The sequence below is a fragment of the Macaca nemestrina genome, chromosome 8 (assembly GCF_043159975.1).
Source record: "Macaca nemestrina isolate mMacNem1 chromosome 8, mMacNem.hap1, whole genome shotgun sequence".
Classification (NCBI taxonomy): Eukaryota; Metazoa; Chordata; class Mammalia; order Primates; family Cercopithecidae; genus Macaca; species Macaca nemestrina.
The window spans coordinates 89,209,587-89,281,675 of NC_092132.1; the positions used below are offsets into that span (position 1 = coordinate 89,209,587).

Below are 72,089 nucleotides of genomic sequence, written 5' to 3' on the forward strand. Positions count from 1 at the left end.
ATACATGCACATGTATGTTTATTGTAGCACTATTCACAATACCAAAGACATGGAATCAATCCAAATGCCCATCAATGATAGACTGGATAAAGAAACTGTGATACATATATATACCATGGAATACTATGCAGCAATGAAAAGGAATGAGATCATGTCCTTTGCAGGGGCATGAATGGAGCTGGAAGTCATTATCCTCAGGAAATTAACAAAGGAGCAGAAAACCAAACACTGCATGTTCTCATTTATAAGTGGGAGCTGAACGATGAGAACACATGGACATATGAGGAGGGAAGAGCCCACACTGGGCCCTGTCAGGGGTGCAGGGCAAGGAACAGCATCAGGAAGAATAGTTAATGGATGCTTGGCTTAATACCTAGGTGATGGGTTGATCTGTGCAGCAAATCACCATGGCACGTGTTTACCTATGTAACAAACCTGTACATCCCGCACATGTACCCTGGAACTTAAAATAAACATTGATGTTAAAAAAAAAAAAAAAAAAAAAAAAAGTGCTGGCTCTCCACCTCAGCCCCCAACCAGAGTATTTCTTATTTGATGCTTCACTGTAGCTTGTTTTCTTGAAACACTGTATATGTTTTTAGATAACAATAGTAGGAAAATAAAAATAAACATACTTTTCACTCAATGCTTTATGGGTTCCAAAATAGTAATGGCATAAATATTCTATCTGGTATTGTCAATGAAAATGGGCAGGTGTGTGATATAGTTATGTTGGAATAGTAGACACAGCCCACTGCTAATGATTAAATTGGTTAGAATCATAATCTAGATAGAAGAGATAGATAGATAGAAAATGGATAGATTATAGATAGATAGATAATTAATAGATAATAGATCTGGTCTGCCCAGAATGTATAATTGAAGTCAGAGAGCAACAACTTAGGCAGGTCCACAGACCCAGTAGCAGAATGAACAATATTTGTTATATGTGTAGTTCTTTATGATTTACAAAACTCTCCCAGCCATTATCTTCTTTCAGCCTTATAAAAGAGCATATATTATTATCCTCATTTACCTTCTCTAGTAAGGCTTTTTTTCTTTTTTTCTTACTAGAGATATAAGGCTTAGGAAAAAAGTGAAGCCGGGCGCGGTGGCTCACGCCTGTAATCCCAGCACTTTGGGAGGCCGAGGCGGGCGGATCACAAGGTCAGGAGATCGAGACCACGGTGAAACCCCGTCTCTACTAAAAATACAAAAAAAAAATTAGCCGGGCGCGGTTGTGGGCGCCTGTAGTCCCAGCTACTCGGGAGGCTGAGGCAGGAGAATGGCGTGAACCCGGGAGGCGGAGCTTGCAGTGAGCCGAGATCGCGCCACTGCACTCCAGCCTGGGCGACAGAGCGAGACTCCATCTCAAAAAAAAAAAAAAAAAAAAAAGGAAAAAAGTGAATACTACAATAAATGAATACTAGCAAAAAGATATCACAATCACAAATTATTAATATCTGAAAACATAGATTTAAGATTAAATATCCAAAAAGAAACACATAGATACAAATAACATTAAATGAACAATGTTTAAAGAAAATATAATAAATTTGGCAAGGTGCCATGGCTCATGCCTATAATCCTAGCACTTTGGGAGGCTGAGGCAGGTGAATCACTGTGCTTAGGAGTTGGAGACCAACCTGAGCAACATGGTAAAACCCTGTCTCTACAAAAAACACAAAAATCAGCTGGGCATGTGCCTATAGTCCCAGCTACTTGGGGAGCTGAGGCAGGAGGATCCCTTGAATACAGGAGGTCAAGGTTAAAATGAGCTGAGATTGTGCCACTGTCCAGCCTGGGGGATGAGGTGAGGCCCTGTCTCAATAAATAAATAAATAAATAAATAAATAAATAAATAGGAAAATACAGTAAACTTAAATTTTAAAACATGACAGGTAAATATATAAATGGAAATTATTAGAAATGCAAAAAATTCTAAAAATTATATTAGAATGAGGGAATTTAATAAATCTTTCAGAATTAGATATAAAAGACAAAAAGAAGAAAGGACATAATGTAATCAAACGTGTGTAGTTATTAGATAAATCTTTGTCATTTGAAAAAGGAATATATACACACACATATGTGTGTCCAGGTATTACAGAATTCCTTATTCATTTGGTCATAAACACATTTGTCTAAGTATACATTTTAGGGACACATTCTCTTAACAAATAAAAATAAATAATCAAAATGTGACTTTAAAAAGTACGTAAGTATTTGAAAACTAAGAAACATCCTCCAAAATATTCCTTCAAGAAGAATTCCAAACTGAAACTACAAACTACCTAAAAGAAATACACAATGAAGGCCGGGCGCGGTGGCTCAAGCCTATAATCCCAGCACTTTGGGAGGCCGAGATGGGCGGATCATGAGGTCAGGAGATCGAGACCATCCTGGCTAACACGATGAAACCCTGTCTCTACTAAAAGATACAAAAAATTAGCCGGGCGAGGTGGCGGGCGCCTGTAGTCCCAGCTACTCCGGAGGCTGAGGCAGGAGAATGGCGTGAACCCGGGAGGCGGAGCTTGCAGTGAGCCGAGATCCGGCCACTGCACTCCAGCCTGGGCGACAGAGCGAGACTCCATCTCAAAATAAAAAAAAAAAAAAACACAATGAAAAGGAGGCTGTGTCATACCAGAACCTCTGAGTCAAAGAAGTTGTTCTGGAAAAAAAATCATTGTTTGACATTTCTTCATTATTAAAGAAGAAAGACAGAAAATATAGGCACTTCGTGTTTATCTAAGGAGGAAATGGTAGCAATCCTCCAAACTCCATTCTCTCCTTTTACCACAGTGAAAGATTAGTAGGTGGGCCGTGGTGTGTGTAGCTGATGCCAACTAAACTGCAGTCCCCAGACTCCCTTGCAGCTAGATGTGGCCATGTGACAGTTTCACCAGAAAATGTGAGTGGAAGACTGTGTACCACTTCTTGGTACAGTGGACATGACTTCTCCACATTTCCTTTTCTCTCCCCACAAGCTGAAAACAGCCAGGACGTGTTGGTGACCCAGTTTTGATTATGCAGACTGGACACTGCCTTAGAGCAGCATCAGCAAGCTCTTCTGAAAAAGGCCAGAGGGAAAATAATTTCATTTTTGTGAGCCATAACTACTTAACTCTCCCATAACTCTCTGCCATAACTACTCAGCTCTGCCATTATAGATCAGAAGCAGCCACAGGCAACATGTAAACAAATTAGCATGGTTGCATTGCAATAAAACTTTATTTGTAAAATAAACCACAGGTAGAATTTGTCTGTATGCTGTAGCATGCTAATCCCTACCTTAGAGAGTGGCAGCATCATCCTGTTTGCCTGTGTTCCTGAAATAAATTTGTAGAATAGATCACCTACCCCTCCTGGACAGTTTCATGAAAGAGAAATAAAGAGGTTTTGGGATCCTTTTGCTACAGCAATTTAGTCTTCATCATAACTAATACATACCCTTAAGAAATTAGGGAAAAAAGACAATAAAATGAATCTGAATAAGTGAATAAAAATAAGGTGAATTGGCCGGGCGCGGTGGCTCACGCCTGTAATCCCAGCTCTCAGGGAGGCAGAGGCGGGAGGATAGCTTGAGCCCAGGAGTTCGAGACCTGCCTGGGTAATATAGCGAGACCCCGTTCTCCACAAAAAGGAAAAAAAAAAAAAAAGACAAAAATAAGGTGAATTCAATGAGGTAGAAATACAACAAAAATAAATGCAAAATTAATTCATTAAACAAAAAAAGGATAAAGTAGAAAACTCATGTTGATCCTTATAAAAAAGAGATTTTAAAAGATAGAGTAAAAGAATTATAAGAGACTACTAAATCTATGGAAATTATTTTCGAAATGTAGAGGAAACTGATAGTTTTTGAGTGAAGTATTAATTACCCAAGGAGTAGAAAATTGAACTAAATTACTATAGACAAAAAAGGAAAAGTGATTTAAAAATCTATTATTTTAAAATACCAGGACCCCATGGATAAAACTCACAGCTGAGTTCATCTAAACATGCAAGGGCATGTATTCATTCATTCCACAAATATGTACTGAGTGGTTACCACCAGCCAGGCACAATTCTGATCCTGGTGAAAAAGCAGTGAACAGAACCCAGGGTTTCCACCCACATAGAGATGACATTTTACTGGAGCGGGACAGACAATAAAGAAACAAATGAATACATGATATATATACTGTGATGATAAATGCTGTAGACAAAGACAAAGCAAGGTGTGAGAGAAAATAAATATTCCTAATGCGAGTGAGTTTCTCTTATAACACATCTTTGCATGTGATTGTCATCTGTACATCCTCATCCATGAAATGTCTCTTTTTGTCTTTTGCCTATTTAGATTGAGTTTTTTTTTAACTGCTAAGCTTTGAGAGTTCTTAATATATTCCATAGACTAGTTCTTTGTTGGATATGTGGTTTGAAAATATGTGGTTTGTGGATATGTATTCTCTCCCAGTCTGTAGCTTATATTTTCATCCTCTTAACAAGGTCTTTTCTAGAGCAAAGGTTTTAAGTTTTTACGAAGTCTAATTTATTAACTTTTTCTTTTGTGGATCATGTTTTTGGTGTCCAGTCTAAGAACTTTTGGCATAACATTAGTTCTTGCAGATTTCTCTTATGATTTTTTCCCTAAAAGTTTTATAGTTTTACATTTTATATTAAGCCCTTGATCCATTTTAAGTTAATTTTTGTATAAACTGTGAAACTTAGGGAAACATTTATTTTTTTGCCTGTAGATGTCCAACTGCTCTAGAAATCATTCATTGAAAAGGTAGTCTTTCCTGGTGGTGGTGGTTGTTGTTGTTGTTGTTGTTTTTGAGTTGGAGTTTTGCTCTTGTTTCCCCAGTTGGAGTGCAGTGGCGCGACCTCGGCTCATTGCAACCTCTGTCTCCCGGGTTCAAGTTATTCTCCTGCCTCAGCCTCCTGAGGAGCTGGAATTACAGGCATGTGCCACCACACCCAGCTAGTTTTGTGTTTTTAGTAGAGACAGGGTTTCGCCATGTTGGTCAGGCTGGTCTAGAATTCCTGACCTCAGGGGATCAGCCCACCTCGGCCTCCCAAAGTGCTGGGATTACAGGCGTGAGCCACCACACTCGGCCATCTTTCCTGTTTTTAATTACTTGTGAATCTTTGTCAAAAATCATTTGGGCACATTTGTGTGGATATCTTTCTGGGTTCCCTATTCTGCTTTATTCATCTATGTGTTTATCCCTCTGCCAATACTACACAATCTTAATTGGTAAAGCTATAAAATCAGTCTTGAAATGAAGTAGACAAATTCCTCTCATTCTTATTCTTGCCTTTCAGAATTGTCTTAGCTCTTCTGATTTCTTTGCAGTTCCATCTAAATTTATAATATTCTTGTCTATATCTGCAAAAAAGTCTTGCTGGAATTATGTTACACCTGAATATCCATTTGGGAATTGAAATATTTACTATACTAAGTCTTCCAATCCATAAACTATGGTATGTCTCACCATTTACTTAGGTCTTCCTTGATTTCTTTCACCAGTGATTTCAATTTTGTAGTATACAGTATACAAGTTCTGTACTTCTTTTTAGATTTACACTTTAGTATTTTTTTAATGATTGTAAGTGGGACCATATTTTTAATTTTGGTGTGCACATGCTCATTGGTAATTACCAATGAACAATTGAAGTGCAATCAATTATTTTATATTTATCTTGTATTATGTGACCTTGCTGAACTCACTTATTAGTTCTAGGGTTTATTTTTATTTTTTGTAAGTTTTGAGGGGATTTCTACATATCTAAGTATGTCATTAGCAAATAGGAACAATTTTGTTTCTTCCTGTATGATCTTTTTGACTTCTTTTCTTGCTTTACTGTGCTGGCTACAACTTCTCATGCCATGTTGAATAAGAGTGGTAAGAGCAAACATCCTTGTATTGTTCCTGATCACAAGGGGAACATATTCAGCCTTTACCATTAAGTATGCTATTCAGTGTAGGTTTTTATAAACACCCTGTATCAATTTGAGAATATTCCCCCTCTATTGCTAGTTTAAAGAGTTTATCATGAATGGGTGTTGGATTTTTCAGATAGTTCTTCTATATCAATTGCTATGCTGATTATGCACTTGTACCACCTAAATCTATTTTTTAAAGCGGTCTGTTAATGATATGACATGTAAAATTGAGAGACCTTATCCATTCCCCTCACCCTGCACTGGAGTGATCAGGAATAAATCAGGAAATCATTGTGGATAGAGCCTTGCACTCAGAACAGGGGCCTAAAATAGATGAGTGCATTGTTCCTAAGTGCACAATGCATTGGCCAGCTTGCAGGTTCTCATACTGGACTTGATGAGTAACACAATCACATACATGGGGCTGAGGAGGGCAGAGCTAGAGCTGCCTTCATGTTTCCAGAGCTGCCTAAAAGTGTCCCCTTCATTTAAATTTCAAATGAATGTCCCAAGGTATTTCTGGGGCACCTGTCAAATTCCAGCAGTTAATGGAAAAGTGATTGGGGCTATTAGCTATCTAGAAGTATTGGTTTGTTTAGATGAAAACCAATTTTGGCACAATAAGTCCAAACACTAAGAAGCTCAATCCCTGCGGGTGGGAGAAGAGAGAGTTCAGTTGTCTCTAGAAAACAGCAGTTCTAATGTCTATGAAACACATGGGTGTTAGTGCTGCTCCATTGACTGAGAGCTGACCCTGAAAACATGCCGTGGTTACCACTTGTTCCTGAGTTCTATTAATTACAGGAAATTTATGATTTAATAGCAATTATAAGAGATTCAAAAGGATTATTTCCCAATTCTTAAACCTCTCAGCAACTTCACTTAAATCATCACATGAAGGCTGTGAAGACTATAAACACAGCAGTGCACACTCCTGGGGGCCACCTCTGCTCCCCACTGTGGCCTCTTGGACCCTCTGGAGTAAGATGGGAAAGGGACTCTGCAGACACTCAGGGCACTGTCTGTTGAGTGCAAGTCCCAAATTTAGCCTCCCTTACTCTATAAGTACTTATTCTCCATATGGACATCAGCTTTAAGGGGTTCTATAGGAGCTCTTCTGAACTGAGATGAGGAAGGAGAATGAAGAGAAACTGCATTCACTCAATTAGAATTGCGAGATTCCCAAATGAGACTTTATGTCCTTTTGTTGTTGTTGTTAAATTCAGGGTCTCACTCTGTCATCTAGGCTGCAGTGCAGTGGTGTGATCATAGCTCACTGCAACCTCAAACTCCTGGGCTCAAGCAATCCACATGCCCGAGCCTAGGACTACAGTTGCGTGCCACCATGCCTGGCTAAATTTTTTTACTTTATTTATTTATTTTGAGACGGGATCTCACTGTGTCACGCAGGCTGGAGGGCAGTGGCACAATCTCGGCCCACTGCAACCTCTGCATTCCCAGCTCAAGCGATCCTCCCACCTCAGCCTCTTGAGTAGCTGGGACCACAGGCACATGCCACCACACTCGGCTCATTTTTGTACTTTTTTCTGTGGAGACAGGGTTTCACTATGTTGGCCAGACTGGTCTTGAACTCTTGACCTCAAGTGATCTGCCTTTCTTGGCCTATTTTATTTTATTTTATTTTATTTTATTTTATTTTATTTTATTTTATTTTATTTTATTTTTTGTAGAACCAGGGTCTCACTACACTGCTTAGGCTGGTCTGAAACTCCTGGGTTCAAGCGATCCTCCCACCTCGGCCTTCCAAGTGTTGGGATTGTAGGTGTGAGCCACCATGCCCAGCAGAATTCCTAATCTTTTGGGTGCCATTATCTATCTATTTATTCCCAGTTGTGTGAGGTCATGTATCAGCATGGAATGTAAGTAACAGGATAGCTAACTAACTTTGACTTAAGCCATAACAGCAATCAATTATTTAATATTACAGGAAATATGGAAGTAGGCAGTCAGAGCTGTCAGAATACTTGTCACTTTAGTGTGCGACTTCCTGGTTGGAAGGTTTTCGCAGCTTCAGACAGCACATCTACATCCAGGGCAGGAAGCTAGAGGGTGCAGCTGTCCCAGAAGTGGCCTGGAAGATTATCCTACATCTCTCTCATTTGCCACAAATGGGTCCTTTGACTACCATTAGCTGCAAGGGTAGCTGCAAAATAAATAAGTAAATAAATAAAAATGGGTACATAGCCTTTTTCAGCTCCTAGACAGAGGCAGGCAAGAAGGTTGGAAATGAGTGTGTGGTTGTGCAGCTCACAGTGCCTGCCTTTGTGTACATTTTCAAGTGTGAACCTACAATTTTGTAGTTTTTAGTGTGCAGATCTTACGCACATTTTGTTAAATTAATCTTTATGTTCATGCTTTCTGATGCTACTGTAAATTAATTGCTAGTACACTGCCCTTGTGTCCTGCTACCCTGCTAAACTCATTTATTATTTCTAGTAGATGTTTTGTAGATTTCGTGAGATTGTTTACATACATGATTATTTTTTCCTAGAATAAAGTTTTACTTCTTTCTTTCCAATCTCTATGACTCTTTTTTTTTCTTTGCCTTATTTTGCGCTGCATAGGTGCTCCAGTATTATGTTGATTTAAAGACTGAAAGCAGATATGTTTGCCTTGTTCTCAATCTTTGGGTAAAATAATAATAGTCTTTTACTATTAAGCATGATGTTAGCTCCAGGTGTTTTGCAGATGCCCTTTATCGGGTTGAGGGAGTTCCCTTTTATTACTAGTTTGCTTAGACATCTTAAATGGATTTAAATGTTATATGCTTTTTTTCATCTATTAAAATGACAATACAGTTTGTCCCCTTTATTCATTAACTTAGTGATTTAATTAGTTGACTTTTAATTCAACCTTGGATTTCTGGAATAAACCCTATTTGATTATAATGTAGTCTCTTTTTAAATTTAATTTGTTAATACTTTTTTTTTTTTTTTTTTTTGAGATGGAGTCTCGCTCTGTTGCTCAGGCCGGAGTGCAGTGGCGCGATCTCGGCTCACTGCAACCTCCGCCTCCCAGGTTCAAGTGATTCTCCTGCCTCAGCCTCCTGAGTAGCTGGGATTACAGGCATGTGCCACCATCCTCCGCTATAGAGACAGGGTTTCACCATGTTGGTCATGCTGGTCTCGAACCCCTGACCTTGTGATCCACCCGCCTCGGCCTTCCAAAGTGCTGGGATTATGGGTGTGAGCCACCAGGCCCGGCCTGTTAATACTTTTTTTAAAAATTGTGTTTATGTTCATGAGAAATATTGCTCTGTAATTGCCTTCCTTCTTCTCCATCTCCCACTTCCCTTTCTCTTCCTCTTCCTTCTTCCCCTTCTTCTTTGCAATGTCCTTGTTTGCTTTTGATATTAGAATGATGCTATTTCTTAAAATGAGTTAGAAAAATGGATATGCCTCTATTTTCTGAAAGACTATGAAGAAGGTTGGTATTATTTTTTCCTTAAATATTTAATACAATTAAGCTGTGAAGCCTTATGGTCCCAGAGTACTCTTTATAAAAATATCTTTAATTATAAATAAAAATTATTTAACAAATGTAAGGCTATTCAATTTTTTATTTCTTCTTTAGTCAGTTTTGGTAATTTTTTTTTTTTTTTTTTTTTTTTTTTTTTTTTGAGACACTCCGCTCTGTCACCCAGGCTGGAGTGCAGTGGTGCATTCTCAGATCACTGCACGCTCCACCTCCCGAGTTCAAGCGATTCTTCTGGCTCAGCCTCCCGAGTAGCTGGGATTACAGGCATGTGCCACCACACCTGGTTAATTGTTTTGGAATTTTTACTAGAGACGGTGTTTCACCATGTTGACCAGGCTCATCTCAAACTCCTGACTTCAGGTGATCCTCCCGCCTCAGCCTCCCAAAGTGCTGGGATTACAGGAGTGAGCCATGGCACCTGGCCCAGTTTGGGTAATTTTTTTCTAAAGGAATGTGTCCATTTTACTTAAGTTGTCAAATATATTAGCATAAAGTTGTTAATACTATTTCTTTAATATCCTTTTAAGATCTTTAGGCTCGCAGCCATAAAAAAGGATGAGTTTGTGTCCTTTGTAGGGACATGGATGCAGCTGGGAACCATCATTCTCAGCAAACTATCGCAAGAACAGAAAACCAAACACCGCATGTTCTCACTCATAGGTGGGAATTGAACAATGAGATCACTTGGACTCGGAAAGGGGAACATCACACACTGGGGCCTATTATGGGGAGGGGGGAGTGGGGAGGGATGGCATTGGGAGTTATACCTGATGTAAATGACGAGTTGATGGGTGCTGACGAGTTCATAGGTGCAGCACACCAACATGGCACAGGTATACATATGTAACAAACCTGCACGTTGTGCACATGTACCCTAGAACTTAAAAGTATAATAATAAAAAATAAATAAATAAATAAATAAATAAATAAATAAATAAATAAAGTTCATCTACAAGAATCCAACAGCTAACATTACACTTAATAATAAAAGACCAGGCCGGGCGCGGTGGCTCACGCCTGTAATCCCAGCACTTTGGGAGGCCGAGGCGGGCGGATCACAAGGTCAGGAGATCGAGACCACAGTGAAACCCCGTCTCTACTAAAAATACAAAAAATTAGCCGGGCGCGGTGGCGGGCGCCTGCAGTCCCAGCTGCTCAGGAGGCTGAGGCAGGAGAATGGCGTGAACCCGGGAGGCGGAGCTTGCAGTGAGCCGAGATCGCGCCACTGCACTCCAGCCTAGGCGACAGAGCGAGACTCCATCTCAAAAATAAAATAAAATAAAATAAAAATAATAATAATAAAAGACCAGATGCTTTTGAGGGTGATGAAAATAACTTAAATCTTGATTGTGGTGGCAGTTATATGACTATAGATTACAAAAATTCATACTGTACAATTCAAATTAGTGGATTTTATTGTATGTAAATTTTATCAATAAAGCTGATTTTTTTAAACTGTCAAAAAAAAAGATCTTTAGGCTCTGTAGTGATATGCTCTTATTCATTCCAAATATTCATAATTTGTGTCTACTTTCAATTTTTCTTGAGCAGTCAAGCTAGAAGTTTATCAGTTTTTAAAAATAAAGCAACTTGTTTCATTTACCTTTTCTATTGGTTACCTTCCATTATTTACTCTATTTCTAGTTTAAGATGAAAGCTTACATGAATTACTTTAGACTTTTTTCTAATATAAACACTTAAAGCTATAAGCTTTTCTCCAAGCACTGCTTTAGCTGTATACCAAAAATGTTGATATATAGAGTTTTCATTTTTATTCGGAGTCTCGCTCTGTCGCCCAGGCTGGAGTGCAGTGGCCGGATCTCAGCTCACTGCAAGCTCCACCTCCCGGGTTTACGCCATTCTCCTGCCTCAGCCTCCCGAGTAGCTGGGACTACAGATGCCCGCCACCTCGCCTGGCTAGTTTTTTGTATTTTTTAGTAGAGACGGGGTTTCACCGTGTTAGCCAGGATGGTCTCGATCTCCCGACCTCGTGATCCGCCCGTCTCGGCCTCCCAAAGTGCTGGGATTACAGGCTTGAGCCACCACGCCCGGCCATCAGTTAAAAATATTTTATAACATTCTTTGTGATTTCTTAAATTCATGAATTCTTTGGAAGTATATGATCTAATTTCCACATATTTTCGGAGCTTCCAGGTATCTTCCTCTTAATGAATTTAACTTCATTGTGATGTGGGGATGCACTTTGATACTAATCCTTTTAAATCTAGTGACACTGGTTTTATGGCTGGTCTTGGCAAATGTTCCATGCAAACTTGAAAATAACATGTAGTTTGTCAGTTTTTGGGTCAAGTCTGATCAGAGTTATGATGATTAACTTTATGTATAATAGCCTGGGTGGGTCACAGTGCCCAGATATTTGGTCAAATGTTAGTCTGGATGCTTCTGTGGGAAACATCACTTTTGTTTTCTATGAAATTAACATTTGAATCAGTGGACTTTGAATTAAGCAGATCACCCTTCGTAACGTGAGTAGGCTGATGTATCCAGTTAGCTGAAGGCCTTAATAGAACAAAGACTAGCCTCTTCCAAGCAAGTAAGAGTTTTGCCAGGAGACTGCCTGTGGACCTGAAAGACAACTCTTCCCTGAGTCTCCAGCCTGCCAGCCTACCCTACAGCTTTTGGATTTGCCAAGCCCCTACAGTCACGAGTCAATTCCTTAAATGTTGATAGATAGATAGATAGGTAGATAGATAGATAGATAGATAGATAGATAGATAGATAGATAGATAGATGATAGATCGATCTGTTGGTTCTGTTTCTCTGGAGAACTCTAACATAAGCATTGTTCCCTTTTTCTGTATAATTGACATTTTTTGTCTGCTTGTTTTACCAGTCACTAAAGGAAGAGTGTTTATCTTCAACTATAATTGTAGATAGCCTCTTTCCGTTTCAACTTTTTTGCTTTATTAATTTTAAAACTCTATCATACCCATTTAGGATTGCTACGTTCCTTGATTCCTTTACCATTCTGAAATATCCTTCTTAATTCCTAGTAAAAGTTCTATTTCAAATTATGTTTTTTCTTGCTGTTAATATAGCCATTCCAACTTTCTTTTCACTAGTGTTTTATCATTTTCTATCCTTTTACTTTTGCTTTATAGGAATATTTATGTTTAACCTAGTTTTCTTATAAACAAAATAGCTTTAGTTATTTTTATCCAGTCCAACAGTCTCTGCCTTTTAATTGGACTGTTTAGACCACTTACGTTTAATTTGATTATTGACAGGTTTTGGTTTAAATATATCATCTAACTATTACCTTTCTATATATTATATAGATATTTTGTTCCTTTTTTTCCCACCCTCTTTTAGGTTTATTAAGTTTTGGGATTTTTTTTAACCTCCACTCTTGGATTATTAGCTATACCTCCTAGTTTTACTGTTTTAATGGTTCTTCTAAGGTTTCAATATATATCCTTAACTACCCTAGTCTACCTTCATAAAATATTACGTTACTTCAGTTATAATGTGAACCTTAGAACAACAGCCTTCCATTTTCCCTTCCTTTCGTTTGTGCCATTGTCATCATGATTTCTATATATGCTTCAAATCCAACAATGCATTATTATTATTACTACTATTACTACTATTTTAAATATTCAATTGTCTTCTCGAGACAATTGAAAAATAAGAAAAATCTTTTGCTTTAGCCCATATTTACCATTTCCAATATTCTTTATTGTTCTGTATATGTCCAGGTTTCTATCTGGTATCATTTCTCTTTTTGTATTTTTGAAAGTGCAGGTCTATAGGCAACAAATTCTCTCAGTTTCCATTTGCCTGAAAAGGTGTATTTCATCTTCATTTCTAAACAATATTTTTGCTAGATAAAGAATGGTAGATTGATGCTTTTTTTCTCTCTCTCAGCAGTTTAAATATTATTTCATTATCTCCAGCTTGATGAGAAGTCTGTGAAAGCAGAAGAAAATTATATTCATTATAACAAACCTTACTGCAGCCCCAGCTGAAACCCTCATTGCAGTGTTTTGAGAGTCCCTGAGCCAGAGGGCCTAGCTAAACTGCACCTAGTTCCTGACCAAATGGAAACAATGAGATAATAAATGTTAAATCAAACCCACTAAGTTTAGGGATAATTTGTTTTGCCACAATAGATATCTAATTCAGAGAATATCCTAAAAACTTCCACAAAAACAAAAATTAGTTACATGCAGAGTGCCAGGAGGAAAGCATTAGACTTCTCTATAGATGTTCTTAAAATTGTGAAAGAAAATTAATTTCAATATACAATTTGGACCAAATTATTGATCAAATGTCAGAGTAAAACACATTATCAGGCATGTAGGGACTGGAACAAATGATCTCCCATGTATTATTTTTCAGGAAGCTACTGAAGGATGTATTTCACTAAAATAAGAACATAGGCCGGACATGCTGGCTCACACCTGTAATCCCAATACTTCAGGAGGCCGAGGTGGGCAGATGGCCTGAGCTCAGGAGTTTGAGATCAGCCTGAGCAACATAGTGAGACCCCATATCTACAAAAAATGCAAAAATTAGCTAGGTGTGATGGCACGAGCATGTAGTCCCAGTTACTCGGGAGGCTGAGGTAGGAGAATCACTTGAGCCGGGAGATTGAGGCTGCAGTGAGTTCACGCCACTACACTCCAGCCTGAGTAACAGAGTGAGATCTTGTCTCAAATAAATAAATAAATAGAAAGAAAACAAATCAGATGAGGGGAAGGCCTGGGATTCAGGAAAAAGTGAATCCAAACCAAGAGAATTCTAGTAATAAAAGTAAAGGGAGGCCAGGCATGGTGGCTCACGTCTGTAACACCAGCACTTTGGGAGGCTCAGGTGGGCGGGTTACTTGAGGTCAAAAGTTCGAGGCCAGCCTGGCCAACATGGTGAAACCCTTTCTCTACTAAAAACATAAAAATTAGCCAGGCGTGGTGGCATGTACCTATAATCTCAGCTACTTGGGAGGCTGAGGTGGGAGAATTGCTTGAACCCGGGAGTCGGAGGTTGCAATGAGCTGAGATCGTGCCACTGCACTCTAGCCTGGGCAACAGAGTGGGAGTCTGTCTCAAAACAATAAATAAATAAAACAAAATTTTTAAAACGTAAAGGGAAATGCAAAATGGTAACTAAGCAGTAGGCACAACAGCCATCAACTTTGGAATAGGAGAGCTATAAAAGTATATGCCAAAACAGAAGTTAATACCCAAACATCCATCTCAAAAGTTTGAAAATAGTTGCCTCTGGGTGACAAGAGCTAGGTAAGGAAGGGAGATGGTGGTGAGCAGGGGCTTCCTATCTCACCTACCTATAGGGAAAGTTTGGGGTTTTTTTTATTTTTTGAGACGGAGTCTCACTCTGTAGCCCAGACTAGGGTACAGTGGTGCGATCTTGGCTCACTGCAACCTCTGTCTCCCGGGTCAGGCAATTCTCCTGCCTCAGCCTCCTGAGTAACTGGGATTACAGGATTGCGCCACCATGCCTGGCTAATTTTTGTATTTTTAGTAGAGATGGGGTTTCACCATGTTGGCCACGCTGGTCTTGAACTCCTGACCTTGTGATCCACCCACCTCGGCCTCCCAAAGTGCTGGGATTACAGGTGTGAGCCATCGCGCTTGGCCCCTATGGGGAAATTCTATCTCAATTCCAACCAGGTCTTCCCTATACTCGCTATTTCTCCAAAAATAATTTATTTCCTGGATCACAGAACTGATGCATCCATGAAGAGCTCTAACTTTATGCAGAATTAGTCCTAAGAATTCAAACATTGTTCTGCCTTATTTTACATTCACTTTATTCTCAGATAAGCATACTCCTAAGGGCACTGTTTCTTCATTGCTGTAGAATATTCCAGCAACTGACACACACTGCACCAATCATGATAACCAAGAGAAATGGAATATGATGATCGGCCAGACCTGGAGACCCTAAGACGTGAAAAGAACCTCCATAGCCACTGGAACTTATGGAGCCATGAGTGTGCAATTTGACGAAATCGTGCTGACACTCCAAGCAAGCCACACAAGCCTGATGCATTACCTGTCATCACGGGTCACTCTCCCCTTCCTGAGAGTGGTGTAAGAACTATTCATTATAGTCCTGAGGGGAAAAAGAAACTGTCCTTAAATGGGTGGAGAGTACATTTTGGGAGGGACTATAACTGGGTTATTCAAAACTAGAGTCTTTGGAATCCTCTATTCTTCTTTTTCTTGAGACAGGGTCTCACTTTGTCACCCAGGCTGGAGTGCAGTGGCAAGATCTCGGCTCACAGCAGCCTTGACCTCCCGGGCTCAAGCAATTCTCCCGCTTCAGTCTCCTTAGTAGCTAGGACTACAGGTGTGTGCCACCACACTAGGCTAGTTTTTTTTTTTTTTAACTTTTAGTAGAGACAGGGTGTTTGTTGCCCAGGCTGGTCTCAAACTCTGGGGCTCAAGTGATCCTACCGCCTCAGCCTCCCAAAGTTTTGGGATTATAGGCATGAGCCCCCATGCCAGGCCAGAATCCTCTATTGTAACCTAAACAATGAGCATGAAATAGCATGAGGGGCTTACAGGACTGAGAGCCATCACAGCTGAATGCAGGAATTAGGTACCCTGGGGTAGCTTAAACCTCCACTCCCCTCTGTTGCGCTGGTCTTTGCCAGAGGTGGGTCCCCTGGTAAATGCAGAGGACATTTGTTGCCTTCGGCTGCACATTTAGAGAAATTACTTCCCTCCAAATGTTCATGGTCTGGTTGAAATAGTATTTTTAGGTGCCTGCCTCCCAAAAAAAGAGGCAAAATGATCATGTCCTATCTATCGGTACACTGGTACAGCCAGGAAGTCAGAAAACGAACACAATTGGCCTGTGGGTTGCTTCCTTTGAAGACTAAAGGAACGGCTGAAGAATCAATCCAATGGTGGTATTCTGGCCCTAGCTTTCTGCTGGGACCACTGCCGTGGCTCCTGCTTCCTGGTTCTCTAGGAAATAACTTCTTGCCTACTTTGGAGCATGGTTCTTAAGGTTCCCATTGGGTCTGTAATCCTCCAGAATCTTTCCAATACATTTCTTTGCTTAAGCTGGGTTCTACTTCTTGGAACCTAAGAACTCTAACTAATACAGTGGTTAACTGTGGACTGTAGTAAATTGAATACGCCTGTTCCTGTTCTGTCAATGCTATGCGTAATTTTGTTTCTATATTGAAAAATTATCATAAGTAATTCTCAGTTGTCATGAGCTCTCTTAGGAATCAGGCTAATACAGTCTTCTGTTTCCCTGTTAACACCACTAACAATAATATGTTGATGTGTCTACTCCAGCTCGATGCCATCAAGTAGTGCAATGGAATTTAAACCGATGGCCTAAACTAGAGCCAAATATTATAATTACCCATTACGTTGGTAATATATTGATTAGGGAGGATAAGAACATGGAAGACATGGTGTGGGTTATTTAATAAAACAAACCAAGGAGTAGTGTAAGTTAAAAGCACAGGAAACAATTAACAAGGGACAATACAACGTAAAACCCAAGTTACTCAAAATGGTGACTAATTTTGAATAATATCCTATATTTCTTCTAGTGTTTCCCTGCCCCTACTTTTTTTCTTTCTTTCTTTTTTTTTTTTTTTTTTTTTTTTTTGAGATGGCGTCTTGCTCTGTCGCCCAGGCTGGAGTGCAGTGGCGCAATCTCAGCTCACTGCAACCTCTGCCTTCTGGGTTCAAGCGATTCTGCCTCAGCCTCCCGAGTAGCTGGAACTACAGGCACACACCACCACACCTGGATAATTTTTGTGTTATTTTTAGTAGGGATGGGGTTTCGCCATGTTAGCCAGGATGGTCTTGATCTCCTGACCTTGTGATCCGCCCACCTTGGGCCCCCAAAGTGCTGGGATTACAGGCATGAGGCAGCAGCCTGGTCCCCTACTTCTTCTGACACTGGCTGCTGTTAAAATCTGGAGTCGCAGTCCTACTTCACCTGGATCGACAAGGTTGCTAAATGCACGAACTCAACACTGATCCTTTTTATGGAAAAATGACACTAGCTACAATATGTCTGCTATCTCCTGTGGGGCCATCTGGGGCAAATTATTGTCCACCCCTTTTCCCACCATGCTTGGGTTGGGCTAAATGTGAGGACCAATATGGACTCAAGTTATTATAACATCTGGTTATACAATAGGACATAGTCAGTGGGCAAGAGCTTCGTCAATATTCAATGGTGGAAGGGACCGAGCCATTCTGTTTTGGTAACTGGCAACTCACTTTTTCTGAAAATAAAGTGTCAGTGATAATTGGGATATATAAATCTCAAGTCAACCTCCCGCTGACTGTTCCATGGATTGTTAAGAATTACACTGTGGTGAGCTAATAAATACTAAAGCCTAAAGCAAATGTTTCTGTGAATAACAGGGAAATATTTAGTAAGTGTCCACTGGTCTCCTGAGTGGAGGAGAAAGGATTTCGCTTGATGATTACCCCACTCCCCACTCCCAGAAGCACTGCAGCCCCACTTGAGGCAGGTGCCCTCCACACACACTTCACTGCTTCCCAGGGATCCCCTGCACAGAGAAAATGGATTCTCAGATATGTTCTGGGTTACTCAGTAAATGGGCTATGAAAGTCATTAAATTAATTTCTCATATTTGTTACATTTACACACAAAAATATCAACAGAGCAAACAAAACTTAAGATTCTAAGAAGGCTGGGGAGTTGAGCCACTAGTGTGTGCGTGCTCTGTTTCCTCTTCCTGTGTACAGATTAGGATGTCACAGAGCCTTCATTTAAAGTTTGAAACTATAATCCTCATTTCCACAAGAATTTGGAGTAGTAAGGAACCTGAGCTCAGCAAAGGAGGTTGCGGACGAGCCTCCAGTCTTTGGTGAGCCTCTTGTCTTCCTGTGGACTTTACCACCTCACCTGCCTTTGCTATCCTGGGTTACCATGTTTAGACTCCACTCTAGCTCAGCACCCTCTGGTCTTGGGTAGGTATCAAAAATTAAATCTTTTTGTCTAGCCTTGGTTTCACACCTCCTTCCTTATATCTTTCCTATAACATCCAATAAGAGGATATCCTGCTTTCCTCCCTAGGCTAGATCGACTTTCCATGGGCACCACCATGTCTAAATGTCAGCAGGGCACTTCCAGCCTTCCTCAGTTTGTAACAGACCATTATAGTGCATGGTCTTTTAAATCTGCAATAGGTACACCAGGGGTGACCCCAAATTTTAATTTCCCCTTTGTGGATCCTGGAACTATGATATCCTGAAACATTTAAAGGAGGATTGTTTCATGTATACATGGAAAGATTAGGTTCTGACACAAGTTGCCAAGAATGTAACCAAAACCTCACTAAAGATGTTGAGAGAACCACTGGGAAGTCCTGTCAATTTCCTGTTCAAGTGTGACCCACTAAGACCATACCCTGTCCCCGTCTCACAACAGCTAAAGACCAAATAATTGACTTCCTCTTCCTCTGCCCCTAGAGTCACCTAAAATCGCCTTGAGTAGAGTTCCAACAAGTGTCCTGGTGTTCCACTTTCAAAGATGCCAACCGGAGATGCCCAGAGCTTTGCTATAAAGTGCCTCTTAATCTCATATAAAACTCAGCCTCACCAAGACTCAAGTCACAGTCCGAGTGTCCTGGTGTGCTAGGGCACTTGCAGAGAATCTGCTGGTCTTGATTCACTGGTGGAGACAATCGGTGCCCAGATTAGAAACATGCCCTACCTGGGGTTTTAGAAAGCGGGCTGGCAGTCATCTTTCCTCACACCTATCAGGCAGATGGTACCTGCCATGGTGTATTGTAAAGTTCTAAAAAATAAAAAAATTAGAACAAAGAAAAATTCAGCCTCAAAGCATTAGCACTGCAATCCTCAAGCCATTAAGAAGGCACGCCCTAGAAATAATTAGAATATTTTTCCGTCTAGAAAAGGCAGAATATGGCCGGGAATTGTGGCTCATACCTGTAATCCCAGTATTTTGGGAGGCCGAGGCAGGTGGATCACTTGAGGTCAGGAGTTCGAGACCAGCCTGATTAACATGGTGAAACCCCATCTCCACTAAAAATACAAAATTCGCTGAGCATGGTGGTGCACACTTGTAATCCCAGCTACTTGGGAGGCTGAGGCAGGAGAATTGCTTGAATCCAGGAGGCGGAGGTTGTAGGGAGCCGAGATCATGCCATTGCACTCCAACCTGGGCAACAAGAGTGAAACTCCGCCTAAAGAAAATAAAAGAAAGAAAAGGCAGAATATTTGAATATTTTAGAACAACTGAAAATAAGTTAAGTCTCTTCTCAGATAACTCTAGACTGCAGAAGGCCAGGTGAGACAGAAATTGTTTGTATTTCAAAAAAAATATCTTAGTCGACTAAGAAGCATTAAGAAGATACATTCTATACACATAAAGAGAAACTAGAGAAAGAGGAAAATTAAAGATTTGGGGACTAGGTTATGATAAAATCAACTTAGAGAATCACTTGGATTTATGTATTGTAAACTTTGGTATAATATAATAATATGTTGGTAGGAAAGTGTTATATATTATAAAAGGAAGCTCAAAGAAGAGAGAGAATAAATTTTAAAGGCTTTAATATCATTACTATTGACTAAACTAAATTGTAATGAAATACATGAAGCTATGTGGGTTCTAATATTCCCAGAAATTGAATAGTAGAAGACAGCATTGGGTGCCATCCAGAACTTGTGCATATGAACCTTCTGCTTGTAATGTTGCACCTGGTCACTACGTAATGATCAGATAGTGGCTAAATGAGATTTTCATACAGAACTGGGGAAATTCGTTTGCTTGATTTTCCCTTCACCCACGTTTCATAAGGTAGACTCAGAACAGTTTTCTACCATACTCAAAGGTTTATTATCACAAAAGAATAAAACCTCTTGGCTGAAAACTGCCACCTTCTAGGAAAACTGCCAGCTAGTTATACTGACAGCCTCCCAGAACTGAAAACAAATTAATCATACATGATTTATATAAAACAAAGTCTCACAGAATGAGCTATGAGGCGTGACTCTACAAGAAAATAATTTGATTACACATCTTAGTGGCATACAGTATAAGGATAAAAATAACTGCAAAGAAATCTTAAATTTTATTTAATAATTTTATCAGATAAATTAGTAATTAAAAGAGTATATGGTTTTCCAATTCTGTCAGTTAAAACGAACTAGTAACAAGGGCTTAAGAGAATGAACCTAATATGTGCACTTAATGCTGAGATTATGGCATCTTTCCAGGATACCCTGGAGAAATGACTGACTCCAGGAGCCATTATGAGCCTGAGGCAACTTGCTGTATGTACCAAGAGGCAAGAAATAATTCAGATCAATGGGACTGTGTCAAAAGAACACAACAGGGCCCCCCACTGGCCAAAGTGTGTCAATTTGAGCAGCAAAAATAATTATTGCAGTTGATTAAATCACATTCAATCTATAAGAGGCCAAGAGTCCCTAATGATACGCACGAGAAAATTTTGCTTAAAATTGAGTAAAGATGGTGAATTGAATAGAGTGTATTACTTTTGGATCCTTTATTCAAACATCCTATTATTTTGACACATTTATCAGTGAAAAATACAGAATTTAGTAAATACTAAATACAAAGTTAGAAAGCATTTTCTGAGGCCGGGCGTGGATCTCATGCCTGTAATCTCAGCACTTTGGGCGGCCAAAGTGGGAGGAAAGCTTGAGCACAGGGAGGTGGAGGCTGTAGTGATCTGAGATCGTGCACTCCACTCCAGCCTGGGAGACAGAGTGTGAGACACTGTCTCAAAAAACAAACAAAACAAAACAAAACAAAACAAAAACAAGCAAGCAAACACAGTCTGGCTTGAGGGAGGATGCCAGTATGTGATCATAAATTGGACAAAATCATTCAAGATAGCCGCATTTCAATCAGATCAAATTTCAAATTTTCAAATATCTATAAGCATTTTATGTTCTTAAAAATATGAGAAAATTGCAAGATATCATTAAATTCAAAGGTTTCCAAAACCAGTTTGAAACATATTTGCATGTCTTAAAACCTTTGGTGAAGTTTAGCTGTATTTAGAGTAGTAAAAATGTATTTACATATCTCGAGTCAAAATACAAAATCCAAGCGATCAGGGCAAAGTGGAAGCAAGCAACCCCAACCTCCCCGCATGGAAACAGAGAGTGTGCGCTGGTCACATCCAGGGACGTGCTCCATGCAATCCACAAATTTAGATCTGCTCCTGACCATATTATATTGACCATATAAAAATTAAAGTAGCTTTATATGTACTTTACTGATATAGAAACAAGTCTATGTTATATTGCTAAGTATAAAATTCAAATTTCAGAATGTCAATAGTATAATCCCACTGAAGTAAAAAAAAAAAAAAAAAAAAGATGTTTTTCAAGTTTGACTCTATAATCTTTGTATGGGAATTTTTAGTAAAGCGTATATATTCATCTACAGCTTAACTTTTTAGTCTTAAAAAAGGCAAAAATGAAATTGCGACCATGAAATGCACGGTTGTAACCAGCAATACCAATCTTGCACGGTTGCAATACTCTTTGCACTCTTTGCACTGTAACCTCTGGAATCCACTGTAACCTCTGTAACCTCTGGAATCCACTGTAACCTCTGTAACCTCTGGAATCCACTGTAACCTCTGTAACCTCTGGAATCCACTGTAACCTCTGTGACCTCTGGAATCCACTGTAACCTCTGGAATCCGCTGTAACCGGAGATCGCTTAACCGGGCAGTCCTCTGCCAGGACTCGGGCGGCAGTCAAGGGTGCGCAGGCGCAAGCGCCGCCACCGTCGGTGGGGTTCTGTGCGCGGTTGAGACTGCTGTTGAGTTTCACCGCCTTTTAAGACTGACTTCCAAAAGACGACGTGATGACTCTAAAGAAAAAGGAAAATTTGTTGCGTACGCAGAAGGACAGGCTGGGCGCACTCTGAGAGTCTTTCGGGGACCGACGGCCTCGCCCACGTGCTTCCGGGCACCAGAGCGCCCAAACCCCGCGCGCTAGGAAACGCACAAACGCCCCAGCGGGCGAGGCCACTGGCAGCCAGGAGGCGGCGAGGGTGGTTTGTCTTCCAGAGACTGGGGAATCAAGAAAGGCAGAGCCACCTCCTCGGCCCCAGCGCAGCAAGTGCAGGAGGCAGGGAGGCCGCAGCGTCCCGCGGTCCCCGGTACCCGTGAAACCCGGTGCGCGCCCAGGGAGCTGGGGCAGCTCAGGCCCAGCGTGCCCAGAAAGCCAACCACGCTGGTCAGGAGGACGCTCTCCCACGATCCGCGATCCTCAGGCTCTGATTAAAGTCCAGTTAAAAAGAGCTATCCGTTCTGGTATCTGTTGTTACTCTTGTGATAAATATGATGTTTGATACGGAAGTATCTTTATAGTCATGCTGCCAATCAAAGAACAAAACACGTAAAGCCTGTGCGCTAAGAACACGAGGAGAGCATTTCGCTCCTCAGGAGGTGCAGTTTCTCTTCCTTTGTTTCATATGTAATTCCAAGGAGAATTCCCTGTTATCAACACATTTTGCTCTTTGCCTTTGTTTAGGGGATGACATAGGCTCATTGCATTTGATCAGATTAGTGTTAACCCCCCCACCCACGTTTCACAGCAGGATTTTATATCTTTAACCTCAAAATTCAAGAGCAGAAAAATACTCACATTTTATGTTAGTTTAACGTGAAAACGAGTTACTTCAGCCCTGACAGGATAGTTTTAAACCAATACTTCCTAACAAATCTGTTTCTTATTCGTATAAGCCCATACACATGGTTTTTAAAATGAGTTTTATAAATAATAATTAGCATTGAGGCACTGATCTAAGTATTTGAAACTCTGTTACTCTTCACAACAATCCTGAGGTGGGCATATTTTCCTCATTTTGCAGATAAGGAAACAAGCACTGGGATGGTAAGAAACCCAGGCCATCTGGCCCCTAAGAGCCTTTTACCACCATGCTTAAAGCTTTACCCACTTTTGAGATCCAAAATATTACGTAGTGCACACATATTTGGTAACCAAATCAGGATTAAACATTAAACTTCAGGGCCGAGCACAGTGCCCTGTAATCCTAGCATTTTGGGAAGCTGAGGCGGGCAGATTACTTGACCTCAGGAGTTCAAGACCAGCCTAGACAGCGTGGTACAACCCTATCTCTATAAAAAAAATACAAAAATTAGTTGGGTGTGGTGGTGTGTGCCTGTGGTCCCAGCTACTCAGGAGGCTGAGGTGGGAGGATCGCTTGAGCCAAGGAGGCAGAGGTTGCAGTGAGCCAAGATCACACCACTGCACTCCAGCCTGGGTGACATAGCGAGATACTGTCTCAAAAAGAAAAAAACAAAAGTAAAGTAAGAACATAATAAGAAATATGTTTGGCACTGTTACAGGGGATAAAAAATAAATAGGGAGATAGATCCTGCTTTCAGGGTAAGTGCAATTTGCTGAGTAAAATAAATATTTTAAGATACCTTAAAAAAGAAAACAAAGGCTGTTGTAAATTGGATATTCAATTATTTGGGGTTTATAAATACACAGAATGCCACATTTTCACCAATACCTTATGTTTTGTGTAAAGATTGAAACCAACTTTGAAAATGAATTGTTTATGCGATTATCTTAAAAATAAAGATTATATAATAAGCCACATTATCTTGCATTATGTGACTTATCTAGGGGGTAAAGTCACTCTCATTCTACTAATTCACAGTACTATTATATAATCATTTCAGAGCCCTGAATTATAATCCCAACTATGTGACAGTTACTGAGTAAATTTTGCAATGTAGATTTATTATAGAATATAAGTGTATTACTTTATTTTTCTCTATTCATTGGCATCCTTTTATATTTAGGGTTTGACACGATTGCACACAACAATCTTTCTACTAAAATATTCCATAGAGTTCGCCAGGGATGGTGGCTCACGCCTTAATCCAAGCACTTTGGGAGGCTGAGGCAGGTGGATCACCTGGGGTCAGGAGTTCGAGACCACCCTGGCCAACATGATGAAACCCTGTCTCTACTAAAAATACAAAAATTAGCTGGGCATGGTGGCACATGCCTGTAATCCCAGCTACTCGGGAGCTGAGGCGGGAGAATCGCTTGAACCCAGGGAGCGGAGGTTGCAGTGAGCCAAGATCATGCCATTGCACTCCAGCCTGGGCAACAGGAGCGAAACTCTGTCTCAAAAAAAAAAACAAAAAGATTGGGGCTCAAGCAGATTAAATATTATACACATACTAGATCACATACAAAGCCACACAGGTAGTACAGAATAGAAATCCTATTCCAGGGCTTCACGGACCTCAAATTGCTTCTGTAAATGGTTCATGTTTATTAATTTACCTTCTCAAAGTCAATATACTTCAAAAACATACAACTGCTATCATTAAAATGTGGTTACACATAACCTAGCACATAGGTGCTTTAGAAGAAGGGAACTTTACCATTTGAATTTTTTTTTTCCTCCACTCTGTCGCCCAGGCTGGAGTGCAGTGGCACGATCTCGGCTCACTGCAAGCTCCACCTCCCGGGTTCAGGTCATTCTCCCGCCTCAGCCTGCCGAGTAGCTGGGACTACAGGTGCCCGCCACCACGCCTGGCTAATTTTTTGTATTTTTAGTAGAGATGGTGTTTCACTGTGTTAGCTAGGATGGTCTCGATCTTCTGACCTCATGATCCACCTGCCTCGGCCTCCCAAAATGCTGGGATTACAGGCGTGAGCCACCGTGCCAGGCTACCATTTGATTTTTTTAAAATATCCTAACGTGTGTGTGTGTGTGTGTGTGTGTGCGCGCGCGTGTTTCTCATGAATATGGTATTATTGGTCCCTTTTCCAAAGATATGGTATGAAAAATAATTTTTTGCTTAGAGTCAGAGTCTTGCTCTATCATCCAGCCGGGTGTGCAGTGGCACGATCATAGCTCACTGCAGCTTCAAACTCCTCAGTTCAAGTCTCCTCCCGCCCCAGCCTCCAAAGTAGCTAGGACTACAGGAGTGCGCCACCACACTCAGCTAACTTTATTATTATTTTTTGTAGAGGCAGGTCTCAAATTCTTGGCCTCAAGTGGTCCTTCCACCTCAGCCTCCTAAAGCACTGGGATTATAGGCATGACTCACTGCACTTGGTAGAAAATTAATTTTCATTATAAAAATCAGAAAGGAAGAACTTGTTGTTTGATGGCCAATACCCTGAATTTCATTCCAACTTCTGGTTTTCTACATTATATGTAGGTACTAGTGATTTTGTGCCATTTTTATTTCTTCAGATTTTTCCTCTTCTACAATTCTCCCATATGTGTTATTATTTGAAGCCCTGATCACAGCTCTGAATCATTCTGTTCTTTTTTCTCCTCCAACTCTGATTCAAAACTTCTGTAACTCGTTCACTGCAAAGTCTAGAATCTCTCTTGCAAGTGAGCTGACCGGGTGGGCCAAATCGCCTTGAAAGGGAAGGATTGTTACAAAGTCAGTATGTTGCTAAGACGTCTTGCTAATTTGCTGTGTAAGTTGCATAGACTGTCAGGGGATTCTCCTTTCCACTGATGAATTTAGGTGTGTGTTATGACCTGTATCAGTGATTCTATTTGGATTGATTAATGTTGCAATTTTTTATCCATATGAATGTTGCACCTAGTTTTTCCCTGTAATTGGTTAAACAAATGTCTGCTGTTTGCATTTCAACTCTCAGCCAATAACTGCTGGAAGTGATTTAATGCAGCTGGAGAATGACACTAACAATCATTATAGCCTGCAAAGTGTGAAACAATTTCATTGTGCTTTGTGGTCTCTTTAGTCTGAGGACTGATAATGTGCAGCGGATGTGACTTGAAAAAAAGTATTTCATTATAGTTAAACAAATAATGTAAAAGAGGGGTGAGTTCTGGGGCAGCTCCATGCTGTTTATCTGGCATGAGCTTGTTTTTATAAGAATTCACTTCAAGTGTGGAAGGGAAATGCTTTCATCTGAAAGGGATTGCTGTGCTTCATTCCGGTTTCTCCCTCCATCTGATAAAAACTCTTGCTGAGTGACAGCACAGATGTAGCTCATTTGAAACAAATGAAGGAAAAGGAGAAAAGGGATAGGGGTGGAGCCAAGGAGTAGTCAGTCATGTTTCCAAAGTCCCGCGGTTTCCCCTGGTCTTTTCATTCACCCCAGCGGCCCTGGTGTCCCCCTGCAAAGTGCGATGCCCTCGCCCCTGGCCCTACGCCCCTACCTCCCCAGCGAGTTTTCCCCGTCGGTGGACGCCCGGCCCTGCAGCAGTCCCTCAGAGCTCCCTGCGAAGCTGCTTCTGGGGGCCACTCCTCCTCGGGCCCCGCGGCTGCCGCGCCGGCTGGCTTGGTGCTCCATTGACTGGGAGCAGGTGTGCTTGCTGCAGAGGCTGGGAGCCGGAGGGTTTGGCTCGGTGTACAAGGCGACTTACCACGGTGTTCCTGTGGCCATAAAGCAAGTGAACAAGTGCACTAAGAACCGACTAGCATCTCGGCGGAGTTTCTGGGCTGAGCTCAACGTAGCAAGGCTGCGCCACGATAACATCGTGCGCGTGGTGGCTGCCAGCACGCGCACGCCCGCGGGGTCCAACAGCCTAGGGACCATCATCATGGAGTTCGGTGGCAACGTCACTTTACACCAAGTCATCTACAGCGCCGCCGGCCACCCTGAGGGGGACGCGGGGGAGCCTCACTGCAGCACTGGAGGACCGTTAACTTTGGGAAAGTGTCTCAAGTACTCCCTAGATGTTGTGAACGGCCTGCTCTTCCTCCACTCGCAAAGCATTGTGCACTTGGACCTGAAGCCCGCGAACATCTTGATCAGTGAGCAGGATGTCTGTAAAATTAGTGATTTCGGTTGCTCTGAGAAGTTGGAAGATCTGCTGTGCTTCCAGACACCCCTTTACCCCCTTGGAGGCACATACACCCACCGCGCCCCGGAACTCCTGAAAGGAGAGGGAGTGACGCCCAAAGCCGACATTTATTCCTTTGCCATCACTCTCTGGCAAATGACTACCAAGCAGGCGCCCTATTCGGGGGAGCGGCAGCACATACTGTACGCAGTGGTGGCCTACGACCTGCGCCCGTCCCTCTCCGCTGCCGTCTTCCAGGACTCGCTCCCCGGGCAGCGCCTTGGGGACGTCATCCGGCGCTGCTGGAGACCCAGCGCGGCTCAGAGGCCGAGCGCGCGGCTGCTTTTGGTGGATCTCACCTCTTTGAAAGCTGAATTCGGCTGACTGAAAACCTGCGTCAAGATAAGCTTGTGTCTGTTTCTGTTTGTTTTTAAAGGAAGTGGAGATGTCGAAGAAAACATATTTGTGGGATGGAGTTTTAGAAAATAAAGTTACTAAAAACTCCTTTAGTCTCCAATGCTTTTTCTACGACACATAGCAAAGCCACAAATCTAGTACCTGTTGTCTCAGTACTGTTAGTAACTAATCTTATTCAGATAAGATTAGTGCTTGTGCTTTGCCCTCCATTGATAGTATTTCATTTATTCAAATTTGTTACTGATAAAACACTTTGTCCAAAACAGAACTCCACTGCAGAAATGTCAAAATTTTCTATAAATCCATATATATCCCATACCTACCACATAAATTCCAACTATTAACAGTGTACTTGCTCCCACACCAAATCAGTAAAAACTTTTTAAAAAATAAGTAATGCTTTCCTACTACTCCCCCCAGTAAAACTTCTTGTTTGTAATGACCTTCACACATAAAAGTCATACACTGAGGTACATTTACAGTCAAAGGAATTATAACTGACTTATTGTAATATTTTTAACTTGTGCAATGCAATGAGTAGAGACATTTTACTAAAACACTTCTAAACTGGGTCATTTTTACCTGGTACTGGGACTCAGAAGTAGAAGATAAAGATTATATGATATGAGGGGAAAATGAAAACCCTGAGGAATCATGAAATTTAACATTTGGATGGAAGAGAACAGACAAATAGAACTAGATTGCCCACTCTAGACATCAAAACAATGGGTGTTGGTACATAGGTTTTAAAGGAGAAGGTGATTGGATTTTGTCATTGGGACAACTTTGACTTTCTTTTAGCAACAGCAGTTTCTGTGCATGGCGGAGGGCAAAGCTGATGCAGTGGCTGGTAGAGGGAATGGCAAAGCCCTGAAGCAGAGGCTGTGCATGCACTGTTAAGGAGGAAGAGGCAGGAACCTTAAAAGGGGGTCAGAGACACAGAAATGTTTTCAGATTTTTTATCTGGTTTCTTTTAGTTTTAGGTTGAAAGAAATAATTTTATTTGTAAAATGAGCCACCAGAGGCAAAGATAATTGATAAAGTTTAGATACTTGTAGAAGGGATGAAGCGTAGTACCTAGGGGAAGAGATTATCATCTTGGAGAGAAAGGACATCTCTTCCCAAGATGGGAGCCAAGGGTGGGGGCACAATGGCATTACAGACACATTTACAATAGGAAAAAGGGGACTGGGGAAGCCCACATCTGTTAGCTTCTATTTTTTTCTGTTAAGAGTGGTTGAGGGTAGGGGGGTCTACAGAGTGACACCATGGTTTGGAAGTATTCTTGAGAAAAGCAAAAGAGAGCTATCTGTGGCCATGTATAACATTGACGGAGTGCTGCTAATTCTGTCCAGGTAGTTGGGGGAACAAACCACCTATATACCGATAAAGAATTCCCTTCTCTGATTATTATTATTTGAGATAGATTCTCATTCCATCACCCAGACTGGAGTGTAGTGGCACAATTTTGGCTCACTGCAACCTCCGCCTCCCCAGTAGCTAGGATTACAGGCACATGCCACCACACCCAACTAATTTTTGTATTTTTAGTAAAGAGGTTTCACCATGTTGGCCAGGTTGGTCTCGAACTCTTGACCTCAAGTGATCCCCCCCATGTCAGTCTCACAAAGTGCTAGGATTACAGGCTTGAGTCACTGTGCCCGGCCCCCTTCTTTGACTATTGTGGCAATAGGAATTCACGTTGGTAAGTTTAAATTACAATAGTGTCTTCCCTTCACCTGGAGACCACATAGAATGACAAGGTGAAGAAGGGGGAATAAACACTGTAGGCTCCATAATCAGTGAAACTGGGAGAGAGAAAACAAACCCTAAAATGTGATAACTAAAGACTGAACGGAGCCTTAAGGAAAGAGAGCAGGAAGGGTAAGGTGTGGCTGGCATCGGGGCAGGGGGTGGGGACCAAGGGACCCAGCAGTGACAGATCCCAAGGAGACCTGCAAAATTAGATTCCTTGGATAACAGGAGCCCACTGGGAAGTGTAAATGTTGGGGAAGAAATCAGAGAACAGGAATGAGATCAAACAGTGCTGAGGTTAGAGGAGTTGGTAGAAAAAGAAAGAAGAGCAGGTGTTACAGAGGATCCAGCCATGCAGAGCTCAGAAATTGGCGGCAAAATTCAGCTGCTGGACAGGAGGGGGTCACCCTGGGGACAGGGCAGGGAATACTGGACAGGCACAGAAGCCTCCTGGGCCCGGTTTGCTTTGGAGAGAAAGAAGGTTGTGGCTGCACGAAGAAACCCACAGAAGTGCCATATTGGAAGGAAACAAGCAGATGAAAGAAGTCTGAGTTGTTGGAAAACCACCCTGCTGAGAGGTAGAACAGGCACATGACTGCTCCCTCTGTAGCGACTAATAGTCAAAAGTATGCTCTTTGACATACACATCAAGTCAGAGGTAAAGGCATACTTAATAGTGCAAAAACAAGTATTAAGAAAGATAATACGGGCAGGTGTGGTGGCTCATGTCTGTAATCCCAGCACCTTGGGAGGCCAAGGTGAGTGGATCACCTGAAGTTGGGAGACCAGCCTGGCCAAAATGATGAAACCCCATCTCTACCAAAAATAGAAAATTAGTCAGGCATGGTAGCACACGCCTGTAATCCCAGCTACTTGGGAGGCTGAGGAAGGAAAATCGCTTTAGCCTGGGATGTGGAGGTTGCGGTGAGCCAAGATGGCGCCATTGCACTCCAGACTAGGCAACAAGAGCGAAACTCCGTTTCAAAAAAAAAGAATAACATTTACATCAAAACCCGATAAAGATTGCTTTTTAAAAAGAAATGACAGGTCAGTCTTGTTTAAAACTATCAGTGTAAAAAACTATCACTGTCCTAAGTAAATATTAGCATACAGAATCTAAAAGTTAATTTTTATAATCATGCACATGTTATTTTTACTCAAGTGAATTTCTTCCAAGATGCAAGAATAGTTTCATATTAGAAAATCTATTGTCTTAATTCATATTAGCAGGTTAAAAGAGTAAGAACATATGCTGAGAATACATTTGACAAAATTAAATGTTTATTCTGGGTTTTTAAAAAGAGACTCAAAAGAAGGAGAAATAGATATTTACCTAACCCACTTAAAAAAATACATAACAAATGTTAATTTCTTATATGACTTATTTTTTATAAATGTATAAATACCATGGTTACATAACATAGGGAAAACTGAATAAAGGATATATTATACAAGAATTCTATGTACTGTCTTTGCAATTCTTCTATGTCTAAAATTATTTCAAAATAAAAACTTAAAAATGTATAGAACACCACACATTTCAGCCCAATAGCTACCATATTAACAGGAAATCAGTCCACTAAAGTCATGAATAATGTAAGAATGCCCACTACTGCTATTATGATTTAATGTTTTATTGGTCAGTGACATTTAAAAAGAAAATTAAACTTGAGGTCTAAAACTGTGAAGAGAGAAGAAAAACAAATTCTGTTTGCAGATTCCATTTTCAGGATATATACTTGGAAAAGAAACACTATCCCGGCCCGCGGGATAGTCAGAGCAGGCCCTGGAGGAGGGGGTGGGAATTTGGGGAACAAGAGACACGAGAAATGGAGACAAGACAGTGCTCTGATCAAGTCTCGTTTAATGGCGGTAATGCACTGCCTTATATACACTTGGAAGGGAAGGGGTTGGGCTAAGGCGGAAATGATCTCATTGCCGAGGGCGTGGCCAGGTTAGTTTCGGTTTTTCCGGTCGGACGTCCTGTTGCGCTTGCACTATTAAGTAACAATTTTCCCGGGCGCGGGAAAAGTGAGTGAAGAAGAAGCAGGAAGAGCGCCATCTTTAATGAGGTATTAGTACAGGGGAAAAAAGGCAAAGATAGGGAGAAGGTGTGGGGTGGAAATGAATATAGCTCAGGCGTTTAATCTTTAATTATTATTCGCTATGGCCGGGGCGTGCAGCTCCAGACAGGTCCCCCTTTTTATATTTTTATAATAAGAAAACCCCTCGGGAACTGCGCCTGTCTTAGGTTGGGTCAACTCACCCCCACCTTCTAGGCCCGTCATGGGATAAGGCAGCAGCAAGGGCGGCCCTCCTGTCTTAGGCTCCGATGGAGATAGTGTCCTCTTACCCGTCATTGACTGTCCAGTTCAGCACACAGGGGAGGTGGTCTTATTAAGGTAAATAAGACTCACCATTTTCAGTCATCTCAAGGCGATGATAATGGACCTGTATAGGTTTGGCCTGGAAGGCCTCAATTTGTTGTCTGACAAATGCCATAAGCTTATTAAGGATTATAGGCCCGAGAGTGAGGAAAAGTAGAAGAGTGAGTAAAGGACCAAGAAATGGCAGGAGATAGGGGAGAAGTCCATCGAGGCCAGTCCATAGTGGATTGGCGGCCAGGCCTTTTCTGCGCTTTTCTAGTTCTTCTTGCAAAGTTTTTATCTTATCTCTGACGATTCCAGATTTGTTGGCGTAAAAACAGCACTTTTCCTGTAAAGCCAAACATATCCCTCCCTGTTCTGCCGTTAACAAATCTAGACCTCTTCTATTTTGGAGAACTACTTCAGCTAACGAGTCTACTTGGTCTTGTAAATCTTGTATAGTACTGGATAAGGTCTGTACATCTGAGATTAATTGATTGGATAATTTAGTATATTGGGTTAGTGAGACTCCTAGGCCTGTGGCTCCTGTAGTAAAAGCAGTGGTGATTCCTAGTCCAGCCAACAAGGGAATAAATTGTATGGCTCGTTTCGGTCTATAAATAAAATGTTCAATAGCGGGGATGGGGATAGGTTCATCTCCAGGGATGATATCAATGTCGGGGAGAAGAGTGGCCAGAACACAAAGCCCTGTCCAATTTGTAGGTAGATACGTATATGCCATGTTGTTTCCACAAACGAAAACCGAGCCATTTATAGCACACAAAGGGTTGGTGGCATTGATTATGGAAGTACAGTTGCCAAACACAACATAGCCTAAATCAATTTCTTTAGTGTTATTATATGATGGTGAAAAGAGGCAAGAGGAATTAGAAAACGTCATCGGTTGAACTAAGGGGGGGGGTAATAGGACAGGAATTATTTACTAAGGATTCATTTGAGTAATTGACATAGGGCAATGAAAGGTTAGGTATGGCTAGAGGAATAGGGAGGCCCATTTTAAGACAAAGCCAATAATCGTGGGCCAGGCTTGTATTGGACATTTGAAGTAAATTGTAAGTAGCATTGAGGATATCAAAGGTTTGGGCATCGAGCCTAAAATTACCTCTAAGCTCAGGCAGGGCTAAAGGGTTATATTGAAGTTCAGGATAAGAAGCTTTATGAATTTCTTCTAATTTTTTCTGGATGGTTTTAATTCTTGCAATGTCTAATGGGCCTCCTCCATCAGAAATGTGAATGGGGGCGGTAGTGCTCCAACAAACAGGCTTTCCTTTTTGGCCGTTACAAGGAGATTGTACAAGTTTATTAGTGGATCCTAATACTTGTATGTCATTGATGCCTCCAGTTTGTGTTTTTAGTAACGTGGCCGTATAATATGTTCTATTGCCTGATTTGCATTGTTGATAGGAGGTATAACAGGAACTATGTACAGAAGATTGGAAAGAGCTACAAGGGCATTCTAGGAGCGGCCCGTTAGGCGAGGTATCTCTTGGGGTAGACTTACATTTCCATAACTGGTTTGGCATTAGGTAAGCTGTCTTGCCCGTGCAGGTCACCTGGGTGATTCTATCTGACGGAGGTTCAGATATTTGTCCCCCTCTGCAGTCACAAGGCTGGCCGTATTGTTTTCGTAATAATTCTCTTGCCTTACGAGGGTCACCAAAACCTGCATAGACTGTCACTATGTTGTATAGAGCGATTATTCTCCAAAGGAATTTCATGTTAGGCTTCATTTTCTGAAAAACAAGAAGGAAAGAACTTCTCAGGGAGATTTATCTTCCCTGGACTGACAATGGTTATGATTTATTTGTCTTACCAATCTTTCAGGCAGCCATCTGGCTGCATCATTTTTTTTGTGAGAAGATGCATACTGAGCCTCTTCCCCAAATTAAAACTGGATCGGGGCCATGCCATGAACTATCAAATGGATCTTTCCATTTTACCATTGCAAACTGTTTTTGAGATTCAGGATGCCAGAAACGGTCGGCAGCCGATTTTCCATGACTGTCCAAATTTTAAAAATTAAGGATAAACAGGGCATGATTGAGTATGTTTCTGGGGGTACCCTTCACGGGGTACCAACTCTCCCCTTTTAATTTTGTGATAATAGTTTTTAATGACAGATGAGCTCTTTCTACTATACCTTGTCCTTGGGGATTATAGGGAATGCCTGTGGTATGTTTAATTTGTAAGGTATTACAAAATTGTAAGAAGGTTTTGGATATATAACCGGGGCCATTATCTGTTTTGATTTGTTTGGGTATTCCTAAAATAGAAAAGCAGTGTAATAAATGAGCTATGACATGTTTGGTGGCCTCTCCTGTTTGGAGAGTTGCACTGATGAATCCACTATAGGTGTCTATGCATACATGGATATATTTTACTTGACCGAATTCTAAGTGGTGAGTAACGTCCATTTGCCAAATTTCGTTGGGGATGAGTCCTCGGGGGTTAACTCCTAGATGGGGAACAGGTAAATATGTTATGCAGTTGTCGCATTGTTTAACTATTTGTCGAGCTTGTTCTCTGGTAAGTTTAAACATAAGTCTTAAGGTTTGGGCATTTAAATGATGTAAGGCATGTGCTTTTTGCGCTTGTTGCAAATTGTCTGTAGTGACTGTGGCTATGGTTTTTGCTGCTGTGTCAGCTGTTGCGTTACCTTGTGTTAGAGGTCCCGGTAATCCTGAATGTGCTCTAATATGCCCAAGAAAAAAGGGAGTAGTCCTTTTTCGGATAAGTTGTTGACATTGTAAAAATAGGTTAGCTGTGTCTGAAATATGTTTAATTTGAGACACGGTCTCTAAGAGGGGTATTGAATGAGCCAGGTAGGTGCTGTCTGTATAAATGTTAAGTGGCTGACAAGGAAAAGCTGATAGTGCTGCAATTATAGCTTGCAATTCGACCAGCTGAGCTGATGTATAAGTGGTCTGGAATTTAACGACTACATTATTGTAAGTGTAAGCGGCAAGTCCTGTGGAAGATCCATCAGTGAAAATTAGTAATGCGTCACTGAGAGGTTCTTTACTGGTAATATGGGGAAATACAAACGCATGAAGTTTACAAAATTGAATAAGTTTGTTAGGTGGGTAATGGTTGTCAATCGCGCCAGTATAAGAAGCGCAAGCAATTGGCCAGGCTTCCGTATTTTGTAACAGCCAATGGATGCGTGATTGAGTGTAGGGCTGTATAATGGTAGAGGGTTCTATTCCAAAGTATTTTCTACTGTTTTCTCTTCCCAAGATAATTAGATCAGCTATGGCATCATAATAAGGCAACAAAACCTTTTTAGGGGAGGAGGGCAGGTGTACCCACATAATGGGATTGTTCTGCCAAAATAGGCCAGTAGGGGTTATTGTTGTGTTAAAAATAAGGAATATTAATGGCTGAGAATAATCAATACCGGTGACAAATTGTGTTGCAATGGCATGTTCTACCTGTTGGAGTGTTATTAATGCTTCTTTAGTAATGGACCTGGGGGATTTTGGATTAGAGTCTCCTTTTAATATATCGAAAAGAGGTTTTAACTCTCCTGTGGTGAGCTTTAAGTACGGTCGAAGCCAATTTATGTCTCCCAGTAATTTTTGGAAATCATTTAAAGTTTTTAAATGATCACGACGTATAACGGCCTTTTGATTAATGATTTTGGGTCCATTAATCTGGAAACCAAGATAAGTGTATGGATCTTGTAATTGTACATTTTCTGGGGCTATTTGTAGTCCGGCTGCTGTTAACTCTTGTTTGAGTTGGGCAAAGCACTGTAAGACTTGTTCGCCAATTTCTCCTGCTATTAAAATATCATCCATATAATGTATAATATACATTTGTGCCCATGTTTTTCTGACTGGCTCTATAGCGGCAGCTACATATTTTTGACACAAGGTAGGACTATTGGCCATACCCTGAGGTAAGACTTTCCATTGATAGCGCTTCATTGGTTGTTTAAAATTTGTAGATGGAAGACTAAAGGCAAATCTTTTCTGGTCAGCAGGGTGAAGGGGAATTGTAAAAAAGCAATCTTTAAGGTCAATAATGATTTTAAAATATTTTTGAGGAATCGCAACCGGTGAAGGCAATCCTGGTTGTAAGGCACCCATAAGGATCATAGTGATATTTACTGCTCTTAAATCTTGTAAGAGTCTCCATTTACCAGACTTCTTTTTAATAACAAAAATAGGTGTATTCCAAGGGGAATTACTTTCCTCAATATGTCCTGCTGCTAGTTGTTCCTGCACTAACTGTTGGGCAGCACTTAGTTTATCATTGAGTAAAGGCCACTGATCAACCCAAACGGGCTCATCTGACTTCCAAGTAATGGGGTCAGCGCACCTTTGGGGTGCAGGTATGTCAGTGGCCTGAGCTAAAAATTTCCAAACCCCTTTTTATCAAGTTGTCCTGAAACCAGTATAGGCTGTGGGATACCGTTCTCTCCTTTTCCAAGACCTTTACCAGGGGTGTATCCTTGAGTTAACATTTGTGCAGTAACTATATCATTTGGACTACACATTATAATTTTCATTTGAGAGAGTAGATCTCGCCCCCAAAGGTTAACAGGTAGGTAAGGGATGACAAATGGCTTAATGAGGCCTGAATTGTTTTCTTTATCTGTCCGTGTTAGGTATTTAGAACTTTGTTTAGGATTACTGCTTTGTCCAATTCCTCTCAAGTGAGTTAAAGTTTCTGTAGTAGGCCAATGAGAGGGCCAATCTTCCTGTTTAATGATAGTTACATCAGCCCCTGTGTCTATTAGTCCAGTGAATGCCTTCCCGTCTAACCATAAGGTTAGAGAGGGTTTTTGATTTGTAATTGGTTGCACCCAATATATATCTGATGATCCGAAACCTTTTATATTTCTATTAGAGTATTGGATATTATTATCTGTTTTAACCAAAGGTAGCAGGAGTAACTGAGCTATTCTAACTCCTTGAGGGACAGTAATAATACTATCAATAGCTCTGGCCATAATTTTAATTTCTCCTTTATAATCATTATCGATAACTCCAGGGAGGACTTGTAAGCCTCTCATGGTGACACTACTTCTTCCTAAAAGTAACCCAAAAGTGTTAGGTGGTAAGGGTCCATATATTCCGGTATTTAAGGTTTGCGATCCCATTTCAGGTGTTAGTATTGTGTGGGAGGTGGAACTGAGGTGCAATCCCGCACTTCCTGGGGTTGCTCTACTAAGTTTTGAAATGGATTGCTGTTGCTGGCTGGAACAAAGCTGACTGCCCCATATGCTTGTATCGGGGCCTGAGGCTGGCCCCTCATCCCGTTTCCCTGCCTGGGGGGTAAAGGATTTCCTTGAATGTCAGTTTTAGATTTACATTCGTTTGCCCAGTGCCTTCCTCTTTTACACCTTGGGCAAAGGCCTGGGATTTTTGCTTCTGGACTCCTATTTTGGTTTTCACAGCAATCTTTTGCAAAGTGTCCCCTTTTACCGCATCTAAAACATCCCCCTTTATCTTTACCTTTGTTAATGAGGAAATCTCTTACTGTTTGGCCGCTAAAAGCGGCGGCCATTGCTAGGCCTTGTTGATATGAGGGCCCAATATCTGAACAAAGGCGAATGTATCCTGTTAAATCTGTTTTCTTTCGATAAGGTCTGATTGCCGCTTGGCAGGCGGGGTTAGCATTTTCATAAGCTAACTGTTTAACATAATCTACACCCGTTTCTGCATTTCCAAAGATTCTACCTGCCGTGGTCATAAGTCTATGCACAAAGTCTGAAAATGGCTCATCGGGTCCTTGTTTAACCGCTGTGAGTGAGGCCCCTGGATCTCCTTTAATGGGAAGTTTTCTCCAGGCTTTTGTAGCAGCAGCCTGGATTTGTGAGAACAGTCCAGGGTCATATTGCATTTGGGCCTGAGTGTCTGCATAATTACCTGAACCAGTTAACATATCAAAATCCCAACTGTTTCCTGCCTGCTGATTTTTTTTAGCTGTATCTCTACAATTTTCAAAGAACTCTGACTTCCAAACTAAGTGGTCTCCCCCAGAAAGAACTGCCCTAACTAAGGTATTCCAGTCTGTAGGAGTGAGCCAATTCTCAGCTACAGATTCCACTATAGCAAGAGTATATGGAGCAGTAGCCCCATACTGAGAGGCAGCAGTCTTTAACTCTTTTATAATAGTAAAATCAAATCCAGTATGATGCCTCCAAGCCTGTCCCTGTTCGGGCGCCACGTATCCCGGCCCGCGGGATAGTCAGAGCAGGCCCTGGAGGAGGGGGTGGGAATTTGGGGAACAAGAGACACGAGAAATGGAGACAAGACAGTGCTCTGATCAAGTCTCGTTTAATGGCGGTAATGCACTGCTTTATATACACTTGGAAGGGAAGGGGTTGGGCTAAGGTGGAAATGATCTCATTGCCGAGGGCGTGGCCAGGTTAGTTTCGGTTTCTCCGGTCGGACGTCATGTTGCGCTTGCGCTATTAAGTAATAATTTTCCCGGGTGCGGGAAAAGTGAGTGAAGAAGAAGCAGGAAGAGCGCCATCTTTAATGAGGTATTAGTACAGGGGAAAAAAGGCAAAGATAGGGAGAAGGTGTGGGGTGGAAATGAATATAGCTCAGGCGTTTAATCTTTAATTATTATTCGCTATGGCCGGGGCGTGCAGCTCCGGACAAAACACAAGATAATTAACAGACAAACTAAAACAATAAAATAATTATGTAAGTTTGCAGGATATAAAATTAACATACAGAAATCAATAGACTTCAACTATGTCAACAAAAATCAGCTAGAATGTATAAAAGAAAGATTCCTTTTACAATACCTTGAAAAAGATAAAATATTCCCTTTGACACAGCCACAGACTGCATGTTTCATGATAGCAGGGCTGGAGGATGAGATACTTGGCTAATATGGTGGGGACATTAGTCATATACAGGAGGGTTAAACAAGTAAGTAAATACATTGAGGAGAATGGGAGCCAGGATTTATAAGTGTTAGAAAAGGAAGTTACAAGTATAGAAACAAGGAAGTCTAGAATAAACTCTATTGAAATTGAAATAGGAAATGTCAGGTTGAGTTTAGAAGTATCAGTGTGAACATGTAGTTTTTAATAGAGGTAGATGAAAGGAGAGAGAGGGATAGATATAGAAACAGACATTAATGTGTGTGCATCTGTGTGTGTGTGTGTGTACGCACATACATGTATTTCCTAGCTCTGTCCTTTGACAGGGCCTAAAGTAATGACACTCTGGAGCAGATTAACACCAAACTTTAGCTCTGAATTCTGACTTTTTAGTTTCTGAATTTTTAATTATTCACAACAGGAGGAAATGGGGGCCTCTTGAGAAGCAGCTGATTCCAGAGCAGGGAAAATATAAAATGAACCAGAACATCTTGTGCCTCCAAATAAAGGAATGCTCAGGAATGATAGAAACCTGTTATAAGGACACAGGAGCTGGCTTAAATGATCTCTCCTACTGGCTGACCTGAGATAATTTTAGCATTAAAATGATTAATGATGGTAAATCAATTAGAAATGAATAGTCATAATGAAGGAAATAGGAATCCATAATGATATAAATAACTATATAAATAAACGTTGGAGAAAGGAAAGCGCTACCTTACAATAGAATACCAAATAATATTAATTGCAAATAAGCACAAAATAATTATCCTTACAGTGAAGAAGTCATACTGACATTATCTTACAAGTGATGTAGACAGATATACAGAAAGATATCTTACTCAAGTTAATATCACCAGTAATGGGGCAAATTGATAAACATGACACGCCTCCTGATATGATGCACTGAGAAGAACATAGCACCACTTCTGTGGTAGTCCTGCAAAAGACACATAACCTTACCCAAATCAAGAGGAAACAATTTCACACTCAAATTGACCTGCTCATGTCAGAAGTATCAAGGTCATAAAAGACAAGGAAAGACTGAGGAACTGTTTCATATATAAAGACATGACAACCCAGTCCAACACATAATCCAGGATTGGACTGTGGTCCCATAACAAACACTATTAGGACAACTGATAAATTTAAATGGGATCTCTAGATTATATGCAAGTATTATATCAAAATTTCTTGATTTTGATAGTTACACTGCAGTTATGTTGGAGAAAGCCATTGTTTTTAGGAAATACTCAGTGAAATGCTAAAAGAGTAATAAGGTATTACGTCTTCAACTTACTCTCAAAGTGTTCAGAATAAGAAATAATTGTATGTAGAGGCCAGGCGCGGTGGCTCAAGCCTGTAATCCCAGCACATTGGGAGGCCGAGATGGGCGGATCATGAGGTCAGGAGATCGAGACCATCCTGGCTAACATGGTGAAACCCCGTCTCTACTAAGAAATACAAAAAAAAAAAAAACTAGCCGGGCGAGGTGGCGGGTGCCTGTAGTCCCAGCTACTCGGGAGGCTGAGGCAGGAGAATGGCGTAAACCCGGGAGGCGGAGCTTGCAGTGAGCTGAGATCCGGCCACTGCACTCCAGCCTGGGCTACAGAGCGAGACTCTGTCTCAAAAAAAAAAAAAAAAAAAAAAAGAAATAATTGTATGTAGAAAGAATAAAGTAAATATCAAATTTAACAATCGGGAAACCATTGCTGAATGAGGAGTGTCACACACGTCAGTGTGAAGAGACCACCAAACAGGCTTTGTGTGAGCAACAAGGCTGTTTATTTCACCTGGGTGCAGGTGGGCTGAGTCTGAAAAGAGAGTCAGCAAAGGCAGATATGGGTGGGGCTCTTCCATAGGATTTGGGTTGGTAGTGGAAAATTACAGTCAAAGGGGGTTTTTCTCTTACAGGCAGGGGCAAAGTTCACAAGGTGCTCAGTGGGGGAGCTTCTGAGCCAGGAGAAGGAATTTCACAAGGTTAATCACTCAGTTAAGGTGGGGCAGGAACAAATCACAATGGTGGAATATCATCAGAACCGGCCATTTTCACTTCTTTTGTGATTCTTCACTTGCTTCAGGCCATCTGGATGTACACATGCAGGTCACAGGGGATATGATGGCTTGGCTTGGGCTCAGAGGTCTGATGTTCCTGTCTTCTTATATTAATAAGAAAAATAACATAAAATAGTGTTGAAGTGTTGGGGCAGGGAAAGTTTTGGGGGGGTGGTATGGAGAGATAATGGGCAATGTTTCTCAGGGCTGCTTTGAGTGGGATTGGGGGTGGCATGGGAACCTAGAGTGGGAGAGATTAAACTGAAGAAAGATTTGGGGGTAAGGGGTGATATTGTGGGGTTGTTAGAAGGAGCATTTGTCATATAAAATGATTGTTGGTGGCCTGGATACGGTTTTGGATGAATTGAGAAACTAAACAGAAGACACAAGGTCTGAATAAGAGAAGGAGAAAAACAGGTATTAAAGGACTAAGAATTGGGAGGACCCAGGACATCCAATTAGAGGTGTCCAAGGGGTTCAGTGTAATTACTTGCTTGGTTGGTGAGTTTTAGGGCTCTACCCTTAACAGAGTCCTTTTTTTTTTAAGTTAGAGGCTGAGCTTGGTGAGGTGTGTTTTTAAAAGACCATTAGTCCGTTCTACCTTTCCTAAAGATTGAGGACGGTAAGGGGTATGAAAGTTCTACTGAATACCAAGAGCCCAAGAAACTGCTTGGGTGATTTGACTAATAAAGGCCAGTCCGTTATCAGACTGCATAGAGGTGGGAAGGCCAAACCGAGGAATTATGTCTGACAGAAGGGAAGAAATGACTGCAGTGGCCTTCTCACAACCTGTGGGAAAAGCCTCTACCCATCCAGTGAAAGTGTCTACCTAGACCAAGAGGTATTTTAGTTTCCTGACTTGGGGCATGTGAGTAAAGCCAAGTTTCCAGTCCTGAGCAAGGGCAAATCCCCAAGCTTGATGTGTAGGGAAGGGAGGGGGCCTGAACAATCCCTGAGGAATAGTAGAATAGCAGATGGAACACTGAGAAGTGATTTCCTTGAGGATAGATTTCCACAATGGAAAGGAAATGAGAGGTTCTAAGAGGCAGGTTAGCAGCTTGTAACTTACATGGAAGAGGTTATGAAATGATGACAGAATAGAATGGGCCTGTGAGTCTGGAAGGAGATATTTTCCTTGGTCCAATAACCAAGAGATTGATAGGTGGAAGTTTCAGTGGGGGAGTAGGTGGGAGTGACCGATGAGAAGGAGAAAAACTGCCGTGAGGGATAGAAGTTGGAACCTGGCTGCTTTTTTAGTTACCTTATCAGCATAAGCATTGCCCTGAGTGGTGGGACCTGATGCCTTTTGATGGCCCTTGCGGTGAATGACTCCAGCTTTCTTTGGAAGTAAAGCAGCCTTGAGAAGAGTTTTTATTAAAGAGGCATTAATGATGGAAGACCCTTGAGTAGTGAGGAAACCTCTTTCAGCCTATATAACAGCAAGGTAGTGTAGGATATGGAAGGCATATTTAGAGTCAGTATAAATAGTGACACGTAGTCCCTTTGCAAGAGTGACGGATCAAGTTAAGGCAATGAGTTCAGCTTGCTGAGAGGTAGTGGAGTGGGGCAGAGTGCTCACCTTAATGATAGATATTTAAGATACTATAGCATAGCCTGCCTTTGCTGGTGAGTGATGGTTAGGCCTGGTGGAACTGCCATCAATAAACCAAGTGTGATAAGGGTGAGGAACAGGAAAGGAGGAAATATGGGGAAATGGAGTGAATGTTAGGTAGATCAGATAGACGCAGTCATGGGGGTCAGGTGTGATATCTGGAATAATGTGGAAGGCCGGATTGAAGTCCGGGCCAGGAACAATGGTAATTGTGGGAGACTCAACAAAGAGTGAACATAGCTGAAGGAGCCAGGGAGCAGAAAGTATATGTGTCAGGTGTGAGGAAGAAAATAGATTTTGGAAGTTACGAGAACTGTAGAGAGTTGAGCATAGTTTGTGATTTTGAGGGCCTCTAAAAGTATTAAAGCAGTGGCAGCCACTGCACGCAGACCTAAGGGCTAGGCTAAAACAGTAAGATCAAGTTGTTTGGACAGAAAGGCTACAGGGTGCAGTCCCAGCTCTTGTGTAAAAAATCTAACCACATAGCCCTGCACTTCAGCTGTGTGTAATGAAAAAGGTTGGGATGAGTTAGGGAGAGCTAGTGTGGGAGCAGCTTTTAAAGCTGTTTTTAAGGAATGGAAAGAGGAATGGGGAATGGATTTGGGATCTATGGGGTCAGCTAGGTTTATCTAGAATAGAATAATGTGTTGTGGAGGGAGGTATTGAGGATAGGAGAGTATATGGGTTTGGCACCACGGGGTGGATAGGCAAGACAATTTGGTTGATAAAGCACAGATCCTGAACTAACCTGTAAGACTTGTCTGGTTTTTTGACAGGTAAAATGCAGGAATTGTAAGGAGAGTTTATAGGCTTTAAAAGGCCATGCTGCAACAGGTGAGTGATAACAGGCTTTAATCCTTTGAAAGTGTGGCAGGGTAAGGGTGATTAGGTTTTAATGGGATGGGAAGGGGTGCATGATCAGTCACCAAGGAGGGAGTAGAGGTGTCCCACACTTGTGGATTAAGGTGGGGAGATAAAGGGGAGGATGTGAAGGAGGCTTTGAACTGGGGAAACGGGTAGCAATGAGGTGTGACTGTAGCCAAGGAATAGTAAGGGAAGCAGATAATTTAGTTAAAGTGTCTTGACCTAATAAGGAAGCTGGACAGGTGAGGATAACTAAAAAAGAGTGCATAAAAGAATGTTGTCCAAGTTGGCATCAGAATTGGGAAGTTTTAAGAGGTTTAGAAGCCTGGCTATCAATACCCACAACAGTTATGGAGGCAAGGGAAACAGGCCCTTGAAAAAAAGGTAATGTGGAGTGGGTAGCCTCTGTATTGATTAAGAAGGGGACAGACTTACCCTCCACTGTATGAGTTACCCAAAGCGTCTGTGATGGTCCTGTAGGCTTCCAAGGTGATTGGGCAGTGTCAGTCTTCAGCTACTAAGCTGAGAAGATCTGGGAAGGTGTCAGTCAGAGAGCCTTAGGCTGGAGTTCCAGGGACTCTGGGAGTGGCTGCCGGGTTGGACAGTCCAATTTCCAGTGGGGTCCCGCACAGATGGGACATGGCTTAGGAGGAATTCCAGGCTGCAGGCATTCTTTGGCCCAGTGGCCAGATTTCCAGCACTTGAAGTAAGATCCTGGGGTAGGCTATCCTGAAGGAATGCCTGGCTGCTGTGGTTCAGGCCTTTGGAAGTTCTTGTGTGCCAGAGATGTGTCTGGGGTTTGTCTCACAGTGGAGACAAGGAATTGCAACTCAGAAATACATTGCTACTTGGCTGCCTCTACTCTATTATTGTACACCTTGAAGATGAGGTTAATTAAGTCCTGTTGTGGGGTTTGAGGGCTGGAATCTGATTTTTGGAGCTTTATTTAATGTCGGGAGCGGATTGGGTAATAAAATGCGTATTGAAAATAAGACGGCCTTCTGGCCTTTCTAGGTCTAGGGTGGTAAACGTCTAAGGGTTGTTGGCAAATGGGCCATGAACTGGGTTGAGTTTTTATATTTGATTAAAAAGAGCCTAAATGCTAACTGATTTGGGAGAGGTCAGATAAAGAAAAAGAAGCATTAACCTTGGCTATGGCTTCAGCTCCAGCCACCTCTTTAAGAGGAAATTGTCGGGCAGGTGGGGGAGGGCTAGTCGTGGAAAGAAACTGTAAGCTGGACGGGGTGTGAGGAGGGGGTGATAAAAGGATTATAGGGTGGCGGAGTGGAGGCTGAGGAGAAATTGGGACCTGGCTCAGCCTGGCGAGGAGCAGCCTGGGGAGGAGGGGAGAGGTCAGATGACTCCGTAGAAAAGGAGGATTCAAAGGACTCAGAGCTTGGGGTGGAGACTGAAGGAACAGACAGGAGAGAAAGAAGAGAGTTTTGTGACAAGTCGCATTGGGAGCAGAGACTAGGGAAGGACCAATGTGTAAAAGAATGCCTGGATGTCAGACACCTCAGACCATTTGCCCATTTTTCGACAAAAATTGTCTAGATCTTGTAGGATAGACAAATCGAAAGTGCTATTCTCTGGCCACTTGGAACTACTGTCGAGTTTGTATTGGGGCCAAGTGGTATTGCAGAAGAAAATAAGACACTTAGATTTTAGGTCAGGCGAGAGTTGAAGAGGTTTTAAGTTCTTGAGAACACAAGCTGAAGGAGAAGAAGGAGGAATGGAGGGTGGAAGTTTGCCCATAGTGAAGGAGGCAAGTTTAAAGAGAAGGGTAGAGACACGGAGAAGGGGGGTGGGGAGCAGCCCTGGGCTGCAACGTGGGTGAGCAGCCAAAGCAGGCGTCCCCGCAATTGACTTGCCACCAAGGGAATGTGGGTGAATGACCAAGGCAGGCATCTCTGCGGTGATCAGACATCAGTGGAATGTGGGTGAATAATCAGGCAGGCATCCCCGCAGTGATTAAACACCAAGGGAAGACTGTCTTCCCCAGTCTGTGACTGGCTCCAGAGTTTTGGGTCCACGGATAAAATGTATCTCCTCTGTCTCTCCTAGAGAGGAAAAATAACTGGAATTGGAAGGACAGGGAAATTGCAGGGTAGCGAGAGAGGGAGACTGAAGGGTAGCAAGAGAGACTGGAGAAGAAAGTGAAAAGACCGCTTACCCGATTTGAAATTGGTGAGATGTTCCTTGAGCTGGTTGGTCTGAGGCCCGAGGTCGTAGGTGGATCTCTTCACTGAGTGAGGGTGAGGACAGGGGACTGGTCTCCCGAAGGAGTCCCTCCGACCCGGGTCTTCGGCACCACATGTCATGCGTGTCTGTGTGAAGAGACCACCAAACAGGCTTTGTGCGAGCAACAGGGCTGTTTATTTGCAACCAGTCTGCACCTGGGTGCAGGCGGGCTGAGTCTGAAAAGAGAGTCAGTGAAGGGAGATGGGGTGGGGCTATTTTATAGGATTTGGGTGGGTAGTGGAAAACTACAGTCAAAGGGGGTTTTTCTCTTACAGGCAGGGGCGAAGTTCACAAGGTGCTCAGTGGGGAAACTTCTGAGCCAGGAGAAGGAATTTCACAAGGTCTAATCGCTCAGTTAAGGTGAGGCGGGAACAAATCACAATGGTGGAATGTCATCAGAACAGGCCATTTTCACTTCTTCTGTGATTCTTCACTTGCTTCAGGCCCTCTGGATGTATTCGTGCAGGTCACAGGGGATATGGTGGCTTGGCTTGGGCTCAGAGGCCTGACAAGGAGAATTTGGGAGATCTTTGCAATAACCTTGCAACTTTTCTGTAAGTTTGAAACGATTTCAAACTAAAAGAATACAAACACCTAGGTAAAGTTTAGTAAAAATGTGCAAAATCTTTAGGGCAAAAACTTAAAAATACTAGAAAGGTACGTAAGAGGCCTCAAAGAAATGAAAAGCCTGCTCTATACTTGAATAAAGATTCACCATAGAGATGACTATTCACCCTGAGTTAACGTATATTTAAAACAATTCCAATTTTATATATAAATTAATCTAAGCCAGTATTTATATGTAAATATAAAACTGATGTGTTTAATTTGGAAATGAGACAAGTTGACTGCAATTTTTTTTTTTTTTTTTTTTTTTTTTTTTTTTGAGACAGGGTCTCACTCTGTCACCCAGGCTGGAGTGCAGTGGTGCGATCTCAGCTCACTGCAACCTCTGCCTCCCAGGTTCAAGTGATTCTCCTGTGTCAGCCTCCTGAGTAGCTGGGATTACAGGTCCGCATTATCACACCCAGCTCATTTTTGTATTTTTAGTGGAGATGGTGTTTCATCACGTTGGCCAGGCTGGTCTCAAACTCCTGACCTCAACTGATCACCCACCTCGGCCTCCCAAAGTGCTGGGATTACCAGTGTGAGCCACCGCTCCTAGCCATAAAATTTATATTAAATAATTTATTTGTTTAAAAAGATCAGGAAAGTTCAGAAAGAGACAAGCAATGAGTGAGCACTAGCTCTATCAGATATTAATATGTTCTATAAAACCTAGATAATAAAAATATTGTGGCATGATATATGAATAGACAGACCATTTAAAGAGAATAGGTTGACCATGGTGACTCACCTCTGTTATCCCAGCACTCTGGGAGACTGTGGTGGGCAGATTACTTGAGGCCAGGAGTTTGAGACCAGCCTGGCCAACATGATGAAACCCCGTCTATACTAAAAATACAATACAGGAATGGTGGCGGGCCCCTGTAATCCCAACTACTCAGGAGGCTGAGGCATGAGAATTGCTTGAATCTGGGAGGCAGAGGTTGCAGTGAGCCAAGATCGTGCCACTGCACTCCAGCCTTGGTGGCAGAGTGAGGTTCTGTCTCAAAATAAAAATAAAAATAAAAATAAACAGAGTAGAAGTCCAAGAAGTCAGTCACAAGCACATATGGGAATTCTGTCTACAATAAAGATGGTGTCTTGAGTCAGTGGAGAAAAGATGGACTGTCTTTTTTTTCTTCTTTTTTTTTGGAGACAGGGTCTACCTCTGTTGCCTAGGCTGGAGTGCACTGGCACAATCTCAGCTCTGTGCAACCTCTGTCTCCTGGGTTCAAGTGATTCTCCCACCTCAGCATCCCAAGTAGCTGGGACTACAGGCACACGCCACCATGCCTGGCTAATTTTTATATTTTCTGTAGAGACAGGGTTTAGCCGTGTTGCCCAGGGTCGTCTCAAACTCCTGAGCTTGAGATCCTCCTGCCTCAGCTTCCCAAAGTGCTGGGATTACAGGCACGAGCCACTGTACCTGGCCAAAAAAGATGGACTGTTTAATCAAATTATTCTGGGAAACTTGTGTGACCAACTACCAAAATTAGATCTAGACCTCACATCACTTATTAGTGTATTAGTCTATTCTCACATTGCTATAAAGAAATACCTGAGACTGGGTGGTTTAAAAAGAAAAGGTTTAATTGGCTTACAGTTCTTCGGGCTGTACAGGAAGCATGATGCTGGCAACTACTCAGCTTCTGGAGAGGCCTCAGGAAACATACAGTTATGGTAGAGGCGAAGGGGAAGCAGGGATATCTTACATGGGTAGAGCAAGAGCAAGGAAGAGACTGGGTTGGGGGGCGGGTTACATACTTTTAAACAACCAGATCTCATGATAGCTCGCTCACTTACTGTCATAAGAACAGCACCGAGAGGATGGTGCTAAACCATTCACAGAGGATCCACCCTTGTGATTCAATCACCTCCCACCAGACCCCGCCCCAACTCTGGGGATTACAATTGAACATGAGATTTGGGTGGGGACATAGATTCAAACTATGTCAATTAGGATAGGTTCTCAATGCCTCAAAGACTTCAGTGTCAAAAATGAAGTCATAAGAAGTACCAGAAGAGAACAGTAAATTCCTTTATAACATCATAGTAGAAAAGTCTTCCTAAAGCCATAAATAAAACAATTGATGCTTTCAACTACAAAAACAAGGAACGTGTCTTCATAGAAAGAAAATTAACAATATAAATAAAGATTAACGAGAAATAACAAACTGGAGGAGAGGATTTGTACCTCATATTACAGCAAAGGGTGAATCCCTCTAGTGTAAAAAGAGTTTCTGGAATTTGACAAGGAAAAGATCAACAGATGAATGATTAGTTGACAGACATAGAAATATGAGTGATTCTTAAATATATGAAAATTGCTAATTAAAACTACCTTTCCATACCATTTTCCATTATGGCCAAAATCCAAACATTTGATAAATATAATTGGTGAAGCATGAGGAACATGGAGAAATGCCCAGGCACTCTTGGATATTGCTGGTGGAAGTACAAACTTTAGGGAAAATAATCTGGGAACATCTGTTAAAATTACAAAATCGCTGGTATGATTCTGTACTGCACGGCTGTTCTCTTGAGCCGTGGTCATTGATCTCCGTCCACCTTCTCTTCCACCTAAGTGTGTGCCGCCACCTGATGGAAGATTTGATGGACAGGGACATGAGTCCCCTGAGGCCCCAGAACTATCTTTTCAGTTGTGAACTAAAGGCTGACAAAGATGATCACTTTAAGGTGGATAATGATGAAAATGAGCACCAGTTATCTTTAAGAACGGTCAGTTTAGGGCCTGGTGCAAAGGATGAATTGCAAATTATTGAAGCAGAGGCAATGAATTACGAAGGTAGTCCAAAGTAACACTGGCAACTTTGAAAATGTCTGTATAGCCAACAGTTTCCCTTGGAGCTTTGAAATAACACACCCAGTGGTCTTACGGTTGAAGTGTGGTTCAGGGCCAGTGTATATTAGTGGACAGCACTTAGTAGCTGTGGTAGAAGATGCAGAGTCAGAAGATGAAGAGGAGGAGGATGTGAAACTATTAAGTATATCTGGAAAGCAGTCTGCTACTGGAGGTGGTAGGAAGATTCCACAGAAAAAAGTAAAACTTGCTGCTGATGAAGATGATGATGATGAAGATGATGATGATGAAGAAGATGATGATTTTGATGATGAGGAATCTGAAGAAAAAGCACCAGTGAAGCAATCTATATGTGATACTCCAGCCAAAAAAGGACAAAAGTCAAATCAGAATGGAGCAGACTCAAAACCATCATCAACACCAAGATCAAAAGGACAAGAATCCTTCAAAAAAAACAGGAAAAAACTCCTAAAACACCAAAAGGACCTAGTTCTGTAGAAGACATCAGAGCAAAAATGGAAGCAAGTATAGAAAAAGTGCATTGAACAGTCCTGGGCACTACTGGTAAATTAAGCCCAAAGATGGGGAGAAAGGAAAAGGAGAGACAAATATAGTCCATACTCAGTGTCAACAATCCAGACAGAAGTCTTCTATTTTAATCCCAGTCCACTTTTCTGATTTGCTGCCCACGCCTCTTCAGGTTGGAAACAATCTCACTCTCAGTTCCCTAAAGCACTTTCTTCTGACTACTGTGATTTGGTGAACCTTGCCCTTTGCTTTCTATTACTTGCATATTTGCCTCACTTCTGACCATGTTTTTTGTTTGTTTGTTTGTTTTGTTTTTTTGTTTTTGAGACGTAGTCTCGCTGTCTCCCAGGCTGGAGTGCAGTGGCAGGATCTTGGCTCACTGCAAGCTCTGCCTCCTGGGTTCACACTATTCTCCTGCCTCAGCCTCCCAAGTAGCTGGGACTATAGGTGCCCGCCTGCACGCCTGGCTAGTTTTTTGTATTTTAGTAGAGACGGGGTTTCACCCTGTTAGCCAGGATGGTCTCGATCTCCTGACCTTGTGATCCACCCACCTTGGCCTCCCAAAGTGCTGGGATTACAGGCATGAGCCACCGCGCCCAGACCTCTGACCATGTTTTAAACCACCTTTGCATCTCCTTAGCTGCTCAATAAATATTTGAATGAATTAAAAAAAATTACAAAATTATTTACCCTGTGATCCAATAATCCTACTTCTGGAGATTTATTTATATAGACATATGAACAAGTTTATTCATTGCAGCATTTTGGTAAGAGCAAAATGAGAGCAGGTCAAGTCTCCATTAATAAGAACTGGTTAGATGGTGATACATCCATATCATAAAACACCATGTACATGAGAAGAAATAAAAAAGAAGCCTTGTAGTGTTACTGATAAAGCTGCATAATATATTTTTAAATTAAAAGCAAGATGTAAGATGATAATGAATGCAACTGAGTATGTTACAATATGCTTCCTTTTGTGAAGGAAAGAGGGGGAATAAAGACAGGTATTCCTAATTTTTGTACTTGCATAACTCCAGAAAGGAAAAATAAAAAATAAAAGTCATTATCTGTAGTAAGAAAAAGAGACAGATAGAGCAAGGATAGGAATGAGAGTTTTCACTGCATACCATTTATATTTGATTTTATGTCAAAGTATTGCTTGCTCAAAAAGAATAGAATGTAATAGTAACAAATATTGAAACGTAAAGTTAAGCCTCAATCTGCACAAGCCTGCCTTAAAGCGCCTTTAATCCACTTCCCTAACTGTTCCTTGCTCTTGTGTGTCACACTACTTGCCCTCCCTTTCATCCAGTTTTCTCAAGCTAACTGAATCATGGTAAACATGCTTTTAATTGTGCCAGGAATTCACTTTTCTCCAGCCACTTTCTAAAGTTGAAAGTAGAGGGCAGCAGGCCGGGCATGGTGGCTCACGCCTGTAATCTCAGCACTTTGGGAGACTGAGGCGGTTGGATCACCTGAGGTCAGGAATTCAAGACCAGCCTGGCCAACATAGTGAAACCCCATCTCTACTAAAAATACAAAAATTAGCAGACATGGTGGCAGGCACCTGTAGTCCCAGCTACTCGGGAGACTGAGGCAGGAGAATTGCTTGAACCTGGGAGGCAGAGGTTGTAGTGAGCCAAGATCATACCACTGCACTCCAGCCTGGGTGACAGAGCAAGACTCTGTTTAAAAAAAAAAAAAAAAAGGCAGAGAGCGGCCGACAGGGCCATGAAGGAAAAAGACTAAAATGCACCCGTTTAAGTTATGCCCCTCTGGTAAATGTTCCCGTCACACTACACTTCTCCTTCATAACACCCATCACTCTTGTAATTACTGTCCTCACGGCTCAGAAAAACTCATCTTTTTGTTATTGTCATAGCTAAAATTTATTGAGAGTATTATAATCCAAAAACTGTAAAGTGTTTTACATAGACTAAAATCTCACAACTAACCTATTTACTATGATTATTTACTTAAAGATTAGGAGATTGATACCCAGAAAGAGTAAGTAACTTGGCGGAGGGTCACGTAGCCAAATGACAGGACAGAACCTATGTCCTTAATCGTTACACTTCGCCATCTGGGATAGTGATGGTGGCAGGAAATACCCTACTTTCACTTTCATTATTTTAAATATTTAAACAACTTATTTTATCTATTCCATTAAAAAAAGAAAATTAGTGTCTAAGGCATTACTTGGTACAAATATTAGAATAGTGTAATTGAGAAAAAGAAGTTACATGAGAAATATAATGTGGTGCCTGAATTAGGCCATTCTTGCATTACTATAAATAAATGCCTGAGACCGGGTAATTTATAAGAAAAGAGGTCTGGCTGGCTCACGGCTCTGCAGGCTTTACAGGAAGCACGGTGCAGGCATGTGTTCAGCTTCTAGGGAGGCCTCCGGAAGCTTACAATCATGGCAGAAGAGAGAGCAGGCCCTTCACGCGGTGAAAGCAGAAGCAAGTGAGAGAGTGTGGAGGAGGTGCCACACACTTTTAAATGAACAGCTCTTGTGTGAACTCAGAGCAACAGCTCACTTATCACCAAGACGATGGTCCAAACCATTCATGAGGGATCCGTGATCCAAACACCTCCTACCACGCCTTACCTCCAACATTGGTGATTACATTTTAACATAAGATTTGTGTGGGGACAAATACCCAAACTATGTCAGTGCCCCATGCTGAAAAGGAAATAGTTAAGTGTATACTTATTCCTTTCCTTCACATAAATCTGATCATGGCTAGGTGCGGTGGGTCACGCCTGTAATCCCAGCAGTGATTACAGCCTCTTCGGGAGGCCAAGGGAGGCAGATCACGAGGTCAGGAGTTCGAGACCACCTGACCAACATGGTGAAACCCCATCTCTACTAAAAATACGAAAATTAGCCAGGCGTGGTGGTGGTGCCTGTAATCCCAGATACTCAGGAGGCTGAGGCAGGAGAATCACTGGAACCCAGGAAGTGGAGGTTGCAGTAAGCCAAGATCGTGCCATTGCACACCAGCCTAGGTGACAGAGCGAGACTCCATCTCAAAAAAAAAAAAAAAAAAAAAAAAAAATCTGATCATAAAATTAATCTTATTCCCATATTCAGCAAGTATATATTTCATCACCCACTATATCCTTAGCATCATGCCAGGAACACTGGGGAAAAGCAAAAACATACATAGACCCAAGATTTGATATTACAGTCTAGTATTGAAGAGATCATACAATACTAAATTGAACTTAAGATTTTTATAGATACTTATTTAAGTTTAAATTCACAGGATCTGGCAACCAAGCTAACACCCTCCAGGCAGGAAAACATGAATAGTCCAAGAAAATAGACATAAAGATACTGATGATGGATACTCCCCAGTAAAACAGTAGAATAACTGACAGTGAAGCTTTCATTCTTAAAGGTCCGTCCACATGTGCAGAGTTAGCAATCAGCTTTTAATGCCTTACTTTGTGTGTGTGTGTGTGTGTGTGTGTGTGTGTGTATGTGTGTGTGTGTGTCTGATGGAGTCTCGCCCTGTCGCCCAGGCTGAAGTGCAATGGTGTGATCTTGGCTCACTGCGACCTCCGCCTCCTGGATTCAAATGATTCTCCTGTCTCAGCCGCCTGAGTAGCTGAGTTTACAGGTGCTGCCACCATGCCCGGGTAATTTTTGTATTTTTAGTAGAGACAGGGTTTCACCATTTTGGCCAGTCTGGTCTCAAACTCCTAACCTTGTGATCTGCCTGCCTCGGCCTCCCAAAGTGCTGGGATTACAGGCATGAGTCACCGTGCCCAGCCCACCTTACTCTTAAATTGAAGCAACCAGCCTAATTTATTTCTGAGTAAAGGCTTTAATATTAAAGAGGAAAATTTTTTAAATCTTAACCATCCTTGGAGATATGTAAAAGGAATGTTGACTCTGTGAAACAAACATAGTATTTTTTTAAAGCTAGGAAATAGTAAAGAGCTCTTGGAAGTTAACATTATAATATAAGTAAATAATTCGTTAGAAAAAATGATACATAAAGGTAAGGAAATATCTCAGAAAGTAGAGGAAAAGTAAAAGATTGAAAATAGCAAAAACAAGACAATTGGAGGATCAATCTGAGAAGTCCAACATCTAACTAACAGAAGTTCCAGGAGAGAAAATATGAAAAACAGAAGAAAACTATTAAAGAACCATTTAAGAAACAAATGTTTTCCGTTTGAAAGGATGTACTGATTGCCCAAACAACGAATGAAAACAGACTATGAGAAACTATATAATCATGAAAGTTTGAAATAGTGGAGACAATAGCAAAGTCCTAAAAGTTTCCAGAATTTAAAAGCAAAAACAAGTCACATACAAAAGATAAGAACACTAAAAGACAGTGGAGAGCATTGCTTCCAAAATCCTTAGCAAAAATCACTTTCAACTTAGAATTCTATACCCAGACAAACTATTGATTGTATATGCAAGTTGACTAAAGACCTTTTCAGACATGTCAGGTCTCAAAAATTTATATCTGTGTACCCTTTTCCAGGAAGTTACTTGAGGGGGTTCATTCCACCAAAGCAAGAACATAATTCAAGAAAGAAGAAAACAGGAACCGGGCAATAAACAGGACTCAATAAAGAAACAAAAGGAATCCCCAAAGATGATGGCAAATAAAGACCATGAGCTGTCAGTTGTGCACCAGTACAGATTAGAGCAGGTCCAAAGACTGAAGATAAAACTAATGAATCCCTGTGTTTGAGTGGACTGAAAGAACATTTCCAGAACTTGAGGCAAGTTGGGGGTTAACTTAATGATGAGTATAGAGAAAACAAAGCAAATGAAACAAAAAGTTTATTAACTTTAGGAGAAACAAGAAGTTGGGCAACAAAAGGAAAGCAAACATTGCCTAAGGAATGGAACAATCCCAAAAGGCTTTACATAGATGTAATACTGTAACATCATATATTGATCTAATCAAAGTTATAACTTAACTATGATGGAAAGATGGAGGGGAATTGTGACCAGATGTACTGGGGATAGGAGTGGAAAAAAAGTAAATCCTCATTTTCCAAAGAGGAATGTCAATAGATAATGCCGAAAACTATAATAATAGTAATAATAATAATGATGAAGTAGTCATATAAGCATGCTATATTTAGAGGGATGAAGTTAAGTAACAAAACCAACAGCACAAAGGAGTTTAGCGTGGTTGGGAGACTCTAAGAACTGGTGTGGCACCCTAGAGGTCAGCTTTTCTATGCAATAATTGGAGTGTAGCTATTTGACTCTTTAACTGATATTCACGGACAACTGATGAAAATTAAAACTAAAGTTAAAGAATTAAAAGAGGAAAATGTATGTATGGGTATGTTTTTTAAAGCAAACAGTATCAAATACCTTACTTTTTTTATTACCTTGATATATGTGAATCAACTCACGTGAAATGTATACTTTCCTTATAAAGAACATTGAACTAATACAAGCTCCCATGAAAGGGGAAAACTGAAAAGATGAAACAAGCCACACATTCAGCTAAGGAAAGCAGAGCAGTTGAGAAGGACTAAACTAAAGCAAGACAGCTTCCTGAATACTGCTGAATAGGGCATCAAATTACAAAGAGGGAAAACCTAAAGGTCTATGGAATAATAGAGTGCAGCCAGGAGAAATTTAAACAGAAGGGAAAAAAAAAAAAACTTGACAGAATAATGGCAACCAATGCCAGAAGCACATCCCCTCACAGAGGGGTCAAGTTACAGAATTTCCCTGACTGAAGAACTGGAAGTAGATTTTCCCACTTTCAGAAATGGTGAACCATATTAGAACATATTGTACAGTCAGTCTGAGCAAACATTTGTCCAACGTTGAGTAATCTTTACTTTAAGGCCTTAAGAAATTTTAATTCTGCCACAAAACAATCTGAAGAATAAATTGTTTAAAAAGAAAGAAAAATAACCTGCCTTCTCTCATATTCAAGTGAATGTTGTGACAAGGGTCATGCTAGTCTACTATGGTAGATGGTCTATTATTAAGTGTCTACTGAAGTATATCTTTCCATAATTATTTCATAATTTCCTGCTCTTTTAACTTGAGCTAGGATAAACCCATAGCTAGGACAATTCTGTTTCTGAATAAAGTCAACTGAATGTAGGCTTGAGTATGCAATTAGTGGATTGTTCAGGATTTTCCCTGCTGGCTCTCTTGCCACTATGTTTTGGCCATTCTGGTACTCAGTACCTCTGCCAGGGTGGTAGGAGAGAAAATAATGCAGACACATTCAACAATTTGTTTTTCTCTTTTCTAACAGGACTAATTTCCAGTGTTGGCTTTAATTAGATTTGAGGACTACTTCTAGGTTTCATTTATTTGAACTCTCCCCCATCTTCTTTTATAGATTCCTCCTTAGTGACAAAAATTCTGTCTCAAAAAGAAAAGTCGCCAGAGATGGACAAACTGGAGGACGACTCTGCACCTGATGTTTAAGAGGAAGTGCAGCTCCTCTTTTCTCCAGCCACTTTTTCTTTTTCAGACAGAATCTCTCACTGTCGCCCAGGCTGGAGTGCAATGGCGCGATCTCGCCACACTCCAACCTCCGCCTCCCGGGTTCAATTGAGTCTCCTGCCTCAGCCTCCCAAGTACCTGGGACTGCCACCATGCCCAGCTAATTTTTATATTTTACTTGAGACAGCGTTTCTCCATGTTGACCAGACTGGTCTCGAACTCGTGACCTCAGATGATCCGCCAGCCTCAGCCTCCCAAACTGCTGAGATTACAGGCGTAAGCCACCGCACCCGGCAAAGACCTGTAGTTCTAACTCACAAGTTCAGGCATTAGTATGAACAGCAGGAAATCCTCATTGGGATTTTATTTGTACAAAGCTTCAAAGACTTCCTGGGAGGGACGCGGTGGCTCACACCTGTAATCCCAGCAGGCCAAGGGGAGCAGATCAGTTGAGGTGAGGAGTTCAAGACCAGCCTGAGCAACATGGTGAAATCCCGTCTTTATCAAAAAGACAAAAATTAGCCGGGCGTGGTGGCACATGCCTGTAATCCCAGTTACTTGGGAGGTTAAAGTAGGAGAATCGCTTGATCCCAGGAGGTGGAGGGTGCCATGAACCGAGATCAGGCCACTGTACTCCAGCCTGGGCGAAAGAGCGAAACCCTGTCTCAAAAAAAAAAAAAAAAAATTGGGGCTAATAGTCGGCCTCCAACCACAATCCCTCTGCCTCTCCATATCTAAAAAAGAAAAAGGCAACCAAGAAATAATGGCTTCTCCTTAACTGAGGAGGAGCTGTTCAAATGAAGAAGAAATTTACCCTAAGAGCAATGTCAGAGCAAATTAGCCTAAACTACCCCAACCACTGAAGCAGATCTTTTGAGGTGCCTTCCAGGAAAAGCGACCAGTGGAGAGAGTGGAGCATTGTGTGAACAATTAAAATGAAAAAGGCGCCAGGGGGCGCTGCTGGCTCAAGGCTGGGCAGTCCCCGGAAAGGTAGCCGTTTCCGTGCTTCTACAGAAGCTCATGGGTGAAGATGTCTACAAGGGACAAGAGACCAGCAACCCCTGGGAGATGTCATGACACCAGCAAGGGGACAGGTGCTTAGTGTCTTCCAGCAGAAAGAGCAGATGGAGGGAGTGGAGACCCATGTTTCCTGAATGCAGCTTAGGCTGCTGGAGCCTGAGGAAACAAAAGCTGCCTTTAGTGATTCTTCTGCTTGGGAAAGTCAGGGAAACCCAAGAGTGAATAAAACATGTTTCCTGTTTGCAAGGAGCGTTTGGCCTTCCACCATTGGTTTTACTAAAATTATAAGTTTTTTCAATAAATACTTTACATACCACACACCAAAATCGCTTCCAGATGGATTAAAGAGCATATATAGAATTGAAAAGTTATTAAATGAACAAAGAAACTTAAAAACAATGAAAAAACTATGAAGGAGATTGCCAGATTTAATTACAAAAAAATGGTAACTTCTGATTATTAAAATATGAATAAACTACAGACAATGGGTGGAGAAAAATATTTGGTCAAAATGTGACAACAGGTCAATATTTTTATTATATAAAGAACACATACATGGCTGGGATCGGTAGCTCACGCCTGTAATCCCGGCACTTTGGAAGGCCGAGGCAGGTGGATCACTTGAGATCAGGAGTTTGAAACCAGCCTGGCCAACATGGCAAAACCCCGTCTCTACTAAAAATATAAAATTAGCCTGGCGTAGTGGCACGTGCCTGTAATCCCAGCTGCTTGGGAGGCTGAGGCAGGAGAATCGCTTGAACCTGGGAGGTGGAGGTTGCAGTGAGCTGAGATTGCACCACTGCACTCCAGCCTGGGCGACAGAGGAAGACCCTGTCTCAAGAAAACAAAAAGAAGAAAGAAAAGAAAGAGAAAGAAAGAAAGAAAAGAAAAAAGAAAGAAAGGAAAGAAAGGAGAAAGAAAGAAAGAAAGAAAAGAAAAGAAAGAAAGAAAGAGAAAGAAAGAAAGAGAAAGGAAAAGAAAGGAAAGAGAAAGGAAGGAAGGGAGGGAGGGAAGGAAAGAAAAAGAAAGAGAGAAAGAAAGAAAGAAAGAAAGAAAAAAAGAAAGAGAGAGAGAGAAATTAAAGTGTTACTTTAATACTGAGGAAATCAGATTACAATCATCCCCCCTTATCCAAGGAGGTTTAAGTTAGGACCTCAGTGGATGCCTGAAACCAAGGATAGGACTGAGCTCTGTATACACTGTGTTTTTTCACCCATGTATACATACATATGATAAAGTTTAATTTATAAATGAGGTACAGTAAGAGATTAACAACTTCTCTTTGGCATATATTTGCCTTCTCTTTGGCATGTCTGAATTGCCAGCATCACTACTCTTGTTCTTTGGGGCCATTATTAAGTAAAATGAGGGTTACTTAAACACAAGCACTGTGCTACCACCACAGTTGATCTGACACCCAAGTCGGCTACTAAGTCACTAATGGGTGGGGACTGTGGACAGCGTGAGACGCAGGGCAGAGGGAAGATTCATGTTCCGAGAGGGACAGAGCAGTATGGTTTTTTTTTTTTTTTTTTTTTTTTTGAGACAGAGTCTCGCTCTGTCGTCCAGGCTGGAGTGCAATGGCATGATCTTGGCTCACTGTAACCTCTACCTCCATGGTTCAGGCGATTCTCCTGCTTCAGCCTCCCGAGTAGCTGGGATTACAGGCGCCCCCCCCCCCCCGCCACCATACCCAGCTAATTTTTTCATTTTTAGTAGAGACAGGGTTTCACCATCTTGGCCAGGCTGGTCTCGAACTCCTGACCTTAGGTGATCCACCCACCTCGGCTGCCATTATAGACATGAGCCACCGAGCCCGGCCGATGATGTGAGATTTTATCACGCTACTCAAGATGGCATGCGATTTAAAACTGACAAATCGTTTATTTCTGGAGTTTTCCATTTAATATTTTCGGGCTGCAGGTAACTGTAACCATGGAAAGCCAAAGGGCAAAGAGGGGGACTGCTGTATAATGGACTCTCAAAGGGACCTGGGCAATGTGTGATTCGACAGTACTTCTGCTTTGCCTATGCTCTTGCAGTGAACACCTCCCAGGTTCAAGTGATTCTCCTGCCTCAGCCTCTGGAGTACTGCGATTACAGGCGCCTGCCACCACGCCCAGCTAATTTTTGTATTCTTAATAGAGATGAAGTTTCACCATGTTGGCCAGGCTGGTCTTGAACTCCTGACCTCAGGTGATCTGCCTGCTTTGGCCTCCCAAAGTGCTGGCATTACAGGCATGAGCCAACACGCCTGTCCGTGTCTTATCTTTCATTGTATTCCCAGTGCCTGGAACCCTGCCTAGACACCGTAGCCAGCCCATACATGTCTGTGAAAATAATAGTCTTACTAAAAGAACTAGAAAAAAAGGCAATCGCTAAACTTTAGGTGGGTTTCGGGTGACATGTCTGTGAAAATAATAGTCTTATTAAAAGAACTAGAAAAAAAGGCAATCACTAAATTTTAAGTGGGTTTCAGGTGACCAAGAAGTTAACAGTGAAGAAGCTCAGATTGTGATTAAGAATTTGGCTTTAAAAGAGCTGTACCAGAGGTATTGAAATGACTCTGAGGTCACCCCCCAGCCTACCATGAAGTCGCCAGAGATGGACAAACTGGAGGACGACTCTGCACCTGATGTTTAAGAGGAAGTGCAGCCTCCATGCTGCTGGCAGGTAAACAATGTTCCAGAAAGGCAGGAAGAAGGAACTCCAAGGGTGAGTTCTCACACCATCAGCCTGCAGTCCAGTGTTCCTATTTCTTTATGCCAGCTTGTGACATGTAAAGCCTAGCTCATGTAGTCAAGGCCAAGCTGCGAGGGAGTCTGGGGAAGTAAGCATCTCGCCTTTTCAGCTGTGTAACAGAAGAAAATAACAAATGTTTACAGAGAAGGAGGTATTAGAGGAGAGGCGGAATAACCAGGAGGAACCAGCCATGCAGTAATCTGGGGGAGGGGCTTCCTAAAGAGGAAAGAGCAGATGCAAAGTCCCTGGGTGGAGGTGAGCTTGCTGTGTTTGCAGAACAGAGAAGGCCAATGCAGTTCAGCACAGTGAGTGAGAGGAGGGGAAGGAGATGAGAAAGAAAGAAGTCAGGGGCCAGGTAATGTAGTACCTTGTGAAGTAGGATTAGGGGCTTGCATTTTATTCTAAGTACAGTGGGAAGATGCCTGTACTAGTTTCCTAGGACTACTGTAAAAAATTACCACAAACTTGGTTACTTGAAACAACAGAAATTTATTCCCTCAGAGTTGTGGAGGCCAGAAATACAAAATGGACGTGTTGGCAGGGTTGAGCCTTCTGAACCCTTCTGAGGGATAATCTGTTTCGTGCTGCTCTCCTAGCGTCTGCTGGCTGCTGGCAACACCTGGCATTCCTTGGCTTGTAGACACATCACTGCAATCTGTGCTTTCGTCATCAGAGGGCCTTTTCCGTGTGTGTCTGTGTCAAATGTCTGTCTCCTCTCTAAGGACACTAGTCACTGGATTTGGGGCCCAACCTACATCTAAGACTGAACTCATTCTGAGATCCCTAACCTAATTAGATTTGCAAAGATCATATTTCCAGGCCAGCTACTCAGGAGGCTGAGGCGGGAGGGTCCCTTGAGTCCAGGAGTTTAAGGCTGCAGTGAGCTATGATTGCACCACTGTACTCCAGCCTGAGTGAGAGAGGGAGAGCCTATCTCTAAACAACATAACACAGTACAAAACAACACAACACCACACTGTGCAAAGACCATATTTCTATATATTCATAGGTTTTGGATGTGAGGACTAGGACATGTCATTTGAGTGACACTAACGATTTTTGGCAGGGTGGGTGGGGGATGTGATTATATTTAATTTTAATTTTTATTTATTTGTTTTGAGATGAAGTCTCACTGTCTCACCCAGGCTGGAGTGTAATGGTGCGATCTCTGCTCACTACAACCTCCACCTCCTGGGTTCAAGCAATTCTCCTGCCTCAGCCTCCTAAGTAGCTGGGACTACAGATGTGTGCCACCATGCCTGGCTACTTTTTTTTGTGTGTGTGTGTATTTTTTTTTTTTTTCTTTTTGATAGAGACAAGGTTTCACCATGTTGGCCAGGCTGGTCTTAAACTCCTGGCCTCCAGTGATCTGCCCGCCTTGGCCTCCCAAAATGATGGATTATAGGCGTGAGCCAACACGTCTGGCCTGGTTTACATTTTAAAGAGATGGACTATAGGAGGATAAGAATGAAAACAAGAAGGTAGTAGCCTTTTGCAGGGAAGTAGGTGAGGGGTGATCTTGGTGAGGGGCACAAAAGTGGAAACCTTGAAGGTAGAGATAACTAGAGATTGGAAACATTGTTTGGATATGTATTCTGTATGCTTTGCTAATGGGTTGGATGTGCATAGTGAGGAAACAGGAGGAATCAACAGTGACTTTTGGGTTTTGAGCCTGATGAACCAGGCCATTTACCAAGATGGGGAGGCCTGAAGCTGGGACAGGTTGGGGGTGGCAAATGGAGGGTTCTGTCTTTTTTTTTTTTTTTTTTTTTGAGACCAAGTCTTGCTCTTTTGCCAGGCTGGAGTGCAGTGGCGCGATCTCGGCTCACTGCAAGCTCCACCTCCTGGGTTCAAGTGATTCTCCTGCCTCAGCCTCTTGAGTAGCTGGGACTATAGGCGCCCGCCACCCCGCCCAGCTAATTTTTGTATTTTTAGTAGAAACGAGGTTTCACCATGTTGGCCAGGATGGTCTTGATCTCTTGACCTCTTGATCCACCCTCCTTGGCTTCCCAAAGTGCTGGGATTACAGGCATGAGCCACTGCACCCAGCCAGAGAGTTCTATCTTAGATGTGTTCAGTCCAAGATGGACATTAGATATCTAAGTTGTGTGCACTGTGGTTACTGAAAACTGAGGAAAAAGGAAAAGTGAGTAATACTGATTCCGTCTTCATTTAAAATTGTGTTTTTGCTTGTCATAGCTTGTTTTGCTTTGATTTTGATGTTTAAGAGAATGCATTCCAATATTATTTACCTCTGTTACTGGGTTTCTTGCCACCCCCTTAACTACTAAGCCCAAAGCCTCATCCTGGTCCTGGCTGTGATGGGCGCATGCAAGAGAAGCTGCCTTAGGGGACCCTGGGGAGAAGTTGGATGACGTGCTGGAGTGCAGGCTCAGCCCCTTATTAGGCATGCCCCTCACAAGAGTCATCATCTCCATGGGTCCCCATTTCTTCCTTTGTGAGAGGAGGGTGATCAATCAGATGATCTCCCAACTTTGAAAGGCAAGGCATGGAATTGAACAGATCCAATGGTAGCTCCCCACCACCAACATACTGCTAGACATATGAGATGCCTTCTGCCTTCTCTGTCCCTCCTTCCTGCTCCCCAGCACTAGAGTTAGGTTTAGGATCCACAGGGGGAGAGTTTTGAAATAGCAGAGGAAGCTCCATTTTCCCTATTTCAAGTCCTTCCACCTAGGGTGACCATTCATCCAATATGGCCAGGGTAGCCTCAGCACATGACCGAGGTATCATTACTATTATTAGTGCTGACGTTCACTCAAGTGTGTCCCAGTTTCTATTTTAAATTATATAGTCTATTTACTCAAGCCACAAGTGTAACCACTGATAGTGGAAAGGAAAGCATTGAACTGGATACCACTTTAGGGTTTTAAACTGAACTGGACTGGGTTGTAATAATCTAAAGTTACCAGAAAGTATAATAATAGATTTCTTCCTAGATTTTTATTAAGGGATGGGAAAAGATGCTTTGATACAACATAATTCAAACCAGTAATAGGGAAAAAAAAAAAAAAAGACTTTTTTATGGTGTTCCATGAAAAAAGAGGCTGGTTCAGCTTGCAACTCAGGTCACGAGTGCTTTTCCTCCAAACAACCATAAAACAGCTTGCAGCAAGCACTGTATGTGTTCTTCCCATTTGATCACATAGATTACTAAAAGGGCAAGAATCAAGATTTAGCAAAATCTGACCAGGTGTGGTGACTCATGCCTGTAATCTCAGCACTTTGGGAGGCCAAGATGGGTGGATCACCTGAGGTCAGGAGTTTGAGACCAACCTGGCCAACATGGTGAAACCCTGTCTCTACTAAAAATACAAAAAGTTATCTGGGCATGGTGGTAGGTGACTATAATCCCAGCTACTTGGGAGGCTGAGGCAGGAGAATCGCTTGAACCTGGGAAGTGGAGGTTGCAGTGAACCAAGATCATGCCATTGCACTGCAGCCTGGGCAACAAGAGAGAAACACTGTTTAAAAAAAAAGAGATTTAGCAAACGTCATTGCTTTTACTGCTTGCCACTAATTTTAGCAACCACCCAACCACCCAAAGTTGTGTTTCTATTACTCAGAGTGAATTAACCATCATTTCATTTATTTAAGAGTCATTTATATTTCCTTTTCTGTGAATTGTCTGTTCATATCTTGTACCAGTTTTTTTCTATTAGGTTATTGATATTTCAACTCATTGATTTGGTAAGCGCTCTCTGTTATGGAAGTTAGCTTTTTTTTTTTTTTTTTTTGAGACGGAGTCTCACTCTGTCACCCAGCCTGGAGTACAGTGTTATGATCTCGGCTCACTGCAACCTCCACCTCCCGGGTTCAAGCAATTCTCCTGCCTCAGCCTCCTGAGTAGCTGGGGCTACAGGCGTTTGCCACCACACTCAGCTAAATTTTTGTATTTTTAGTAGAGACGGGGTTTCACAGTGTTAGCCAGGATGGTCTAGATCTCCTGACCTCCTAATCTTCCTGCCTCGGCCTCCCAAAGTGCTGGAATTACAGGCAGGAGCCACCACACCTGGCCGAAAATTAGCTCTTAATCTGTGATCAGAGTTGCAGAAATTTTACTTCAGTCTGTCAGTCTGTCTTTAATTTGTCAGTTGCTCATCATGATTGTTACTATCAAGAAATTTTATTTTTGTTGTTGTCAAATTAAATAATCTTTTCTGCTTTGGGTTTTGGGTCATCTTTGTCTCTCACAACTTCATTTTTTAAAAAATCAGCATAGTTTTGTTATGGTACATCTGAGTTTTCATTGTCTACATTGATTTCATTGATCTTTCTGACAAGTATTCTGGTGTAAGATATTAGGAGATTCAAATTATTTTTTCTAGATGTTTACCTAATCGTTTCTACCGTATTTTTTGTAAATCTTAGAATTTATTGTTCTGTCTTATGTATGAAAAAAACTTCATCAACAGTTGATGGCTAAACTCTGAGTGGTGCATAGGAGTGTGCTATATGTATGTGCTTTTCTGTTTAAAACATGATTATCTTTATCTTACCAGTGTTGACTTAAAATAGTGATTGAAATTGAGCCCATTGATGTGCATTTATTTTTGTTTTTAACAGCTTTATTGTGGTATATTCACATACTGCACATATTTACTAGATTATTTTATTTTAAAATTTCACAAGTAGACATTTCCTGTTCTGTCCACTGAAGAGGCCTAGGGGTAATGATAACCCAATAGCAATGAGCACAACTTGTGTCTGGATTGGAGTCTCTAAATAGCATTTCCCACTAAAAACATCAGGGCTCCCTGGAGGAATGCTTGATTCTAAATCTGGGTAGGAATTTATAAGATGAGTTAGGGACATATTGTTGTGTCAAAAAGCAAGGAAGATTTATGGATTATGTCCAAAGAACAGGGGACAATATAAAGAAACTACCATTAGACAATTATGAAACCATTTAAGCATCAAAAAGAATTAAGACTAGAATTGATAGATATTGAATATATAAAAGACAAATAAATTTATGATAGAATGAGATCAAAAAGAGAAGAATAACTCTAATAGCTCATTGGATGCTACAGTAAATAACTAGGACACCAATTCCTTACTCTGAAATTTGATAATTAAAAGGAAAAAATTAGTATTTACCCTAACTTTCTTTCTTTCTTTTTTTTTTTTTTTTTTTGAGACGAAGTTTCGCTCTTGTTGCCCTGGCTGGAGTGCAATGGCACAATCTCGGCTCACAGCAACCTCCGCCTCCTGAGTTCAAACGATTCTCCTGCCTCAGCCTCCCGAGTAGCCGGAATTATAGGCATGCACCGCCATGCCCTGCTAATTTTTTGTAGAGACGGAGTTTCTCCATGTTGGTCAGGCTGATCTCGAACTCCTGACCTCAGGTGATCCACCCGCCTCAGCCTTCCCAAAGTGCTGGGATTACAGGCATGAGCCACCGCGCCTGGCTACTCTAACTTTCTTGTACATACTGCATATCCAACAAATAACTCTATTTTATGTGGAAGAGGTTTTTTTTTGTTTATTTGTTTGTTGTTTTTTTTTAACAGATTTTCAAATACTAAATAGGATAGGAATGATAAAATTAGGATTGCCTCATTTTGTAAGTCCTAAATAGTTGAGTCAGGTGATATGTAATGGATGGAACCATTACATGAGAGAAAGCTGGAGGATGCCCTTACAATGGACAGATTTACGGAACCCCTTGATCCATCTCATTATCTCTGAAGGCGGAAAAACTAATGTATTCTTCCTGAGGTTAGGCACACAGCACCACATATGAAGGATTCTTCCCCTAAATGTTGAACCTGAACTTAGTCAAGTCTCTAAAATCAGATTCCCCTCACAGGGAATAGGGGGGATAACAGAAAGATTTCAATGTCACCACAAAGAAGCTGACAAAGTTTGGACGTTTTGTCCCCTCCAAATCTCATGTTGAAATGTGACCCCCAATGTTGGAAGTGAGCCTAGTGGGAGGTGCTTGGGTTATGGGAGTGGATCCCTCACAAATAGCTTGGAGCCATCCTTATGGTAATGAGTGAGTTCTTTGAGTTCATGTGATATCTGGTTATTTAAAAGAGGCTGGCAGCCAGGTACGGTGGCTCATGCCTATAATCCCAGCATTTTGGGAGGCCAAGGTGGGTGGATCACCTGAGGTCAGGAGTTCAAGACCAGCCTGGCCAACGTATTGAAACCCCCTTCTCTACTAAAAATACAAAACTTAGCTGGGCGTGGTGGTGGGCACCTGTAGTCCCAGCTACTTGGGAGGCTGAGGCAGAAGAATTGCTTGAACCCAGGAGGGGGAGGTTGCAGTGAGCCGAGATGAGGCCACTGCACTCCAACCTGGACTACAGAGCAAGATTCTATCTCAAAAAAAAAAAACGGGGGTTGGCACCCCCTTCCTAGCTCTTGCTTCCTCTCTCACCATGGGATGCCAGCTTCTCTTTGTCTTCAGTCATGAGTGGAAGCTTCCTAAGACCTCCATGGAAGCAGATACTGGAGCTATACTTCCTATACAGCCTGCAGACCTGTGAGCCAAATAAACCTCTTTTCTTTATGAATTATCTACTCTCAGGTGTTCCTTTACAGCAATGCAAAGGGACTAGCCCAGAAGCCAATAGGCAAACCCAGTATGTAGGACATTTAATAGAAAATAAACCTGGTTTGGCCAGGTGAGGTGGCTCACACTTGTAATCCCAGTACTTTGGGAGGCCAACATGGGCGAATCACTTGAGGTCAGGAATTCGAGACCAGCCTGACCAACATGGCAAAACCCCATCTCTACTAAAAATGCATTACTTGGGAGTGGTGGCTTGTGCCTGTAGTCCCAACTACTCGGGAGGCTGAGGCAGGAGAATCACTTGAACCCGAGAGGCAGAGGTTGCAGCGAGCCGAGATCATGCCACTGTACTCCAGCCTGGGCGACAGAGCAAGATTCCGTCACACACACACAAAAAAAACCATAAGAAAAAAGAAAATGAACCTAGTTTCTGCAAACAGGCAAACAAACAATTGGGTGGGGGGAGGAATCTAGATTAAAAGAACACCTAAAAGAAATGTGTGCATGTTATTTAGATTTTGATGTAAACAAAACAACCATAAAACATATTTTGAGGCAATTAGGGAAATTTGATTATTGATAAATCATTTGATATTAGTGAAAAATTGTTAATTAAGAGTGATAATGACATTATGGTTATGTAAGAAAGTGTCCATATTTTAGAGATGCTAACAGAAGGGTGAAGAAATAAAATGATATGACTTTTGTGTTTGCTTAAGTTACTTTGGTAAAGAAAGAAATAATAAAAAGAACTAAATGAAACATATTTGTTGAAGATCATTTGACCATATACACAAGAGTTTATTTCTGGGCTCTATTTTATTCCTTTGGTCTATTTGTCTGTTTTCATGCCAGTACTACACTGTTTTGATTACTATGACTTTGTAATATACTTTGAAATCAGGAAGTGTGAGTCATTTAACTTTGTTCTTTCTTTTCAAAATTGTTTTGGCTATTAAAGATCTTTTGATATTCCATATGAATTTTAGGGTTATTTTTTTTTATTTCTGCAAGAAAGACATTTAGATTCTGAAATAGGATTCCACTGAATCTATAGGTTGCTTTGGGTAGTATGTACATTTTTACAATATTAAGCCTTCCGGCTGGGCACAGTGGCTCACGCCTGTAACCCCAACACTTTGGGAAGGCAAGGCGGGCAGATCACCTGAGATCAGGACTTGGAGACCAGCTTGGCCAACATGGTGAAACCCTGTTTTTACTAAAAATACAAAAATTAGTCATGCGTGGTGGCGGGCGCCTATAATCCCAGCTACTTGGGAGGCTAAGGCAGCAGAATTGCTTGAACCCGGGGGGCAGAGGTTGCAGTGAGCCAAAATCGGCCATTGTACTACAGCCTGGGCGACAAGAGCGAGATTCCATCTTCCAATTCATAAACACACAATGAGGCCGGGATCGGTGGCTCACGCCTGTAATCCCAACACTTTGGGAGGCCGAGGCGGGTGGATCACGAGGTCAGGAGATTGAGACCATCCTGGCTAACATGGTGAAACACCGTCTCTACTAAAAATACAAAAAATTAGCCGGGCGTGGTGGTGGGCGCCTGTAGTCCCGGCTACTCGGGAGGCTGAGGCAGGAGAATGGCGTGAACCCGGGAGGCGGAGCTTGCAGTGAGCCGAGATGGCGCCACCGCACTCCAGCCTGGGCGACAGACCGAGACTCCGTCTCAAACCAAAAATTAAAATTAAAAATAAAATAAAATAATAAAATAAAATAAATTCTTATTCTGTAGTATTTCATAGGGTGGATGTCCAGAAGCAGAATTACTGAATCAGTGAATAGAAATATTTTTGAGGTTCTTGATACACTGCCAAACTGCAGTTATTTTCCAAAAAGCTTTAATAATTTATATTGTCATTAGCAGTGGCAAGATCTTCTTTTACCACAACTTTATTCAAATTAAGAATTGTGTGTGTATGGGTGTTTCAAAAAAAGATACCTTAAATTTGCAATTCTTCAAGTACTTGTGAGATCACATTTTCCTGTTTTTCATATTTGTCTCCTAAAAGCATATTCTTTATTATGAATTGACTTTTCAAGATTTTTGTTCATTTCTCTATTAGGGCATGATGATTTTTCATTTGTGTTCTTTTTCAATTATTCTTTTCTTTTTCCTTCCTTCCTTCCTTCCCTCCCTCCCTTTCTTTTTCTCTTTCTTTCCTTTTCTTTCTTTTCTCTTTCTTCTTTCTCTTTCTCTTTCTCTCTCTTTTTCTTTTCCTTTCCTTTCTCTTTCTTCTTTCTCTTTCTTTCTCTTCCTTTCCTTTTTCTTTCTTTCTCTTTCTTTTTCTTTTTTTCTTATTGTAATCTGATTTCTTTCTTATTATAATCTGATTTCCTCAGTATTAAAGTAACAAATTACTACAAATTTAGCAACCCGCATACATGCATTACCTCACAGTTCCTGCGAGTCACAAATCCAGGCATGGCTTAGGAGGACCCCCTGCTTCAGGGTCTCTCATTAGGGCTTCAATCAAGGTGTTGGCCAGTTCTGAGGTCTCATCTGAAGACTCAAGGATCTGCTTCCAAAGTCATGTCATTGTGGGTGTAACTTCAGTTCTTTTCAGGCTGTTGGGCTGAGAGCCTCAGCTCCTTTCTGGCTGGGCCACCAGCCGCCCTCATGTCCTTGCCACATGGGCTTCTCCACAGGGCAGCCTCCAACATGGCTGCTCCTTCCTCAAGGCTGGCAAGGGAGAGTCCACTGGCAATACAGAAATCAGGATCTTATTTAATCTATTTGTGGAAGTGACATCCCAGTACTGTTGCCAAATTCTAATGTTTGGGAGCAGTCACAGTTTCTCACACTCAGAGAAGGAGTTTTCACAAGGGCATGAAAAGCAGGAGGTGGGGACTCTTGGGGCCATTTTTTAATCAGTCCAAAGCACAAAAGTAACACAGCAGAATTAGTATGTGGGGAGAGCCATAAAGTCCAGTCTTCTCACAAAGGAAGGCAAATAGTAGAAATATTTCCTAAAGAGTTGTATTAATTCTGTACAACATGAAAAGCACAAGCCCAGCAGAAGTGACTGGTAAATCACATATCCCTAGCTTTCCCACATGGTGTCAGGATCACAAACTGTGTTGTGGAAATCTTCTGCAGGTCCTCTGCTAGAGCTAGGAAGCAGCTCTAGCTGGGACAGGAGGAGACCAGTGACTTTTCAGATTTTATGCAGGCTGGGGAGCAGGACAAAGAGAGGAGACAGGGGGCACTAGTAAAGCCTGTGGGCAGGATATTCAGTTCCCACCCCCACAGAGAATTCCGTGAGCTCTGCCATTAAATATGATTGTAAATTACCAATCTATCATATGTTCCATATGAATCATTCTCTGTTGAAAGATGTTATTGTATCCCTAGTTCTGTTCTTTTGGTCACTTTAGTAAAATGATTTTAATGAGCAAATAGGGTTGAATGGCCTTGGTATGTATGGAACTTCAAATGAAAGGATGAGAACATTAAAATGGGCATTCTACCTTACAATGCACACAATAGTAGCTCAATAAAATTTCTAACCTCATCGCTTCTCAGCCTTTTGGCTAAGATCAAGTGTAAAATGTCTAACCTCAGCTATAGGGAAATGTATAAAGCCCTTCTATGCCATGTTCTTTAACACAACAGGATTTTGTATCTCTCCGACATACTGCCACCGCAAATGATAAAGATGACTTGCTAACAGCTGGACGTGGTGGCTCACGCTTGTAATCCCAGCACTTTGGGAGGCTGAGGCGGGCAGGTCACAAGGTCAGGAGATCGAGACCATTCTGGCTAACATGGTGAAACACCGTCTCTACTAAAAATACAAAAAATTAGCCGGGCGTGGTGGCGGGCACCTGTAGTCCCAGCTACTCGGGAGGCTGAGGCAGGAGAATGGCGTGAACCCGGGAGGCGGAGCTTGCAGTGAGCCAAGATTGCACCACCGCACTCCAGCCTGGACGACAGAGCAAGACTCCGTCTCAAAAAAAAAAAAAAAAAAAAAAAAAAAAGATGACTGCTAACGTACACTGACAGTACAGAGGCTAAGAGTGCTGGCTCTAGAGTTGGACTGCTTTGATCCAAACACTAGCTGGGACTACAAGCATGAGTCACCACACCTGGCCTGGTGCTGGCTACTCTCATATGCTGAGTACTGTTCTAAATCTTCACATACTCTCTCTGGTTTTTATTCTTAAATTTCAGACTGAAGAAGTTTAATATAAAAAAATATGTATTTAGATAAAAAATTTTGCAAACAAAATACAGGAGTTCCCCCTTAACCACAGAGGTAGTGCCAAGCCCCCCAGTAGATGCCTGAAAGCATTTCAGACTGAAGAAGTTTAACATACAAATGTTGTATTTAGATTTTTAAATTCCACAGATAAAATACAGGAGTTCCTCCTTATCCACAGAGCTGGTGCCAAGACACCCTGGGTGCCTGAAACCACAGATAGAACCAAACTGTATACATACTACATTTGTTCCTGTACATACACACCTATGATAAAGTTTAATTTATAAGTTAGGTACACCAAGAGATTAATATTATTTTATTATATTTTAATAATAAAATAGGACAGTGGTAGTCATATACTGTAATAAAAGTTACATGAATGTGGTCTCTCTGATTTCAAAGTATCTTATTGAACTGTGCTGCAGGTAACTGAAACCTCAGAAAGTGAAACCAGGGATAAGGAGGGGACTACTGTTGTGTCTAAACAGACTCATCCACATTCATTCAACAATTTGCCTTTTTAAATGTGATTCAGACATTTCCACATGTGTACCATGAATTCAGTAGTTTTTGACTGCCGTAAATTTCCTTTTGGAAAAAGTAGGATGACACTGTCATTGCAGTGAAAGACCAGTAGATGGCCATCCACAGACCCACACAAATACCTGCAGTAAAAGTCTTTACAAGATAATGTTAAAAGATCTGCAAAAATTAGTAAAGAAAGGCTATAGATAGAGATATTGAAAACACAAATTTCATAAAGTTGTTAGGAATATTTCAAAAGTTAAAATGAACCTGATATCTAATTCAATGTTTTTCACACTGAAATCCTCATTCGGTTGTTGGAGGAAATATATATTTGGGTACAACCTTCCCAAAGGGCAACTTACTTAATACCAAAATATTTAAAATGTGCTTATTCTTTGATTAAGCCATCAGAGGATAAGTTATTTAGTAATTGACCTAAGGCTTTAAGTAGGAGCTAAAATATTCACCTACAATAGTGGCTGTCAACCAGGCATGATTTTTACCCACAGGGACTGTTGACAATGTCTGGAGGCATGTTTGATTGTCACCAGTGGAAGAGTGGGGTTGCTCCAACACCTAGTGAATATAGAGGCCAGAGATGTCGCCAAACCTCCTAAATGCATAGGACAGTCCCCCAAAGCAAAGAATTATCCAGCCCCCAAAATGTCAATTGTGCTGAGACTGAGAAACCCTGATCTACCAGAATTTACCTCATGATATTGTTTATAAGACTGAAAAATGGGAAAACAAGCCTAACTGCCTAAAAACAGAAGACAGGTTCAACAAATCCTAAAAGAACCATTCATACAATTCATGATAACACCGTCATTAAAAGACATGTTGGCCAGGCGCAGTGGCTCATGCCTGTAATCCCAGCACTTTGAGAGGCCGAGGCCGGTGGATCACCTGAGGTCAGGAGTTCGAGACCAACCTAACCAACATGGCGAAACACTGTCTCACCTGAAATACAAAAGTTAGCCGGACATGGTGGCGGGTAACTGTAATCCCAGCAACTCAGGAGGCTGAGGCAGGAGAATCACTTGAACCTGGGAGGCAGAGGTTGCAATGAGCTGAGATCGTACCACTGCACTACAGCCTGAGCAACAGAGTGAGACTGACTCCTTCTCAAAAAAGAAAAGAAACATACATTGAATGATGGAGTTATGTATTTTCTTCT

General features: G+C 41.6%; 1 protein-coding gene, 1 non-coding gene and 1 pseudogene across 2 annotated transcripts; all 3 read left to right on the plus strand.

Annotated features, from left to right (window-relative positions):
- The first annotated feature begins 19,019 nt into the window (after window positions 1-19,019).
- Window positions 19,020-19,130, plus strand: LOC112426743 (small nucleolar RNA SNORA3/SNORA45 family). Its single transcript, XR_003018146.1, has one exon. It is a non-coding gene; the product is annotated as a small nucleolar RNA SNORA3/SNORA45 family (small nucleolar RNA).
- A 7,457-nt stretch (window positions 19,131-26,587) lies between these two features.
- LOC105482274 (MOS proto-oncogene, serine/threonine kinase) lies at window positions 26,588-27,740 on the plus strand. Its single transcript, XM_011742298.2, has one exon. The coding sequence runs from the start codon at window positions 26,603-26,605 to the stop codon at window positions 27,641-27,643; it is 1,041 nt and encodes a 346-aa protein (XP_011740600.2). The 5' UTR covers window positions 26,588-26,602; the 3' UTR covers window positions 27,644-27,740.
- Window positions 27,741-48,644: 20,904 nt separating this feature from the next.
- LOC112426728 (nucleophosmin pseudogene) lies at window positions 48,645-49,409 on the plus strand (annotated as a pseudogene).
- The last annotated feature ends 22,680 nt before the right edge of the window (window positions 49,410-72,089 follow it).

Excerpts from the sequence above, each read along its gene's own strand:
- LOC105482274 (XM_011742298.2), top strand. The coding sequence starts at position 26,603 with ATGCCCTCGCCCCTGGCCCTACGCCCCTACCTCCCCAGCGAGTTTTCC.